This window comes from Macadamia integrifolia, chromosome 3, assembly GCF_013358625.1.
Source record: "Macadamia integrifolia cultivar HAES 741 chromosome 3, SCU_Mint_v3, whole genome shotgun sequence".
NCBI lineage: Eukaryota > Viridiplantae > Streptophyta > Magnoliopsida > Proteales > Proteaceae > Macadamia > Macadamia integrifolia.
Window position 1 is genome coordinate 22,244,212 of NC_056559.1, and position 67,744 is coordinate 22,311,955.

At 40.0% G+C, this 67,744-nt stretch overlaps 2 protein-coding genes across 2 annotated transcripts; both read left to right on the forward strand.

Moving 5' to 3' along the window:
• The first annotated feature begins 2,050 nt into the window (after positions 1 to 2,050).
• On the forward strand, positions 2,051 to 30,318 carry LOC122073896 (KH domain-containing protein At4g18375-like). Its single transcript, XM_042638587.1, has 7 exons — positions 2,051 to 2,763; positions 18,204 to 18,653; positions 18,807 to 19,052; positions 19,195 to 19,428; positions 29,478 to 29,533; positions 29,641 to 29,740; positions 30,007 to 30,318. Exons 1-7 carry the CDS (start codon positions 2,125 to 2,127, stop codon positions 30,175 to 30,177), a joined length of 1,896 nt encoding a protein of 631 aa, XP_042494521.1. The 5' UTR covers positions 2,051 to 2,124; the 3' UTR covers positions 30,178 to 30,318.
• Positions 30,319 to 60,369: 30,051 nt separating this feature from the next.
• On the forward strand, positions 60,370 to 62,123 carry LOC122073508 (zinc finger protein CONSTANS-LIKE 16-like). The gene is made up of 2 exons (XM_042638099.1): positions 60,370 to 61,570; positions 61,755 to 62,123. The coding sequence occupies exons 1-2, from the start codon at positions 60,461 to 60,463 to the stop codon at positions 61,962 to 61,964; spliced, it is 1,320 nt and encodes a 439-aa protein (XP_042494033.1). The 5' UTR covers positions 60,370 to 60,460; the 3' UTR covers positions 61,965 to 62,123.
• Positions 62,124 to 67,744: the final 5,621 nt, after the last annotated feature.

A 67,744-nucleotide genomic window follows, 5' to 3' on the forward strand; every position in this document is an offset into this window, starting at 1 on the left:
TTGAGAGTTGGGATCCTAGGGGAGAATACATTATAGATTCCTTGTTAATGCTGGTGAAGATTTCTATCTGAAGCATATTCCTTGCGTAAAGAGTCCTTCCCAGAGAAACTTCCTGGATTCAGGGGGGAATGCATTCTACTGAGTTGGCGAGATGCTTTCGCCTTTCACCGGCTATAGTCAAGTCTATGGAGCAAGGTCATACAAGGGTCAAGTGCGGGCTCAACCTGAATGACAACCGGGCTAGGTCTACGGCTAGACAGAGACCGAGCTGGAGGGACGGTGGGAGGAAGGCCGAGCCGTGAGCTCGTCCTAACCATGATCGAGCTGGAGGCTCAGTGGGACGAAGGCCGAGCTATAAGCTCGACCTAACCATGACCGAGCTGGAGGCTTTGTGGGACGAAGGCCGAGTTGTGAGCTTGTCCTAACCATGACCGAGGAGGCTCGGTGGGACGAAGGCCGAGCTGTGAGCTTGTCCTAACCATGACCGAGCTGGAAGCTCGGTGCCGGGCCTAGTACTTATTTGGGTTCATCAACTAGCAATAAGACATAAATACTTGATTAAAAAGGACTTTTTGTAGATTAAACTAACTTACTTGACAGTGCATTGGACCTACACTATCTTATCTATTTTTACTTAATCCCATATGCATAATTAAGACCCCAAATATGGGCTTATATAATAGGCCCATTACATTAATAAACCCAAAAAACGAAAGCCAGCTCAATGTCCATAGAATCCAACCATGGGCCAACATAAGTCTTTTGTGGCCCGTTTGTGCCAATTGGAAAATCTTAACTGCATCACCTGCCCTTCCAGATTCCCTGGTCTCAATGGATGTCAGATTTAAGGAACTAAGGACGACTTGCACTTGTCCCAGACAAGCTGGATTACTAAGTTAAGAACTCTATAAATGCTGATGAAACCCAATAGGACCCAAATATTTGTTAAGAATAGTGCCAAACATCATGAAGTGGACTACAATGCCTAAGTGGTCTACGTTGGTTTATAATTCTAAACATTATGAATTGGAGGAAAATGCTTATGTGGTCCACATTCTCTTCTTGCTGCTTGCATATACTGCATTTGTTAGGGTTCCTTCGATCTCTAGAGTTCTGCTCAACAATACTAAGGATTTTTTCCAACTACCACAGTGCATGGTTGCACCATGTTGTTTACATGCTCAAGAAGATTTGGTCCTCTCCTCTTTTGTTAAGGTGCATCTGTAAAATGTTTTACAGTGAATATCCGTTGGAATTTGCATTCCAGATTCTTGAGCCTTCAAGATGAAGGTGGATCCTTGAATTATAAAATATTCTCAATAGATATACATTACCTTGTTTACCAATCTTGTGGCTGTGGGTTTTTATTTTTTATTTTCATTAATAACATGTAGCTCCATATAATGGCTTTTCTCAGGTTGCAAAATTTTTCGAGCTCCATGCTAGTTATCCTCCCAAATCCTTAAAAACCATTTTCTGTACCCCAACCTAAAGCTACAAAACTGCTGTAAATCTCATGAATCTCACCGGTTTGAGTTGGGCATTCTATCTAAAAGGCATTAGCTTGGATCTGTGTAAGCACTTGGGCATTTGGGCTCTTGTTTCATTTAGTTGCTTGTGCTATCATTTTTTGGTCACATCCTCACTATGGATTTATGTGTGTACACTAACCAAGGCATCAAAATTCTGTGGATAAACTCACCGAGGCATCAAAATACTATACATTAAAGTTGATTAACAATGCTAGGTGGGTCTGTGGGCTGTGAGGATAATGTTTTTGCATAATTATGTCAATTAGTTACTACTTGCATGCTTGCTTCCTGTTTCCTGAATTGCCTAAACTTTCAACTATATGATATACGACAGAAGACTCTGTTGGCTCCTTTTTTTCTGGACAGAGAGCAGTTTACTGTTGGCAATTAATGTTTTCTACACTCCCCAAAAAATGAGGAAATATCATTTTGCATATACATGTTTTATACATCTATGCGATAGATACACTGAATATTGTTGAATTCTTTGTTTTTTTTTTGGTGGGGGGGGATACACTGATGACCATCTCTGCCAAAAAAATTCTCAGGCTTTGATCGTGCTCCAATATTGTAAGATCTCTATTTTATCATTATGGATAAGAACAAGCCAGGTTCTTTCAAGAAACGATTCCAATTTAAGAGAAAAAAGAGCAACAAAAAAAGCCAAAGGCCAAATTTTAGTTATGAACAGAGTGCCGGACCTCCTGGTGCTTCTGACACGGTCTATCGTATTCTCTGTCCAAGTAGCAAGATTGGTAGTGTTATTGGGAAAGGTGGTAGCATAATCAATGCCTTGAGAGATGAGACCCGTGCCAAGATCAGAGTCGCTGAATCTGTTCCTGGTTCAGATGAAAGAGTAATCATTATATTTAGCTCTGCGACAAGAAAGCCTAGAAGATACAATGCCAATGAAGATGATGAGGATGATGTTCTCTCTGAGAATGAACAGGAGCCCATGCAACCACATTGTCCTGCCCAGGATGCTCTGTTAAAAATTCATGAACGAATTGCTGAGGAAGATGATCTCTTTGGTGGCATAACATGTGAAGATAATAATGAAACCAATGTGGTCACTACACGCCTTCTTGTTCCAAACAATCAAGTGGGGTGTCTTCTAGGCAAAGGTGGAAACATCATACAGAAATTGCGTACTGAAACTAGTGCAAACATTCGTATCCTGCCTGCAGAGCACCTGCCTACTTGTGCAATGAACACTGATGAGTTAGTGCAGGTAATGTACTGTTGCACCTGTTCACTGGTTTTTTCAGTTATTCTTGTCTTTTGAAAGGAACAATCTGGTGTAGTAAATTTTATGTTTTGGTGTACTTTTTAATTATATATTTTTTTTTTCTGTTTCACATTGAAAGAATGCAGAAAGTTACAAATTGGCATATAATATCTATATTTTTTTCTGTCATCGCATGATCTCTCTTCTCTAGGTTAAGTGATAATTCTGCCACTTGAAACGTCTTCATGATGGTAGAGTTTATTCTCTGGTTAGAGTGCTTCATGTATTGAATGAGCTATTGACAGTTTTTAGTCAATCATAATTGACAAGGCTAGACTTGAATGCATGTTGTCTAATTTTCTGGTTTATATGTTCTGGAACATTTTTTTGTTTACTTTTGCTTTTGGAATTTCGCTTCATACCTTGAAAAGCTGGCATAATTGTTGTTGATTTTTTCAAAGAAAATTGGCATCTATATTTATTATCTGGTATTTCCAATCATAGCTATATCTTTCTTCCCCTCCATTCTCTTTACTAGTATATGGTTAAGTTTATACCACTTGCAAGGACCTATTTGTAGGTTGAGGACTATTTAAATACTTAGATACTGGTCTTTTAACTTAATACAATATAATTTATTATTGGTGCTATTATTGTTATTTATTTAATGGTTCTTCATGTGGCTGACTAGTGCAACAAACCTTAACTCAGGTTGCTGTGGGCCCACTAAAATAATGAAATGCTTAGCTACAATGAGCAGTGGCAATTTCATAAATTTTAGAACAGTTGACAGCCCTTTATAGTAAAGAAATAGGCACAGTGACCTATTGTTAAATAAATTTAGAAGAGGGGATTTTCTGGAAATTTCAGGAAAGGAATGGAATAGAAATAGAAATAGAAATAGGCACAGTGATCTATTGTTTAAATAAATTTAGAAGAGAGGGGATTTTCTGGAAGTTTTAAGTCAGGAAAGGAATGAAACAGAAATAACTTTAATAATGATGGGGCTTTGTTTAATTAGGGTAAAGTACAGTTCGGGTACCCAATGTTTGGAAAATTATGTTTTGGGATACCTGATGTTTCACCAATTACTTTTGAGGTACCTCACGTCTCACCAATGATTCATTCAAGTTTCATTAATTTTTTATAATTTCAATTTTACCCCTTCCCTCCCCACTCCCTCCCCACTCCCTCCCATGCAACCGCTCCACTCCCTTCCCTGCTGGTAACCTCCCCCTCCCGCCCCATCTTGCTTCATGCAGATCCACCCCCACCTTTCCCCATTCTCTTCCCTCTGCTCTGTCTCCCACCCCCATCTCCAAGACTTACATGTTCAAGTCATCTTTTTGAAACCAATCTCTCCAAGCTCCTTCAGACGTTTTTTTTTCTTTCATACTTAGTCTCTAGTTGATGGGTCCATATCCGTCACTGGATGAGGTTCAGAAGGGGGCCCTTTGGAGAGATCACTATTGGATATGACACTGAAGCAGGTACTCCTGGATTGAAAGGAAGAGGAACACCATTGCCGACAAGTAAGCTGTCTTTTACAGGGAACTCATGTTCTTGATCCTTGCTTGGGTGTTTGTCTAAGTGAAGCTTTGCTAATTGTCTCCATGTTAGAGTGGCCAGACTGTAGATGGCTACTATCTGCTGGCTCAACATTCACATCAATGATCTCACGTGCTTTTGCCCCTCCTTATTGAGGGGGAAAGTTCAATTTCAAGCCATGAGAACTATTAGCAATCGAGTCCTCTAGAGAAGCATCATCCTGCACCAGCATGAAGGAAGAAGCCATCCTCGAATCTGCAAAATTTACGAGCATTTATTAACAGATAATAACAAAGCCCTACACTTTGAAGTCGATCCACTAACTTCTTCTCCCAAGTTTCTCCTGAGAAATACAAACTTTGAAATACACCATCATGTCCATCGTCTTCATCTTCTTCTTCAACCTCAATCTGGATTTTGCTAGAATATGAATTGTTATCTATAAATGCCATTAAATCTGAATCAGAAACGTTGAGACAAAACCTTTCACGTTGAAATTTTAAAATGAAACCTCTTGTCATTGGTTGAAAATTGAGAGAGAGAAGAGAGCAGTATGAACTCTGAAATGACATCATTGGTTGAAAACAGATCCGGCTCACCTTCTGTTTCGAAGTCCTAACGACTTGAACTTGTTTACCGGAAACACCAACTACTACCTCTGCTACCATTGCCAGGTCCTTATCTTCTACCCAGATGTTGTGGCCCTTGCAGAAACTCATCTTCACATCTTAACAAGGGAAAACAGAACAGAAGAATCTAAAGTCCTGCAATTTCTTCTGCGGTAGTAGAGCTTATATCAAAGTACATGAAAAGGATTTGAAGGTGCAGCCAGATAGCAGAGGGGCCTTAGACTGAGGGAATAAGACAGATAACAGACTTCTTGCGGGGTCGCTACAGGGGGTTGGGTTTGGTGGTCGCGCAGGGAGGAGGAGAGGGTGGGGGAGTGGGGTTGCTGCAGGGGGTGGGCCGGGGGTTGACACGCGGGGAAGAACAGGGCATGGGATAGGATTTCTAGACAGCAGGGATGAGCTGGGCAGGGGCAGGGGAGCATGGTGGGGTGAGGAGGGAACTGGGTGGGGCTTGGATTAGAAGAAAAAGAAGGGAGAGGGAGGGGGTGGTGGTGGCTGTACCCTGGGTATAAATTATGGTTGGGGAATAGATGAAAATAAAAAAAAAGACATACATAATCCATAATAACACCAACACTCCCCCTCTAGCTGGAGCATATAGATCAAGTAAGCCCAGCGTGCCAACGATCAAGTGAAAGTGTGCAACACCAGTAGCTTTGGTGAAATTATCTGCAGGTTGATCATCAGACCAAACAAAAGGAGTAGAGATCTCCCACGAACTAATCTTCTCATGAATAAAATGGCAAAATCGACCTCTATGCGCTTCGTCTTCTCATGAAACACTGGATTTATGGTAGTCTTGATGGCACATCTTGATTGTCGTAATGGAGAGGTGTCAGAGAATGGATAGTGATGCTGAGATCAGATAATAGACATTGAAGCCACATTAAATCACGAGGGCCATGGACCATCAATCGATACTTAGCTTCAGTAGATGATCAAGAAACTACTAACTGTTTTTTACCCTCAACGAACAGACAATAGCTAGAGGTAGACCGGCGATCATCATGTGCATCAGACCGTACCCATGAACATCAAGGTGACTGTGATTAGCGATACTGAAGGGCCCGAAGCACTGGATTATAATAATGGACACAAGGAGTCTGCGTAGACTGACTAAGCATGCTGACAACATATGAGATGTCAGGCTGACTAATAGTGAGATACAAAAGCTTGCCAACCGGCCTTTGGTAAGTCTTTTTCTTTTGCAACAAAGGAGAGAGATAATGAATGATTCGCCTCAATAGGATTGGAAGCAGGCTTTGTGCCTAGAAGACTTGTCTCATCTGGAAGGTCAAGAACATACTTTCTTTGAGAGATAGCAATGCCCTTGGCAAACTGAGAAAACTTCAATGCCGAAAAAAATACTTCAGGGATCCCAATTCTTTAATAATGTCAAGCTTGCTGGCCAATGAGGATTTGTTCTTCAGGATGTGCTCCAGATCATCACCAGTTAAGATTACGTCATCATCATAAACCAGAAGCACTGTAGTACCGAGCGCTGTTCGAACAAAGGATATCGAATAATCAAAGGCACTAGATTGAAAACCGAACTGAAACAAAGCATCACTAAGCTTCTCAAACCATGCATGGGGAGATTGCTTGAGTCCATAAATTTCCTTAGTAAACGTCAAGCATACCCAACAGGAATGCACTGTAATACCCAGGGGAAGACCCATATAATCTCCTCATGTAAAAGATAGAATAAGATGGGAAATAGGTTAAACTACAGTTATGCTGTTTGTAGGAAAAGATCGAACATGAATAACAAATGGAAGAGAAAACGAAGAGGATAAATGATATGGGTGCCCTTCCGAGTAACTTGAGAAATGGACCCATCAACAAATTTAAGTCCCCAGAAACAGGAATTAATGAAGAAAATCCTTCACGTTTACCTGTCATATGATTGGTGGCTTCCAAGTCTATAATCCAGGAACTAGAAGGAACAAACTGGGAATGATTAGTTGATGCATGATGGGCTGTAATACCTGAGGTTGTGCTACTATCCAGTTTCTCCAGAGTGGCTTTCAAAGAGAACAACTGAGTAGACAACTCCTGGATAGCACGATCATGGGGGTCAATGGAAGTGCCACCATCACTAGAACACTCCCCCCCCCCCCTTTCTTCCCAGTAGAAACCAGATTTGCACTTCTTTCCTAAAATTTGGCTGTTTAAGGTGTGGATAAAGAGTCTGACAATGATCTTTGGTGTGCCTTGGTTTTCCACTGTGGCTGCACTTCAAGTGTTTCTTTTCTTCCTCAGTGAGGCACTGATGCTGAATTCTGTTTTGAGAAGTGCCTGATTTTATACCCTTCTAACCAGCAGCTAAGGTAGACCTGTTCTCTCCATCACTTTTGGACACAGAGGCCGGAGAAGCCTCCCTTCTAATATAATTATAGGCACTCTCAAGTGTTAGAAGATTGTCCTTAGCAAGAACTTGAACATGATGCAACATGCTGCCGCTCCTTTCTGCTTTTGAGTACCTCCAGATTCATGGAGAGAGGTTGATAGTGATCCACATCCTTCCACTTCTTTGTGAGACGGTTGAAATAGTCTTCATATACCTCTCCTTTGGATCCATCACCTATTCTCGTTGAAGGTGAAAATCCGAGCATTGTTATGCCTTATTCCCTTTGCTGTCCTCATTAGGAAGTAATTCTGGCTGATAGTGCTATCGATGGAATGAAGTAACCATCCCATCACTGTGAGATTAAGACTCCCACTCATCATGAGAAGAACCTCCTTGCTTTGATTCCTTCACTTTGCCATTGATATAGCCCATCAACCTTCTACTCCCAATAAACATCTTAGCGGACTGAGCCCACTTAAGATAATTCCTCCCATTAAGGGTCCGTTTGGTATCGTTTCTGTTCCAAAAACTCCATTTCGTGTAAGAAACGGAAATTTCAGTTTCTGTGTCAAAACGCCGTTTTTAAACGATTTAATGCTGTTTGGTGAATCTGTTTCTAGAACAGTTTCAGAACCAAAAAACGACAGTTCTGTCGTTTGGTAATCTTGTTTCAGAAACAGTTTTTTTTTTCTCTTTTCTTTTCTTTTAAGTCAATAATTATAGAAATAACATTAAAATACTATAAGCATATAAATCCTTTGGGACAATAAAATATTACATACCAAATAAAAAAAACATGGTTTCAAAAGGATGAATAAAACAGTATTAACAATGCCTTGTCCAAGTTAATTGTTACATAATTCCCCAACTTTTCACTTTTTGTACAAGTCTAAAGACTTGAATGCTTGGAGGATGTCTTTCATCTTATTTGTTTGGTCCTCTAATCCTTTAAGTGTTTCTTCCAGATATCCTTTCATGTATTCATTCGAAGTGGACGGTGGTGTGGATGCTGTTGATGCTGAGCTTGAGCTTTCTGAACATAATGTATGTTGTTTGGTAGAGATATGTGTTTCATCTTTCAACCATGCAAACATACCACATCCACGGTTATCAGCCTATATCACATAATAGATGTGATTAGGGTCGTTAAAATTTAACATAGAATTAAAAAAAAAATCTAAAATTATCTATAGGTATAAATCAATCGTAGAAATGAATTACCCCAGTTGAATTTGGGCAACATAGAAAATACTGTCCCTTGTTTGGACTTTTCGTCGCAGTTCTTACTTTGCATTGACCTTTACCACATCTAAATAGATGTAGTTGGTCCACCCACATGAAAAAATTACATGAATCTTGACATTTGAAAAATTCTCTTCCAATATTTTTACCCGACTTGGTTGTATATTTATCACAACTCTTCCTGCAAATTTCACAATTTGCTCTTATGAGTGGGGGCATAGAAGAAGTCATCTATAACAGTAATTTAAATATCAAAGAAGTTAATATAGCATCCAAATATATGGCATTCATAATAATATATCAACTTGTACCACATACATAAATGTAACATAAAACAAGTACTACATCACTTGAAACATCAATTTAGGTTTTTAGTTTTGTCAAAATAGTTATCGGTTTTAGTTTTCAACTAGTTTTGACATCCTTTGCTGTTTAGCCATTGCATTTGTAATTCTTAGCCTAGTGGCATTCATCTCTTTTACCCGATTTCGTTGATTTGATTGTGTTGTAGAATGATCAACGAAATCTTCATGTGGCGGATTCAAGTCATCTTCTGCAACTTTTAAATCATCACTTATCCCCACGAATTCAACATCAACAATATGCTCTTCTCGAATATAGTTGTGTAGCCCACAACATGCCATTACGATTGATGCCTGAGCTTTCATTGGGAACTGGTGCATTAGCCTTAAAATTTGAAATTTGTTCTTCAATACCCCAAATGTACGTTCAATGACATTCCGAAGTGATGAATGTCTATAATTGAACAACTCTTTTGCTGTTCTTGGGGATCTACGCCCTTTGTAGTCCGGTAGATGGTATCTTTCACCCCTAAATGGTGTCAAAAATCCAGATTGGCTAGCATACCCATAGTCGACAACATAATACTTTCCTACAGACAAAAAATAATATATGTTAGGACGTATACACTCAAATGAAAATCTAATATACTAGTAAAGTTAATACCTGGAGGTGGATGTGGAAAACTCAATTGAGGATCATTCCTTGCATGTTCAAGTACTCGACAATCATTTGCACTACCTTCCCATCCCGCATACACGTGAATCGCATGTCAAATGAACATGCACACATCACATTTTGAGTTGTGATCCCCTTCCGATTCTTATATTGAGTTTGATCCTCTCTTGGAACTACTGCATGGATGTGAGTACCATCTATGGCGCCAATACAGTGCTATGACATATAGTGACAATTAAATGATCACTACATATAAGAATATAAATATTCATATATTTAATTACAAACATGTATCATATTAACATATTTACCGTGAAAAAAGGGTAGTATTTCGGATTCTGTGCAATCTCTGTCGGTATCATATTGACATCTGACAGTCTGATTTTCTCCTTACCCAGGCGTTGCATTGCAATCAAGACAACATTGAATGTTCGACTAACTGTTTCTCCTGAGTGGTTGAAATGATTTTGGGTGTCTCTATTACTTGAGCCCTTCCTAACAATCCATAGGAACATTCCAAGCTATTCATCCACTCGGATGTTGGTCGTGTCTTTCAACCACCCCCTATGTCTAACATAATCACATAGGTTGAGGAAGACATGACGTTCCATCCTAAACTCTTCATAACATCTGTTGGCATGCCCATTCAATACCTCATGCATCATGACAACACCTGGAAATACACTATCCCTACATGGTTCTCGAATATATACAGGTTCACTTAGTAATTCCATTCCCATGTGAATGATCGCATCTTCTTCATCACTAGAAGTTTCACATAATGCATTTGACATAACTGCAACAAATTAACAAATACTTCTCAATTTGAAACAAATAACTGTAAAACATGACAATTTGACACTTCGTCTCAACCCAAAACACATGTTCAACATTACACTAGGGGTGTCAATCGGTCGGTCCGGCTCGGTTTCGGTCCGGGTTGAGTCGGTTTTGGTGTGGGAAAGCTGAAACCGAAACCAAACCAATAAGAAAATCCCGGTTTCAGTTTGGTTTCGGTTTCGGTGCGGTTTGATTTCGGTTTGTCTTCGGTTTCTTAAATCAATTTGTAACCGGGTTGGTTTTGGTTTTTGGTCTAGTTTGGATTCGACTTTCCATACAAATGTATACAAAACTATGCACATTTTGATTTTTTTAATGAATTTTGGAGCGTTTCAGTTTCTTACTGGTTTGGTTTCAGTTTCGGTCCGGGTTTTGAGCCGGTTTCGGTTTGGTTTCGGATTCATCTGGTTTCCGGTGCGGTTCGGTTTGGTTTTGGGGTTGCAATACTCCAAACCGAACCGAACCAATAAGGCTTCGGTTCGGTTCGGTCCGGTCTGTGTTGTTATCGGTTTGGTCCGGCCGGTTTTACCGGTTCGGTTTAGGAATTGACACCCCTACATTACACACATCGATAATAGAAAAAAAACAAAAGAACTAAAACACAAGAAGCCATCATCGAAAGTATTGTCCTGAATCCAAAATGATCAAAAGTAGCATTCAAACACAACCTCAACTACTCCAAGGCATCTAAAAGCCAAGTCCTCTTAACAGGCTCTGCACAGACAAACAACTCCCTTCAACTAGGATCAACACACATATGACTGGTGGCCTTCAAGTATGTCTCCTTTGATATATCCGGTATAGAGGATAATACCGCCTCACATCTCACACTGAAATCTCGAGGATGAGATGCACCTTCCCCACCACGAACAGGAGATGTAACGGAAGTATTGGATGCTTTCTCAATTTTAATGGATAAATACTTCCCATACAAGTCCTTGACGTGGCTATCTCCCTTATTGGCGCTCTTTTTTCTTCATCCCGTGGGTGTCCTATCAAGATTTCGCTTTGTGGTGGTCTGAGTTGGAGTAGGAGTATCCTCATGGAAGGAGTCAGTCATGCCTAAATGCACCGAGGTACTAGGGGATTCAAAGACTTGCTCAATATCAATAGTATTAACAGCTTTGATGTCATCCAAATCTTAAGCGCTGTCAACCCCTAAGTAACCTCTAACATTTGAATCCCCAAATACCATGCTCAAATCTGGCCAATTGCTTAGTCCATACTTCTTGTATTTCAACCAACCTGGATTTGCCTGCATAAGCAGTCATTGTATCACTCAGATGTACTACTTATTGCAATCTAATTTTGAAATAATTCAACTAACTAGTGAGATCTATTGTACCTGTATTGCCCTATCGGACTCATCATCAACTGTGACTGATTTTGTCATTGAGTTCCACCCAAATCCAGTTGTGTCAGTAGTCTCTTGAATTGTTGGTACTTGTGTTTCAACTTGTTCATCTTGTTGCGTAATTGTTCTCTTCCAACTGTACGATTTAAAGCTTTCTGAAATTGCTTTGTAATGTCCTCCCATCCAGTTTTGTTAAATGAATTACTGGATTTGTGATCATTTTTTACAGCTTCTTTCATTGCCTCAATAAAAATAGTAGTCTCAAGTTCTGACCACTTAATGGCAGGGATACTACTTCTAGACATAATAGCTAAACATTATAAGTTAGTGTAAAAAGTTAGCGTACTGGGTTAAAAAAGACTGAACACTAAAAAAAGAAATGACAAAGCTAATATTCTGAATATGATACAAACATTTGTAAAACATATTTACATGCATGAAGACTAACAATTTCTTGTACTAAAGAAACAAAAAGTAATATAAGCGACATAAGACCAAGCAAAGTAACAAAGAAACCCAAGTAACAATGTCTTATTACAATTATCAAATAAAAATTACCAAAGAAATCTGAAAATCAGATTTGGAATCATACCCAAGCAAAGTAACAAAGCTCCAATAAAATCAGATTTGGGGAGAGATAATGGAAAGACCAATAAAACCGAGCAAAGTAACAAAGAAATCAAGCATAATAGAAATGGGAAGATGAATTCTGTTCTGGCAGCAGCCCTGTTTTCGACTTAAGTTTGAAATGGACTGAATTACTATAGCTTTGTGAAATATATAAAGATAGAAGAATAAAATCAAAGCACATCCAACGCCCACATATGATATCTCCACCTAGGAAAAGTAGCACCACAACATAGATGAAACGGAACCAAAAACAGGGCCTAACCAACCTACTGATCACATGTTCTCTGTTATCAATTCCCTTAATATTTTTTTATACTTCTCCCACAAAATAACCACTGGAATCTGCATTAAACAACAAATGTTTGTTGGCTAAAGACACTCAATGCCACCTAACAGAGCAACGTTAGGAGACACTAAGAACACAAAGTATTGCATTAAACCTTGAGTGCTAATCATAAAATGCAAATCACTTTAGAATAGAATTGATGCACCAAATTGATACGGCAAGTCCCCTATATCAAAAACGATACCTGGGGTTTCCGCATGAAACACAAACAACAGCCCATCATTCGAGAAAAAGAGGTCAACATTCCCTCTTTCAACTTATAATGTTAAATATGAAGTCCCGAAGCAGCCCATGAAAGACACATAACACAAAGCATACCCTTTGGGTAACCCATCTATGAGCTCTGAAAATCCACAAGAAATTACAGAGTCCACGCCAAGATTCTCAAGTTTCAACTTACGTTCGTGTAAATGTGGCCATGGATCTCCACCATGGTCGTATATCCGAGATTCTATCACTTCCGTAGAGTGATTCGGAAGCGGATAATTGATGCGGAAATGCTCCTCGAAAGCATGAGTAGACAGGAGAACACAAACCGATCAGGCGCTTGGAATTAGGATTCCTAAGTGCAGCTGACGCCATTGAAGTGAGAGAAAGTGAACAGAGAGACAAAAACAGTAGGAAGCCCTAGAATCGGAAGTCTCAGAGGTTCATTCAGAGAGGCGGTGATGAAGAGGGGGTTTAAGCCTTGAGGTTTAAAGGGTTGGATTTTCCCATAGAAGGGTTATTATTGTTGATATCGACATTGGTAATTAAGGGAGATCTAAGCAGCAGATCATCCCCATCCTTTGAAATATTCGAGACCTCCCCAATAAAGGCCTTCAACCATGATTGTTGCAGATCAAGTCTGTCGCTCTGGAGATACAAGATTTCTCAAAAAATAACCCTAGAAAAACCCAAGTCCGATCGGTCAAATTGCAGAGGCTTTAGAGGTAAACAATACCGAACTCTCCATTCTTGATTTGGGTTGTAGATCAAGGTATTATAAGGTTTATTGAGGTCATGATCCATCATCAACATATCAGAGAAGATGCAAAGAGCTAGGGCATACCTGTTTGAGCGACAATGAGCAGAGATCAAAAGAGGAAACCAAGGTTGATCGTGCTGCTCTTCTTCGTCGATCGGTCTTCTTCTTCTTCAGTTCTGTGTGCGCAAAGATGAAAGGCAGAGGTGAAAAAAGAGGGCGAGTGTATTCCGTCGGTCGAACTTGAGAGTGAAGTCGAGGATTCAAGGTTGATTGTGCTTCTCTTCTCCAGCGAGCGGTCTTCTTCTTCTCCAGTTCTGAGTGCGCGAAGTTGAAAGGCAGAGGTGAAAAAAAGAGGCAAGTATTTTATCGTGAACTTGTCTCTGAAGTTGTGAAAAAAGGTTCATTTTTTAGATTGTTTGGAATGAAACAACATGGACAGAACACCCTCTTGTCGTTCCGTCTTCGGTCCTTCAAATCGTTTTTTTTTCCAACTTTTGTTTCAAAAAAACTGAGATACATCATATGGCTGCCAAACGGTTTTTTGCCTTTTTTTGTTCTATTGAAACGGAAAAATGATAGAAACGTTTCTTAAGAACAATACCAAATGGGTCCTAAGTTTCACCGTAGTGATCATCATCACAGGATTTTAACTTCTGGAAGAAACTGTTGTCGTCGAGGCATGTCTGATAATGCGTGGGGCGACATCAAGTACGTAAAGCCTTCCTTTTTAACTCTAATGGTGTTCCGTGCACCATCATAAAGAATACAACTTGTCGCTTCCAAGGTCAGTCTAGAAGAATAAAGAAGTTAGGACTTAGAATAGTCAAAATGTGTCAATAACAATAGATAATGGCAGTCCTGTAAATATATCAAGCTCTCATTGGGGAGTGACAAGACTATAATTAAATAGAATCTTTAAAGGGCACTTTGGAAGGCATAAAGTAGTTAGGACTTAGAAGGGATTCTTATTTAAAGAAGGGACAGATTTGGAAATAACATGAAATAAGGGTAAGTGCTGAATTAAAAACAAAGGGAGGGGTAATGGTGGGAAACAAAATAAATAAACCAACAACCATGCATGAGATAGTCTTCAGGCTCATAACACCAAAGGTCAGTGGGAAACTTGGCCTGATTCAAGGTGGGAATTCTCACTCAACAGGAACCAATCTTCCTGAAATTCAGGGGTTAAGATTCCTCACACTGGGTCCTCTTGAAAGCACATAATCACAGGCTTACACAGGGGGGATTATCGCGGCTGAGTTATCTTCTACCTTTGGCAGACTAGCAGCGGAAACCAGGGAAACAGAAGCAAATTGATAGCAGCAATCAGAGCAGAAAATTGATGCTGGAAGGTAGGCCAGCAGCAACCGAAACCATATCAAGTAGAAATTGATTGGAAGGAGAGGTAAATCCCAGCAACAACTATATTCAGCAGCATACCAGATGCAACGATACCGGTAGCAGATCAATTACAGTATCAGAAATTAGCAGAACCAGAAAAATCAGTTCATCAGCAACCAGAATGATAATCGATCAAACCCTATCGTTCAGCCGCAATCAATTCATCAGCTATTAGCAGAATTAGAAATAGAAGGATCTTCAGAAACAAATCCTCCATCACATTCATCCACATCAACAATTGATTCAGCAGCAAATCAATATAGTAGCAGATGGGAATACGAGAGCAGCACCGACAGTATACGAAATAGCAGGTATGATCTTCATAAAATAAAAAATAAAAGTCCTCTAATTAGGAAATAGAAATCTAGCCTATCTAGGAAATAAGAGAAACTAAGGAAGAAAATAAATAAACTATATCACGTTTGTACAAACCCCTAATCGTGACTCATATCTTAACAAAATCTATCCAAAAGGCGATGGGGCAGTGTGAAATTATTACTTTTGTCTAGCAGATGCCCCATCTATGGCGTAGAGAGTGACATGTCTTGAAGATTCAAAATCTGTAGCTGCTTTGAAAGCGTGGTAAGGTAGATGTACGTGACTCTGGTGCGAAGTGTCATTTTCTGTGTGCATGAAGTTCCATGCCCCGCATCACACCGAATCAACTCCAGGGGGTTAAGACCATGTGCATTTTAAAGTGTTTTAAGATTCCAAGTTAGATTATCTCGGCCGATCATCTTTATCCTTGATTGGGGGAACGAAAAATGTTTAGTACCTATGAGGCAATGAGGGCTTGAAACGTAAGGAGTTACTTGTTGACGTGACCTGCTGGGTGTCATGAATAATGCCTATCCAACGTCTGTAACCTCTTGTGTTTTCTGAGATTTAAGCCGATGCCTCCTACATTAATCCAATAGGCTAGATCTTTCCCTGTGATCTAGAAGTTCTAATCTAATTGCTGTAAGGCCTCCTGAGCTATGGTCCTTTGCAGGTACATTGTACAAGCTACAAAGATTCATAACTCCCTCATCCTAGCTCAGATTGGGGAGTTTCAAAGGCGAAAATTCTTTTTTTCTCTTGCATCACACACCCTGCAACAAGAGAGAAGAGAATGGGAATGAGAAAAAGGGAAAAATAGCAAGTGTGTGTGGGCTTGCATTGAAGACCTTCTACCTACCTAGGGTTTTGTTTTTGAGCTCCATTAAAGGCCCTTGGAGGTATTTTGTTGTGCATTCATGATGCTACGCTAACTGCCAATGTACACTTGAATAGTCAAGTTCTCCAGACAATGGAGGAGTTGAAGATTCCAGCGAGCAGTGGTGGCTCTTAGGAACATTTCAAGGTACCAAGGTTTGTTGCAAACAAGGGGCTGTAAGCTTTCCATCATTGTATCTATTTCAAGCATATTACTTGTATCCCTGTTTCATGCTAGACATAGGGTTATGTATGTTGAACCTATGCTAGATGTGTTTTATCCATAGGGCATTGTTATAAGCCCAGTGTTTATTTTCTGAAAGAGGTGCTCAGTGGGTGCTGGACACTGAGAGTGGGTGCTCCTTGGTAGTGGTAATTATCGTTTGTATTGGCATCGTAGTTCCTTCTCAATTCTATGTTGGAAAAATTTGGGTCTGGTACTTCTAGCTGTAGTTGTAGCTAAAAGTAGTGTATTGAGTAGATATGAAGCCTTTGGTGGCATTACTCTTGGGACGTAGTCATATTGCCAGACCTCGTAACGATCCCTGTGTTGTGGGTGTGGACATTATTTGTGCATGTGGTAACAGTTGTTTTTAAAAATTAATGCATCATAGTTTTCCTAATAAGAATTACAAGACTCCATATGGAAATTGAAACTGATATAAAGGACTCAGACAATTATTTGACATTTGACAAACCCATTAGCTGTTGGTTGGCCCTGCATTAATATTATTGTGTTGTGCTGACTCCTTTGAGATCCTTTCTTCATTGGTTTGGACTTTGTGAAGCCTATTTTAAAAATTGGTACTAATTCATAACTCTTATTCATTATTCTACCATGTCGGTGTGATGTAGCCATTGCTCTTGTTGTTTATTTGTATATTCTAGCATTTCTATACTAGTTCTATTGAATTTTATAGTTAAGTTATGGTTTTGATTCTTTAATTTCCTTCTCTTGCTTTTTCTCTCTTCAACTTGACCTGCGCTAACCAAATACTAACTCACAATTTGAGATGCCCTAAACCATAACTTTTGGCTATCTTGTCTTGACTAAAGGTTTCTTCAAAAGAAAATCACACCCTACTGAAACGTTGGCATAGATCTGTTTGCATTTTAATCCTGATTTAAATATTCCTCCTACTTTTCCTACATTGATATGCTGTAAATGTGAAGAATGATGAAAAAGGAAATCGAGAAATGTTGTATGACATTGGTACTTAATCCATTTTGAAGGGTCATGTGACAAGTTTGTTTTGAATGATTATTTACTCTTTTCTGATTCAAGATTTTACTCGAGCAAGAGGCTGCATGTGTTTGGGGATTTGTACAGGAGTCAGGGTTCCTGACACTCTCCCGATGTATGATTGAAATGTACATATGTGATATGTATCTAATAATTGGATATAGTATTCTGTTGCTTTGGCTGATTTTTAAGATAGTGATTCCGGTCAGATGCTTACAAGGTTCGTGACCTTGGATCCTACTCTCCTTGGATAAAGTGCTTTAAACCTAGATGGTTTAAAGGTTGCTGCACTACAGTTGCAACTTAGGTATTTGTTGGATCAGTGCGTGCTTGTTCTCATACTCTTGATATTGTGAAAAGTTTGATTTGTGTTTTTTTCTAGTGATCTATTTATGTTTTCGAGCTTTTTGACAGAGCATGCATTATGCCTATTCCTGGGACTTCTAATTTTTTTTTTTCTATGTTATGTGGTTGACATTATGTTGCGGCTTTTCAGATCTATCTATCGAGGGTTGTGTTTCTTCTATGTATCAGTACTTGCTTTGCTCGGGTTTTCATGTATTTGAGAAACCCCTCATATAGAATTTAGTTCTTTTTGTCATTGCTGATGTTTGATTCTGCAAACACACAACATGCACGGTCTACAGGAGATTGGTTCTGGAGAATCTTGCATGGTCTTTGTCATCCAAGATAAACTCTAATTTTGGAAGGCACTTTTCAGATATCTGGACCATCAACTGTGGCAAAGAGGGCTCTCTATGAAGTTTCTACTCTGTTGCACCAGAATCCACGTAGAGATAATCAACCACTGAATTATCCTATGCCTTCTGGGGGCCCTGGATTTTATCCTCCTGGACCTCCTGTTGGAAATATGTTGCCACAAAGAAATCCAATGTGGCCTCACCAGAACTCTGGTGCACATGGTACATCTCGGATGCCATGGATGGGGGGATATGGAAGTGGTTTCGATGGTGTTCCACCTGTAAATGCTGGGGAGGCATCGGATGAGTTCTCTATGAAAATTTTGTGTGCTGCTGGAAGAATTGGTGGGGTAATTGGAAAGGGAGGTTCTACAGTTAGACAGTTACAACAAGAAACGGGAGCTCGCATTCAAGTTGATGATACAATACCTGAGGCGGAGGAACGTTCAATTGTTGTCTCTTCTTTTGAAGTAAACATTTCTACCCTTTAAATGACATCTGGATGAAAATTTTCATTTCAGTTAATTAATAATCATTTTGTAATGATCTCTTTGGATTTAATTGTTATAACCCATGTGAAAAAATTCTGATATGAACATACTGTGCATTTTAACTGTTTTCAGGCTCTCTGGAACCCAAGATCACCAACTATTGATGCCATTCTTCAGCTTCAAAGCAAAACTAGTGAAATGTCTGAGAAAGGCGTCATCACAACAAGGCTTCTTGTTCCGTCAAATAAGGTCGGCTGCCTCCTAGGACAGGGAGGTCATGTAATTACTGAAATGAGAAGACGAACGCAAGCAGACATACGTGTTATCTCCAAGGATGGGAAGCCCAACTGTGCTTCTGCAGATGAAGAGCTTGTGCAGGTGATGTGGTTAGCATCATAACTTATATGACAAAATATTTCACACAAATTTTAATTTTTCTGTTAAATCAGTTATGCTTTCCATATATCAATTGTTTGTAGGTTTATGATTCTGTCAACTGATCTTACTTTTAATGATACAGATATCTGGAAATATTGCTGTTGCTAAAGAAGCCCTTTCAGAGATCGCATCAAGACTTAGAGTGAGAACTCTCCGAGGTTCAAATGCTGCACTCGAATCTCCTCCTGTGCCACCACCTTTTCAAGGATTTGGTCCTCCGGGTCCTCTTGGTCCTCCAGGAAACTTCCCTGGAAGAGCACTACCACCAGCTGGCATGACTGGAGTTGGTGGCTCTGGTGGATATGAACACGTACAGGTATCTTTCTTGTTCGGTTTCTGTTTATAAACCCAGTTTTTATGCGGATGGGATGCAGATGAGGTTGATAGTGTATTCACAGTTGATTTTGAATAATCTGATGCTAAAAAAAATTTCTGGCTATTTATGGGTGTTTATGTAACTTAGATTACTAGATTATGTGTTGGCCTTATTCAGTTTTAATTTCCCTTGGATTCACCAATTTTTAGATATATGGTAGTTTCTTGAGTTTGTCAGGTGACATATATATAGTGTTGTAAAGGAAATAAGAGAGTGAAGGAGGAAGGATGGAGGAGAGGGGCGTGGTAAGAGAGGTAGAAATAAGGTGAGGAAGGGAGGGAGGGAAAGATATATATATATATATATATATATGAGGGCCCATTTCTTCCATTTAGCTGGTGGATGATTGGAACTCTGTTAACTTCTTTTGTAGCATTGTCACACCCACCTCTCGTAGACTGAGCAATGTGGCACTTAACACCTTACCGTATCCAGTCAGCCTGACTCATTAGGATCTCAAAGCTGTGGGCTATCACACAATGCACCAAGATCACTACAAATCACATAAATAAAGTAGGATCATATACATACAACTGGTGTCAACTACATGATACTGATTCCATATCTACACAAAATGTGTAATTCACTTCATCTCCTTAGTTTATTACAAGTCTCCCATCAACATATATGCATACACAAAATATAAAGTAAGATCATTGAAGTCACTCAGTAACCCAAACCTCCAAAGGCACAGTCATCACACCCGCAGTCTGGTCCATGCTCCGTCTTGGTATCTAGAACAACCCACCAAGTATCTAGAGCAACCCCAGAAGTGCTGTGTTGGATCCTGACAGCTCACTAGAATCTCCATCTAAGAAAAACAACAATAATAATGGAGTTTCACCAAGCTCAGCGAGGAGTGGGGGCAGGTATGCATACGTAGTACAAATGATGCAATGCATGCTCCATACAATTATATGATGCATATGAATCCATTTGGCAACAATACTTCCTATTTCCATTGCTAGGTCCATCATTTTGGTATTAGTGCTACGCAATGTAGGTGGTATCCTCTCCCCCAGTACGTTGGGTTTGACAATACAAGCTAGTTGCAGGCAGGAGTCAGCTAACCCTCGAAAGAACCTCGGTCCCCTAGCCAACCTCTAGGTTAAAAACTTCAACAGTCATGCGTATAGTACGTTGTACTGTGTTGCACCTACCTCTGGGTATTATCCTTGTACCGCAGAAGTGTTTTGCTGATCAGGCAACCGCGAATTGGGATTAGTCAATGCGTAACCCCCTACTAACAAGGGGTTGTAGTACTCGGGTTGGTGATGATGCATTCTAAAAGATGTTGTACATCCACCATAGATCACTCAAAGTATCCACATGTTAGGCACATGGTGTTGGAATCCTCCTTCGGCCTCACTGTGTCCCGTCTCACAATATCCACCGCATACTAAGTCCACAGGTCCTCAATATATCCGCAATAATCAAATAACAGGTAAACAAGATATGTGTAAAAAGACCAAGCATATTACATGATCATACAAACTGAAAAATGTAATGCAAAAACACTCTGCAAACTAAGTCAACACCCACTCACCTCAGTACCCAAATCATAGTGTACGATGGATTCCCTTGAATGGTTTGGTATCCTTGTCCGACGACTTAAGTTCCTAATACAGTTGTATATTAATTAGTCAATGACAAACACATACTTGTATACCCCTAGGCATACCCTCTGTACAGCTCCTATGCTGAACTGTACATACCCGCAATAGTCCATGCAAAGACCCCATTTCCATAGCCTCAGTTATGCCCCACACTGACCCACCCTATAGGGCCAAATGGGGGTCACTGATGTGTAACATGACCTACTAGTGGGTGGATCTTCGGCTGCAAAGGCAGAGGCTGCAATGGTCTGTAGACACCCCACCGAAAGGTGAGCTGTAGAGCCACTGGCTGGCCACAAGCACCTGGCAGTGACTTGCTGTCTGCAGATTTTCTGCCCAGCCTGCACTTCCAACCTTGCTGCTGCCTTTCTCCCTTGACTGTGTACAACCCCTCATGCCTTTTGTCTCAGCAATAGTAAAGGGGGCCTAACCTACTCTATAGGATAAAGTCAAATTCCCTTCCCATTTTGGCATGCAAGCCACCCAAGTAACATCTATGATGAAATTTCCATAATTTGGATGCATGCATGTATTCAGCTCTTATCCTGGGCTTCCTGTCAAATGCAATGACTCATTTGGAGCTGGGAAGCCCTAGGAATCATGGCTGTACCATATTCCAGCTCCAATTGAGTCCACTTTGGAGGAATTGCATGGAGAAGAAAGAGAATTGAGGGATTTACTCAATTCTCATCTAAAAATTCAGCAACTTACCTATGCAGGGCTTCAGGCTTGGTTTTTCCTACTACAATACCCATTTATTTGGAGTTGGACAGCTCTAGGAAACATGGATTGACCATGGTCCAGCTCCAATTAAGCTCAATTGGGGAGAAATCACAGGGATCAGAGAAGATTTGAGAAATTTCGTACATTTCTACTTGAAAAATTCAGCAAGAAACCACTGCATGAGTAAAACCCCAAATTGGCTAGAATTTTACCATTCCCAACTCAAATTGCTACAATCCTAATATGCATGGTCAAATCCCCAAGTTTCAGGGCTTACAGAGATGGATCAGAGACTCTGAACTGCCAAAATTAAGTAATTTGGGTTGCAGTTCATCTCTGGGAACTCAAATCTGAGCCCAATTTCTTCATGCAGCTCAATCCTAACCCATTACCAACAATTTCAGCAAGAAATCATAAGGAACCTGAGGAGAATTCATTCACCTACTGCGTGGACTGGATTAGCAAGTGCCAGAGGGCATGTGCTTGCTCTCTTTCTCTAGATTTCTACTCATTCTTCTTCTCCTCCTCGTCCTCTCCTTGCTACAGCACCCAAGTTCAGCAGTAGAAAATGAGTGAACAGTAGCTGAATTCCAGCTTTTATAATTCAGCCCAAAAGGTCCTTAAGGCTTGTTCGGTTTGCCAAGCTTAAAACTGAAAGACAATTTAATATTTAATTCCCATTGGTGGACCTCACTGTAATCTGACCTTTTAGGTACAGCATGGTAAGTCTGGGGCTCTCTACTGTAGGTCAGTGGGCCCCACAGGTTTAATGCAATTTTTCTAGCTGAACTCCACTGGCCACCCTATGTTGACTTGCCGGTGGCCTGCTGAACTGTCCCAGCTGTCCGCCCTCTCTGTCAAAGCCCCATAGGCAGTATTCAATGACTTTTTACCTTTGATTGCACTGCTCATGGAAGGTTTTCCAGTAAATTTGGCAGGAGGTGCACTGGCAAGTGGGGTCATCCTTGGCTTCCAAGCACTCCACCACTGTTCAGAGGTGCTTCTCACTACTAGCTCCTTCTCTGAACAGTAGAAACCAGAACTGTGTTATACCTGGGTATCACAAGCGTGGGGTGGGGGAGGGAGATGTGAAGCCCATTCTTAAAATTTGAATGGAAGATATAGAAGCTGGAACTTCTGTTGTAAAGAGAAAAACGTGGCCCGTTGGGCAAGGAGTTAGGGAGGGAGAGAGACTGAATGACTGATGCTGAACTAGGGTGCTACAATGTGGTCCTCGAAGAGTAGATTCAAGTCCTAATTGATCCAAGGTTTTGTGAAGTAGGAGAGAGAAAGATTGCTGTTTGGTTATTGATAGTATAAATAGAAAAGGAAAATAAAGTGTTTAGGATGAAATCAGGGTAACGGTTTAGAAGGGAGGGTTGTGACCGAGTGGAATAGGCTAGGGTTTAAAGGAGTTCAGTTTTTATGAAGTTGGATTGATGGAATGGGTTCTGAGTGATTGGAAGAGGCTAGGGTTTAAAGGAGTTCGGTTTTTATGAAGTTGGATTGATGGAATGGGTTCTTATATGGTGGGATAAAATATAAAGTATGGGAAGAAGGTGTGAAGGTTAGGGTTGAAGGGGGAAGGCTGGGACAGTGTTTTCCTGGTGGTTTGACGGAGACTGATGATGGGAAAAAAAGCTGTTCATAGCTTGAAACTGCTTTAACATTAACAGAAAATAGAAAGTAGAAGAGAAAGGAGGAGAAGAAGAGAACTCACCTAGGGTTGGAAGAATCCACCTCTGAAGGGGACTCTTTTTTTTTTGGGTGAATAAGAAGGGGACTGTTAATCCATGCAGTAATAGCTCAAAGAGGAAACTTCTTCCATTGATTCAGTTTCGAGCAAGGGGGAGTACAAGCCAGCCTATATATGTAGTTGAATACTAAACTCCAAAATAGAAACTAGTAACTAAAAATAACCAGTGCACTACTCGACACTCTAGAAACTACAAAATGACTTTGTAACCCATGGAAAGCCATAACATAAAAGCATATAAAAAATAGAAAGTCATTATGCTGAAGGCCTGAAGATCTAATTACATCTAATTATGATATTTTTCTATTGCTATTCAAATTAATTAAACTGAACATAACTGCTAACATATTAAACAAAATCCTTTTAACCACTTATACTGCTAATTAAACTCTATTTATTGACATAAACATATACTCTAAAGAGGTACCCCAAGTGTACCCCACAAGTAGAAAAGCCCAAATCTGGATTGTAACAATGTTTTGCTCATACGTGCACACACGCACACACACACACACACACACACACACACACACACACACACGGGAGAGTTTTCTCAACTTTGTATTTCATTTCCGTCAAAGAAAACTTTCTTGTCAGTAATTGAAAGAGCAGTGCACAAAACTTTTGTTGTCTTGAAGTAAATGAAGAAATTAAAAAGAAATGAAGGCAGAAGAAACGGAACAAGAAGGCCTGAAAGAAGAGATATGTTTAGATTTGTTACCAACCCTTTGGCCAAAGAACTCTTTGGTACAATTTAGAAACAAAGCATTTATTTCTGAGAAATTTTGTGCTGTTTTGCTTTCCTACCTTTCTAGTTGCAAATATGGCCTCACATTTGAGTTCTCACTATAATTTGCAATTTTCACTCAGATATAAGTAAAGCAATTTTTTCTTGGGTAAATGGCCTTTAAGCTCAGTACGTTTGAGTCTGAGCTGGGAGATGTTAGATTGGTTCTATAATACGGGAATCAGGTAGAAGATTGAATAGTAACCATTGTATTTTCCATATGTTGTGTTATGGGAATGACTGAAGCTAGAGAAGGATATAGAAGCTTGAAACAATAAATTGAACCTTTGTCTTAGTGAGGCAACTGAAGAATAGAATTTCAAGGTTGAAAGGTGTAGGAATGCAACTCCTTGAGTGATGAGGGAAAAGTAAATTGGGACAAAAGTGATGGGCTAATGTTGAACCTGATATGTTTGCATATTTTCAGCGTGTTTGTATCATGATGATGCTATACGTACCTTTTCAGCGGATATAGAAAGTTCGTTTGAAAAAGTTAAATGAAACCCGAGCCCACAGTGCCAAGGCCTTCAGTGCATCAGAATTGGAGGGGGAGGCCAGGAAATGAAACCCAACGGGGATGGAAAAGAGATCAACTCTGTTCAGCAGTAGCCATCGATTCCACTGGCGAAGGAAGATAGCCTTTTTTCCCACCTTCCATGGGCTGCCTTCGAAAGTGTGCTGCTTGTCTTCATCATGAGACACTTTGAAGACAAAGAAACCATTATCCATGTGGTCCCTTTCTACCTCCATTGTTTGGTGAGGGAAAGCTTCACAATGGGGGATGCGTGAGAGCCGATGAAATGACCCACTAACTAGTTTTGCCACAGGTTGGCTTCCTCATCTATTAAACAAGCAGGGAAGCAAGCAACTTTGGAGCTTCCAGTGATGGACAGGGATATGAAATGGAGCAGAATACATGCTTGGGGAGAGTGGGTGGGGCTGCACTAACAAGAGAGCTCCAGGTTCGGCCAGGAGGAGGGTAAACTGAGGGTGGGGATGGAGGTTTAGGAGGTTGAGGTGGAAGGGCAGGGAGTGGTGGGACTGCGCTGCCCCGGAGAGTCCAGCCATGGTGGTTGGGACTCAGGGTGGGAGGAGGAAAGAGGCAACATGGGGTCCTCCAGAGATGAGAGCTCCTTCATCCCACTATTGCCCCAGAGGTTTAAAATGAGATTCACATGGCTCTTCTAATCCTTCTAAAGATTTAGTCTGGCTATACTGTGAAGTTAAAAATATTGTTTACTTGTCATAGTTGTCAAGTTGACCTAGGGTGATCCAAAGTGTTCGAGGGGGCCTAGATGCCTAGGGGACACCAAGAAGGCGGCTAGGAGTCGTCCAATAAGGGATGTGCCTGGATGCAACTCCTTGACAACTATGTTCTTCATGGAGTCCGAGTAGCATGGGTGAAGGGGCAAAATTCTTGTGGAATATTTCTTTGTGGGAGGGATCTACACGCTGTCCGCGTATGTTGGCATCTCCCACACCAAGCCAATGAGCTCTAAGGGTGTCAATTGTGTACCGATACCGTATATCTATACCAAAACCATATTGAAGGATAATTGGTACGGTTTTGGTATGACAAAATGGTGTCTTCCTTGGTTCGGTGTGATCTCGTTTTTTAAGACAAAACCGTTCAATATGTACCGAACTGTGCCAAATACCAAAACCTTACTGTAATATTGAATTACTGACTATAAAAATGTACCTTTGTACCAAATAAAAACCATACTGAGCCGGTATGGTATTGGTATTGGTATTGAAATGTAAGCATTTTTCTCTGTACTGTACGGTTTCTGTATTGACTCTTGGCCTGCTGTACCATACCGAAACTGTATTGTATACCGTACGGTTGACACCCTTACTGGGCACGCAGGAGGGAGTGCCTCACAATTCGTATATGGGGGGCCTCATGGTCAGGGAGGAGAGTGTGTAGTGTCAGGGAGAGTTTGAGAGGGCGAGTACTACTGGCAGTATGTACATTTTCCTCTCTTATTTTTTATAAATGTTAGTTCTTCTTCAGCTTGGTGTTTGGTTGTAAAGATCACAAAATGGGTGTGACTAAGATGGGGAAGTTGGCCAAACCAGGAAGAATATTACAGTTGCGAAATAACTCCAGGAAATCTGTGTATGAACATACGTAGTGTGATAAAGGAAATTTGAGATGGTTTGGCCATATGCGATGGAGATTAACAAATGCGTAAGTGAGAAAAATTATTGTGCATATTGGAGGCTTTAGAAGGGCAATGCAAAGGCTAGAAATTACCCATATTTAAGTGCTGAATAACGGAAATGTATTGGGGCTTCAACTGTAGTGGATGGATGACCATGACTCGTACAATTAACCCCATGAAGTTAGTATAAGGCTTGTAATGTAGTACTGTATTTGAAAGACTCAAAACAATAGCCAATAGATAGGATCTTTAGTTCTAAGGATTGTTCAGATCTCTCAACAATGGAGGATAGATGTGGACAGATGTGATAAAACAGTGACTAGATATGAACAGATGTATAAAAAAGTAGCTAAAAACAGCTTAAGAAACCGATTAGGGGTAACATGGTAATTTCCAGACCCAAATTAGGGTTCAGAAGTTCGGTCAATTATGCTCAATTAGTCTCTGAAAATATAACTGATATTCAACACAAAACAGGAAATAGAAACAGCGACTATTTAGGAACAAAGCAGTAACTTGATTCAGATTCTGAAGAGGAAAGTGCAGAATTGGAAATATGAGGATATCCTTAGATTTGACTGTCAGAATGATCTCAGATCTGAATTAGATCCTAGACCGTCAGAATGATCTCAGATTCGAATTAGATCCTACTTTAATGAAGTGGAAGGTCTGTTCAAAAGTTGAATGCGATCAGATGGCTGAATTGCTTAATCCAAAAAAATGCCTTGCATCCAACCTTTTAGAAGACTTGAACAAATTAAAGGAAAACTTGAAGAACAATACTTACTGTTGGATGAAGAAGATGATGGAATAATAAAAATAACAGAAAATGACATCCGAGCTTCGCACCGTAAGGTGGTTCGATTGGATCAAATACCAAACACAAGGGGTTCGATCAAGCACAAGAGATTTCTTCAATAGAAGAGAGCAGCAAAAGCTTTTCATTCATCAAAATTCGTGTACAATGTTCGCCCCCTTTACAACCTTATATAGAAAATTCAAAAATAGACTCAAAACACTGAAAATGAAAGGACTAACCCAATTCTTAACTAATTGGGAAACCTAAATTGGCTAGGAAACTAAAATAACAAAGAAAATAGGATTCAAAATAAGACTGGACTTATATATTCCTAATCCAGCCTAACTGAAATACTTAATAGCAAGTAAAATAAAGAATTATAGGCTTTTACTTGACTAATCCCGTATCCTAGCCTATACCCATATTATATGTTGGTGTACGATGTCTTGTATTCCGTCATAGTTTAACCCAGGGAGTGATGGTACAGCGCCTCGACAGGCAGGACGGTGGTCCCACTAGCCGATTAGTGGGCCGTGGGGGTTGCAAGGGGGCAGGGGGTGTAGGGGGCGCAGCCCCTAGCTCGAATTTTTTTATTTGAGGGCAATTGTGTAATTTTCGGATTAGGATTTTTCGTTATATATTTGTAGTGAGGGTTTCTTTCTCTGTAATGCAAGCAATACTGAGAGGTGTGAGGGACGAGCGCTGTAACCCTATTTTCCATTGATAGTGAAACAGGATCTCATCTCACCGGGGACGTAGGCTATCTTGCCGAACCTCATAAATATCTGTGCATTGCTTGTTCTTGTTTTTTTCCATTATCTTTTGCATCTTTTTAGGATTGCATTTCTACAATTATAGGCTCATAAAAATGGCTTATCACATTGGAAACCCATGAGATTAAATGCCTAACATGTATATAACCCAACCCTAAACTTATTCCTATTAAAACAAGCCTATTTTGATGATGAATCTGCATCAGCTTGTTGAACGAGTTGCAAGTACTTGTGGAAATGAAGTGTTTTTGAGCTTGAAAACCCTGATTTGGAGTTAGATGTAAGAAAATGCAAAGTTTTTTTAACCCATCTATAAGGTGAGACAAGTTTAATGAATGAAGGTCACAAACATCAATGTTATTGTACGGTTGTACTTGAGTGTACTTGTTTAACAGTCTTTGGATAAGAAGAGAGATATAACACTGTTGGAAGATGAAGCTGTTGCTACTAATGGAAGTGAAAACTGAAAATGGATTCTAGGATAAAACTCATATTCCTAGGTGGGAAACCATGCAAGGAGCTAGTAACCACTTCATAATCCTAATCCATGGGCTTCTATAATTGTAGGGGACAAGATTTGATTTACAGTTAAAATTGAAGGATCATTACATGTCTATTATGAAATCATAGTGAAAAATAATAAATTAATAAAAAAATCAGAGCATATTGTCTGCCTTATTCCATTTATAAGCAGCCTAATAATGAGAAGTAGTTTACCTAAAAGAAAAATTATTATAATGATAATCTTTGTCATCCTATAGTTTTAGATGCTCTGCTTTTGAAGTGGTAGGCTCCAAGTTTTAAAGTATTGGAAGGGTGATTAGTATAAAACACTATAAATAAGTACTATGTAAAATATATTAATGTATAAAAAATAGAACAAAGTGCGAGGAGACAAGTGCATTCAATTGATTATATATAAAGGGATGAGGTTTCTTACATATACTAATACCAAATTTTTTAGGTATCATGTTGGTACCATATCGTATTGAAACCTTATAGATACAATACTTATTGGCAGATATTGAAGGATACTTGAAACCTTGTTAGGCTCCAAATAATTTTGAAATTTTGGGTCTATGTATTTCTATTAGATACAGTGCCATCCTGTTTACTTGTCATGCACCTTACATTTTAGCTTTGGATCATTCTATGTTTTCTAGGCATTGTTAAAGCTTAGAAAATCTAATATTCACTGCCTTGATCAAGAAACTGTCTCTGGTTTTTTACATGTTATTGCTGAACTAGTTTTCATTTTGATGCATTCTTGTTATTCTGTTATGACTTCCTCTTAAAATATTGATTGAAATGGTCTTGGGAATCTATCCTCTCTGGTGACTAAAATATTGTTTTTGTGGTATTTCAAGGCTCTGGGACATGAATATGAAGGTCAGAGTTATCCTGTGCAGCAATCTGCCACTGGGTACGGTAACTACACTGCTTCTAATGCATTTGATTTATTTATTTATTATTATTTTTTATTCTTTTGAGATTAAGATTGAGATGCTCTCTATCTTCCTTGTTCTCCAGATACCCAAATGTTAGCAGTTCTATAGAGGTTAAGGTTCCGAACAGCGCAGTAGGTTCTTTTCTTGGAGCAGGTGGAAGCAATATCTCTAATATTCGTGAAGTAAGCCTTTAACCTTGTCCAAAAGTGTTAAAATAGGGGACAAAAAGCTACAACTGCTGTCAGATATCCGATGGGAGTTGAACCCTGCTAGGATCTGGTTCTGTACTTAAATATATTATGGGTTCATTTTATGAATAATTTTGATGAATGGAAATTTTGAGGACTATATTTGTGATTTTATTAATTAAAAGGAAAACCTGTTACTGGAGGAAAATGTTGCTTTCTAAATCTCTTGATGTTTCCATCCCCCTCCTTTGAAAATGCAGGTTTCTGGAGCAAGAGTGAAACTGCAAGATCCTCAGTCTGGGGCTTCAGAATGTGTTGTTGAGATCCATGGGTCTAATGAGCAGATGAATGCAGCTCAGAATCTTCTTCAGGCCTTCATAGGTTCGGCAGTACAGAACTTCAACTCACACCAGCAAGCTTCTTATCAATAGTAACTGTCCGTGTTTCATTTTTATAGTTTTCGGATATTTTTGTATCATAATTAACCTTTATTTCTGGATAAGGGTGATACTAGGCTATTTGTGAACAAATTAACATCATTTAAAATTTAATCTTTTCTTGGTTGGCGAACACAGGATGCTACAAAATCTCTCACCCGACTTGGCACTTACCTCCTGAATAGTGGCTGGGTTTTTTCCAGGATGGCATAATTTAATTTAATTTCTTTTTATATATTTTTTTTCTTCGGTTTGAGGATTAGAAGAAAGATGAAGGTGGGATTCTAGACCTGGCCAGAACAATCCAAGGTGCTCCAATCTCTCAGAAGTCAGTACTAAGTTATTTAAGAAGTCTGAAAGGTAAATTTTTATCAGAGTAAATTTGGGAGCAGCCATGGAACCGTCCTTGGTAAATATCCACCTTAGTTGGCTGCTGTCAAGAGGAAGAACTGATGAAGATTAGTGACTATTGAAAAGGATACAATTTGAGAATTGATCTTGAACTAGGGTACCACACGTTAGGATAAATAAAATGAAGTAGGAGAAGAAGATTAGTAGAAGAGAAGATGTGGCACATGGTTTGCAGAAGAACTTAGAAGTAGAAGAGAAGAAGAAAGCAATAGGTCAGAACTAGAAAACAAATCTGGGCCCTCAAAATAGATGTTGATATGCCTTCAAGTTACTATAAGATGAATAATTAATCATCTCATAATGGTTAGGTGAATAATAAGTCAGTTTTACTGTTTGTAGCATTTTTCTTCTTTTTTGCTGTCACTGTGGAATAATTTTATTTTCCCTACCCTATGGTTAACAGGGTTCTTCCATTTTGAGTAGTTTTCTGTATAGAGTAGCACCTATGGCTGTATGCTTAAAATTTGTATACATTAAAAAACTCTCAAAGTGTACGAACACTCTCTACAGAATTTTTTTTGTAGTATCCCTAAAAATATTCTTTGTTTCTTGTTACCCCATGATTTGTAAAAATATCAACTGCACTCTTAATGAGTAACAACTTAACTTAAAAAGTGAAAAGACTTTTTTGACTCTGCTACTAACTTCTAACTTTCGAAGCATTTGAAAGTAACCCTGGCAACAATGGTCCCCAGCAGCCCTACCCTTCCCCATGAGAGCTTGCCTACTGGTCACTAATCTGAATCTCTTCCTAAGCATCACTTCCCTTATCGGAAGAGACACTATGGCAGTGGTTAGTTTGAGTAAGAGGCAAATGACTGCATCTATGGAGGCAATGCCTCGCGTCTTGATTCGATTTTAAAACCACTACTAGCAACCGCTGCCGCTGGATTCAATTTCAGAAGCTTAGAACATGAATGCTATTTGATTTATGGGATTATTTCTTGCTATATTCAATAGGCCTTGGTGTTGCAATAGAGAAGCTAAAATTTCAGGTTAAATCGAGACATATCAAGCGAAATATCTATATCGAAGGTGTTCTGGTTCCACTGCCCTAGGGGTAAGGCCGAAAGTTATGACCGGGTGTTTTTTCCCCCTTAATTTTCCCCCTCCTTTCTTTCTTCTCTGTTAAAGATGAGTTAATTGGATTTTATTTTATTTTTTATTTTTTTTAAATATTCTTCTTCTTACTCTTGTTATTTCCTCTTTTATCCTCTAGATTTGTTGTTCTTCTTCATCTTTTTTTTTTCTTCTTTTTTTTACCCCTTTGTTACCTCCTGTGTATTCTTTATGCAGTTTTAACACCTAGTGTTGATGATCCATGCACTTGTGGTATATTTGGAGTTACGTATGACAAAATTGTGATTTTTACAATTTAAGTAGTAGCAGAAGATGAACAATCCCAAACGAAGCCATAGCTCCAACTTTCTCCCACCTTCTCTAGCCTCAAGACTCTATTGCCAACACCATAAAGTCCTTCTCGATGGGCGGTGCTGCATCTTCTTCTTCCATAGAAATCCTTGCATCGATCAGATCCACGAGAAAAGGGAGATCAGAACCTTTTTAGCAACTCTTTCATTTTGTTACCTTAATAAGTTCCAAGAGATGGAAAAACACAATCGAAAGATGGTGGAACATAAGAAAGGGAGAAGGGCCAATTCGAAACCAAATTTTGAAAGGTTTGGTATACCCTAAAATGCAGAAAGTTTAATTCAGATGAACAAAAATCAGTAACTACATCTATACATTTTACAATAACAGTAACTTCAAATGGTTTGTTAATTATTATTAAAAAAAAAAAAAATTCAATGAAATTCGAGAGGATCAAATAGAAGCAGAGTGGAGAGAATTTACAGCGCGATTAAAAAAAAAAAGAAAAAAAAGTGAAGGTTATAACAGTAATAATACCCATACCCAATGGTAGTTTGGCCATTTAGATTATAGTAAATTGTTGACATCACCACTTAACGATTTTCTTCTAACAGAATGGATTTATTAGAAATTTTCTTATGAAAGTGAGGGACGTACAAGATATTTTTTCAAATCGTGAGGGTTACAGGAAATAAATAATAAACTTAGAGGTGGTACAAAATTTTTTTTTCTAATAAATAAAATAAACAGAGGTTGTGATGTGTTAAGTCTACATTCACTAGAGGTCTCAAGTTCAAGTCTATTGGCTTTTATCTTCCCCCATCCCCCATCTATGGTGTATCCAACATCTAAATAAATAAATAAAATAAAATAAAAAATAAAGAATAAAAAATAAAAAATAAAATATTACTGAAGTCTCTACTCCGATCGGCCAAATTGCTAATGTCATTCTCTAATCGCATATATTCTTACCTCCCATTTTAGGCTTGCCAATAGCGTCCTAAGACTCTATCCATGTTTTAATTAATTCTACCTCATTCCCTATCTTCGGGAGATACACAAACGGAATATTTTGTCGCAATGGATAGGTCCAAGTATTGGATGGGTACAAAGTATATCAAATTAAGGAGGTAAGATCCTTAGAAATAAAATTCTGGCATCTCTTTCATAGAAAGCACATCAACAAGCAGGATCGAGATCCTCTGTGACCAATGAATGTGGCGGAGGTTGGCGGAGGTGGTTTTGGATTCTGACATGTGTCCTATGACGTGTGTGCGGTCAGATCTGGAGCCCCTCTTCTTCTTCTCCTTGTCTCCTCTCTCAACACTAAACAGTACCTCTCTCTATTACCGGCGCCAAGGCTCACCGCAATCAGTGTATCTGATACGAAGCAACCACACCGGATCCATCAACAACACCACACTCGTCTGATCTCGAATACAAACCGACACCCATGGCAACCTTGTTAGCAACTTGACATCAATCAATGCCTTCAACTCCTTATGGCATGACGTCCGGTGCAGCAGCGGCAGTTTCATCTCCTCTCCCTCCCTTCCTTGGACCTATAAGTCTCCATTGACTTTCTCTCTTCTCTATACCAGCTCTTCCTCCTCTGCTTCCATGGAAACCGCCTCAATGACTTTATCCTCCCCATCACCAACTCCTGCAAACTCAAGCTCCTCTACCTCTCCAAGAATGACTTTTCCGGCGAAATCTCTACCCACATTGGCTCCCTCAAGCGTCTCCTCAAAGTCTAAAGTACACAACAAACAAGATATTAGGAGCTGTGTGTTGGATTTATGGGCTAAATTAATTATTCGGGTTGATTAAATGGGTGAGAGTCAAATTGCATGAACCGGTTCGGTCCACCACAGGTAGAGTCAATTTGGCGACGACAACCTACCCTTCATCAGCTGTGATCTCTCCTCTAGGCAACCTCTTCACAAAGAGCTCAACACATCAAACCACCAGATTGTGACGTGCTTCAGATCTGATCGTCCACGTGTCTTATGACACGTGTCACCATCTAAGGCCACCTCTGCCAACCTCCGCCACATTCATTGGTCGCAGAGGATCTCGATCGTACTTTGCTTCAATCACTACAGAGGCAATGACTTGAGGATGGATTCCAAAGAGATTATGGAAGTACTGAGTAGAACAAGTTTAGGACAAGTTTATGGTGTTCTTCACAGAGGGCATTAGGGTCTGAGTAGAAGGAAACCCCTAAAGCCCCTAACATGGAGGAATTAACAGAGTATTTGGATTGGGAATAAGCCAAGACGGGGTGACCTTGAGAATTAGGGTTTTGGCTAAGATATGGACAAAATTGCCAAACCTAACAATGGCAATTTTGAGATTTACGCTCTTCTCAGAACGTTCAGATATTTAGTAAATGATCTATCGGAGATCGATTCAACTTTTGATCTTGCAGCGGTTAGTGGCAGAGAGAAAGGGAATAGATAGCAGTCTGGTTTGCACGACAAGCGAGTGTCATACCCCACCTTCATTAAGGTAATGGCATGTGACTTAGACATACCCTTCTCTAGTCAATATTCCAGGATCCTAGATGAAGTACTTTAATATCACAATCATTGTACCATAAAAAATATCACAATCATACAAGATTATCTAATAAAATCAATGAAAAAATTATAAGATTATATCCATAGATGTAGACTGGTGATTTTATACATGATATTACAAATTATACTAATGTTGTTATGAGTACATTACCACAACATCTATAAATACTATAGATGCAGCCCCCGCCCTAGAGTGGGTTACTACCCAGATCTCATTTTCAGGGTATTTTGGTCCTATTTGGGTGTCTATGATCTAGTGAAATTACCACTATGTACATGTGATCTAACCATCACCCAACTTGGTTTATTTTAGGCGAAATTCACGAATTTGAGTTTGGGATCCTTATGATCTGCAAGCATTCATACTAGAAAAGGTAATTTAGGAGCATGAATGCATATGATCTCCCACATGTATGATCAATACGGTGGATTTTAGTTCAAGGAAAACCCATTATTTAGGTTAGGTTCTTTAATAATGAAAATGGAAGGAAGGGAGAGAGAGAAATCACCTTCTTTGAGTGTGTGTAGATAGGTAGATTATAGAACTCCAAACCCTTAGCTCTCTACACTTTGTTCTCCTTCTTCTCTTCTTTCCTTCTTCTTCCTCTCCTTCTTTCTTCAATTGTGAAATTAGCAAATGAAAGGAGATTGCACATTATATACATTAGCTCATGTGAGTAAAGCATGTTTGATAAATTAATGTGTATTCCATTAAAGAGGCTAATTCACAATTTGACCTATATGAACCCACCTCCATAAGGTTTATATATGTTAATCCATCATTAGCTATGATTGTGATACCCCGTATCAAAAATTTAGTCACATGTCTCGGGTGCTTGGTCATAGCAGGCATTGAGGGTACCTGGACTGCCTACTTGGCCAGTGAAGTGTATACAGTGGGCATGTTTACCTCAACTGTTTGTGTACTTGAGTCAAATGATGAAGGAAATAGGCCTATGCAGTGGTCTGAGGGCCACACACATGACTGACTTTAGGGCCTATGGTTGGGGATTGACTGGTGGATAATTTTACTGTCATCGGCAGGTTACCTGCCTGACCATCGGCCAGTCAATGCCACCTACCAGTGGTGTTGTCCTATAGGAAAATTGTATTAAGTATCTGTGGGCCCTACTACCCTGTGGGCATGCCTCGACCCTTCTCATAGGTTGATAGGGTATTTGATACTGTTCATATAGCACCCAACATGCAAATGATCAAGTGGGAATGCAATTTCAAGTTTAGGGTCTAAAATCCAAATAATCCTTTGTGGGAATTCTTACCACTAGATAACCCATATTTTATACCAAGTACGTGTGTTGATCGATTACTGAGAGTAAAATATGTGTCAGGGCTGAGTCCTATTGAGAGTTCCAATGTTTCGGCTAAGTTTTGACCGACTGGTGGGTGGTCATAGATGGGTCAGACCCACCCGTGTGACTTACCACTCTGGTCACTAGATATTTTGACCCCACTATAAATAACATTTATTACCTTTCTTTCACCTCATTTATTGTTTTACACGGCGGGTGAGAAAAGTAAAGAAGAGAGAAAAAAAAGAAGAAAGAGGAGAGAGAAAGGAAAAAAATGGAGAGGAAGATGATCGTAGTGTGTCACCGTGGTTAGATCTCTTGAATTCGACACCAGATTAATGATCCTCATCTCAAGATCTACGATTTGAGGTGAGTAAAGTCCATATTCCTTAAACCCTTATGAAGCCCTAAGTAAAACCCTTCGATTTGGGTAGCAATCCTTTGGATCTTGTTATGATCTCTTGAGAATGTGAATCTAAGGTTTAATATAAGGTTCAATATGTTGTTTATGAAGGATTTAGAGGAAGACTTGGTAGATTTGTGAAGCATTTGTTGATCTCTTGAGCTAAAGAGAAGGATTTGAGGTTTTGAGGTGTTCTTGGGCAAAGAGGTAAGATCCATGCTTAAAACTTTGGATCGACCTTAGATCTAAGTTGTAATCATGATTTGGAGCTTTAGATTTATAGAAAATGTAGTCGAATCGACCCATGGTGGATTCCCCAAGGTGGGATGAAGAAATGAAATGAACAACAAAGTCCCAGTTCTGATTGGTGGGTGCCCTAGAAGTGGTTGGACCCACCAATCCGGAGCCCACCTGTCTTGGTTGGGCTTCTGGTCCAACTGATGGGTGAGGACTGCTGGGTACCTGGCCCATCGCTCCTGGCCTGCTGGTCCAGGCAGTGCCCCTGGATCGATAGGCAAGCGGGGACTGGTGGGTGCCTTGCCCACCGGTTGACCCACCAATCCAACTTGTCGGGTCCCGATTGGGCCTAAATTTGTTGGGTATCTTTCTTTAGTGATTCTAAACATATTAGGATCACCATACCTCATTGGTTATGAGCCTAAAATGAGGTTATACAAAACTTGACTTCATTTATGATAGGTTGTACTAGAAGCTTGAATCATCACATGTCGGATCTTCCTCGTACCGGAGGTGATCGTTGTACCTAATTAGGTAAGTGGGAAGAGGACATTGTAAAATGTCATTCTAGTTGTAAACTAGCCATGTCATCATATTATTATTGTGTAGATTAGTCATCCACGTGTGCCATTTGTATGCATTGATGTGTGCATTATGAAATTCACTTATGACTTGACATGTTGATATCTTTAATTGTTAAATGCCTATTCTTGCTTTGTGATATGAGATGGATGACTTTAAATTACTGAATATGATGCTTTTCTAAATTAGGTACCGTAGTCGGCTTGGACACGAATGCATTGGTGGCCCGTGGAATGGGACGTGGTGGTACTATGCAGTCGTACTATCTCACATAAGAACATACGATTAGGAATGACATATCCTTGTGCTACGACCCTTCTCAGCAGGGGATTTAGGTGTTGGGTATATCACTGGGGGGAAGTCCGAGATTGTGAACCAACAGTGGCTATTAAAAGTATGCCCGACTGATCATTAGGACTGTCAGAAACTTTGGTGATATAACAAAAGGGCCAATCGTACTACTTTTAATTTAATATCGCCGTGGGTTGAAAATTTACTTTAATATCATCGTGGGTCAGTAATTTACTTTAATGTCACTGTGGGTCAGCATTTTACTTTAATGTTGTCGTGGGTTAGTAATTTACTTTTCTGGTACCTATGGCTGGCCTTCTCCAGCAATCCTATTGGCGTATCACGGGATGGGGTTCGCTGCTCATACTTGGAGCATATGCGTAGTGTGGTTGCGAGTAGCACATGACTTATGAATTAGAATTGTTATCTAGGTGGACTAAGATAAGAAAATGAACTACACGCATATAAGATCATTTGTATTGTGCATACTTGTTTGGTCTTTCTTTTCACTTACTGGGTTAGTGAGCTCATCCCGTGTGTGCACCACTTTTTAGATGATTTTACAGGTTATCCAGTAGGAGAACTAGAGTTGAGACCCATCGTGGAATTTTCAATCAAGGACTGGTGGGTCTCTGAAGATCTCAGGTATGGAGCTGAGTGCCCATGCGATAGCTGTGTTGTGAGTCAGCAACATCAATACCATATTGAGATTCTTTTTTATTACTTTATATGTTATCCCTTTTGTACTCTAAATGTTTAAATTGTATTTCTTATGTATATAACATGCCTACGGGCCCAAATGTAAAGTTGTTATGTAATACAATTTCGGTATCAAGAGTATAGGGATATTTACAGGTATATATGTGTAAGACTTCCACTAAATTATAGAAATTGTTTGACTTAGTGTGTATGCTGTGCTATTGTTACTGTATCAGATGATCCTGACAGGTTTTGGGTTAACAGGAGTTAACTTGGTCACCGGTCTAATTCTCTAGGGAACAGGGTGTGACAATCAGTGGTATCAGAGTGTGATGCTCTACCCACACATAGCATACAAGTGAGATCCCATAGAGTCTTATAATAGGACCCCGGGATTGGGTAAATATAAAGCTTTAAAAGATTAAAAGCTGTAATAAAATAAAAAAGTCTAAATACTTGCATTCCATGGCATGCATGAGAGTAGGACTTAGACAGATTAACAAAAGACCTGTGGATCTATTCCAAAAACCATTAAGTTAAATTTTAATGAAAATTTTGGCAGCATAACGGCACTATATTAAAATTCCAAAAATTCTTACAAACCACCTAATAAACAACATACATGAAGATAATCACAAAAGGGGGGTCGCACACATTGTCATCGCCAAACGACAACAGAACAAATTAAGCAAGTAAAATAATCCAAAAGTCATAAACCACCACATAGATACTATCCAAGTTCCAAACCATAAAAGTGTATCAAAATATACAAGAACCAAGTATAAAAGACCAGCATAATCAAAAGTCTAATCGGTCTTTTATTAGGACCACCTCCCTTTGCATGTGGTGAAAATTAGCAGTGATGCCCTTGGAAACTTTATCCAAGTCCTCTGTGAGGGTATGGAACTCAGCCCCCATTCTCCTTAGTTTATGCTGTATCGCCAAATCCCAGGTGACACTCTCCTCTACCTACTCAGGAATATGATATTGCCCTTCCTTCAGGGCACCAATACTGTCCAACAACTTTTGAAAATCAAAAGCCCCACCTAAAGGTGGTGGAGCTGTAAAATGTGGATCAGCAACCCTAGTCTCTAAGGGCTCCTCCTCCAGGATCTTATCCTCATCTATCTCCTCCTCGATTGGATGAGGGAAATAATCCTCATCCTCTTCGCTCACATACTCAACCTCCATATCATCTGGCCCATACACATCAGCCTCCTATGGTGCCCCCATTGGCACTAGCAACTCCATCCTCTTCAATAAGGGAACCCGAAGTCATTAGGATGAGATGTATGGTATTCCATCATTTTCATCATAACATAAGGAAGGCAAAGATGGGGAACACCTTCTTCCAGGGCCATAGAGATGAAGTATGCAATGTAAGCTATCATAAAGCTTACCTGGTTCCTATGACCTACTCTGGGAAGCAAATTGAACTGGGCCAAGCATGCGAAAACTCAGACGGCTGCATTGTAAGCAGTCTCAAACAATGGACGCTCCTTATGTCCACATATGGTCTCAAAGATGTGCTTTTGCATCTTAATGCTCAAACCCAGACCCACAACCTTAATCTTTGGAGGATTATAAAAATGGGCATCTTCACTTGATATACTCAATATGGCTGCCAACAAATCCACCGTTAGAACAATGTCTACACCCTTCACCAGACCGGTGAGAGAGTACTGCCCATCCCTAAAGGAAGCCTCCAGGTTATAGTAGAAGTTCTGGATAAGGTCCTTGTGGCATGGGCTGTCGGGGTAGACATAGGTTCCCAACCCAAAATCATATCTCTCCAACATTTGATAATCTACAAAGTCCTCAGTCACTACCGTCTTTTTCATCATGATCGGTCACTCAAAAAATGTAAACCAGGCAACAGCCGCCTCAGTACTATGGAACAAGCTCTCGTCATAGTTCGTAGGCTCAAAAGAGGGGTTCCTTACGGGCTGGTCCAGTGATGAAGAGGAATCGGGGGTAGCATTCCTCCCCTGGGAGGTAGTAGTCTTCCTCCTTTTAGAGGAGGAGGTAGCCTCTTTGCTCTTCCTAGACAACATCCTGACAACAAAAAGGAAGTGGGTAAGTCCGAGTGAATAAAGATATGAAAAGAATGTGATAGCAATATTTTAAAAAGGGGGGGGGGTGAGATGAACCCTATGAGAAATGACATGGGTAATAAAACCCTGAAGTGTAGGGATAAATGCCAAAATGCAATGAAATTAACGGAGTGAACTTGGAAGGGAAGTGATAAGTACAATGATGGAAATGGTTACAATTGAATCAAAGAAAAAGGGAAGGAAATCCCTAAACATTTGATTGTAGAAAATGGAGATTGTGCATGAGTAAAAGTGAAGACAATCTTAAGGGAAAATTCATGTATCCCCATAATGAAATTATTCAAACTATTTCACAAGCCATTGATAGAGGATGGACATAGTGATACTTTCATTCATAAGAGAAAAGTAAAGAAATGAAGAAAAAACCCCCAAAAATTTCCAAGGATTTGATAAAAAATGGCGTTATGTATATCAAAAGAGAGAAAACCTATGCACATGCAAATGGAGATGATTACCCTACTAATGTGTGCATGCATTGAGAGAGAAGAATGGTGTTTGAACCATACATTTGCAAGAGAAGAAAAACCCGAAAATAGAGGAATTAGGGCAAGAAATTGAGATTTCCTCTCTATAGTTGATCAATCAAAACCAATAAACCATGAAAAGCATAAATGAGTCATCACATTGTCAAGAAAAAAAATATTCCATGGGAGAAATGAAGTATATGATGAGATTCCAAGTTTCTAAAGGGAGAGAACACCGAAAGACATGATTTTAAAGAGAAAATGGAGAGAAAGAACCTACTTGAATACTTGAGATGATGAAGAAGGGTTAGAATGCCGATCACTGATGAGAATCGTGAGTTGAAGCATCGAATGGGAGCCCCAAATCACCCTAGTTGAGTTTGGAAAGAAGTAGAAGAGAAAGTGGGAAATAAGGGTTTTAAAACCCCTTTTAAAATGGTCTTGGTCGAGACCGGTGGGCCACCGACCGATGGGCCCCTGCCTGACCTTGCTCGCCGGTCTTGCCCGCCAATTTCAATTTTAGGGCCCAAAGTGGCCTGAATCTGAGTCTTTCATGTCCCATGCATTGCAACTATCTTTTAGGAAGCACTTGCACCCACAAACCTTGGAATTGCATTCATGGGACCTCATTGACCGCCTCCTTTCGCAGAGGCCCACTTCGTTAACGATCTCCTCAGCTATAAGTCGAAGAGAAGCGTCCGATCATTGAAATAGTTATGAATATAGCAAGAAGTTTTCCAAGCTTAAGGTAATCACTAACCAATAACCATTAACCTGCGTTCTATCCCATGCCACACTCAACTTTTCTAGAATACAAGTTGTTCTTAGATTTTAGTCTTAAAGCTAGGGACTGGTCATTTTTTGTTGAGGGTTTGGGTCTGTTTATTTCTACTTTGTATGCTTTGGTTCTTCTAATCTATCTCTTGAAAAGAGAAAACATTAACCTTGATTCAGTTTATTGGCCTTTTGACAACCATGTGTTGGCAATGAAGCCAGCTCTAGGTATCCATTTGTAATTAAATTTTCAAGTCTGCGTAGTTCTTGCATGATCATTGGAAGCTGATATCAAATGCAAGGTGATCTGTATTCTGATTCTCTCTTACAACCCCTACCTTTCGGGTTCTCTTACTCTGTTTAGACTGACTTGATTGTATCCATTTGTTTATCGAATGAAGTCCTTTTCTTCATCTATGTGAGTTTAAACTTCCAACTTGATTGATGTTTTATTTTACATATGGTAAACATGTAGAAACTCAACCTTAAAACAATGCAGAAGATAATGGAAAAATAAGAACAAGCAATGCACACAGATTTTAGGAGGTTCGACAAGATTGCCTACGTCCCCGGTGAGATGAGATTCTGCTTCACTATCAATGGAGAATAGGGTTACAGTGCTCATCGATCAGACCTCTCAGTATTGCTTGCATTACAGAGAAAGAAACCCTCGCTACAAATATATAGCGAAAAACCCTAATCCGGAAAGTACACAATTGCCCTCAAATAAAAAATTCAAGCGGGGGCTATGCCCCCTACACCTCCTACTATGCAGGGGGGCCTCCTTCCCCCCTTGCAACTCCCATGACCCACTAACCGGCTAGTGGGACTGCCATCTTGCCTGTTGAGGCACTGCATCAATACCCCCTAAATTAAACTGTGACGGAATACAAGACATCATACACCATCATAAACTATGGTGAAAATTACAGTTTTTGGCTTCTGTAAACTTTGAATTCTTGATGTTCAAAGAGTTTTTCCCTTTTTCTAGAGAATCTGACCTAGCTATGTGGATTCTGTCTGCAGATCTTGCTATGAGGAATCAACAATTTCTACTATAGGTTTGTCTATTTACCTCCTCTGTTTAGCAGGTAGCCTCAATATACTACATCAATTTTCATTCCTTTGAAAAAATTTGGAATGCATGTTATCTTGGCATTTGCTTCTGAATGTTCTCAAATGTTGGTTTTATGTTATTAATGGTGTAATGAATGGGATTTCACTAAAGATCTTGGTGAGATATACCTTCTATGGCTAAATTGCAAAGCATGCTGGTTATCATTTATATGTAATGAGCTTTAATTTCTGACGAGTGTTTGTAATGTCTGAATTAGTACCAAAAACTGATGTAGAACAAATCAGAAATTCCAAATGTGACAAGAAAAAGGTTTTCTTATATTGGTGTATCATGTGCAACGACTGGAAGAAACTTTGAATTATCTCTTCATTTTGAGATGTTAGAGATGTTTAAATACATCCCTTTGATACATTTTTTGGGATTTCTTTTCTTCTTATGTGGCTTTTATATTTTGTCATTCATTTTAACTCTTTGTTCTCACGAATAAATTATTAAAATTAAGTTTTTTTTTTTTTTTTTCCAAGTAAGTTTCAATTTGCATATGATATGGGAAAAGTGAATTATAATTAGGCAATGAAATTATCGTTTATTTGTGCTTTGTGTTCATAATAGGTACTTCACAACCTATATCATATGGACACCTAATTTATCAAAAAAAAAAAAAAAATGTTGGAAACCCCATATCCATGCTAAACATTGACAATTACACTTTTGTTTTCTATATAAACCTTTCAACTAATTTATGGAGGACTTGATACTAGATAGTGGTGAAACTTCAAAGTATAAATTGGCCTAAAAGACCACCCATTAATAGTTGTAAGAGTGTTTCACAAAGTTTGAGATTCTTAACACCACCTTTTTCACCTTAAACTATATTACATATGGTCAGACCCAAATCAACATGAACCTATAAAGCCATTGAAGCCCCAAGAAATTCAATGAGGTACATCAAAAATACAATTTTAAGCGTTCTTGAAATGAATAATCTATTGGAAGCTTGTAATACTTTTCTTGATGTGGTGGAGAGAACTTTTACTTATAAGTTTTTAATAGAACATTTCCCCCACTCTTTTCTCCATGATCCTTTTGTTCCTCTCTCCATAATCTCCCTCACCCCATAATATAATAAATTTATTATTTAATTGTTATTTGAATTATAAATATATTACTTAATTTAACAAACCCTCCTTCTCATTTGGACATTTTCAGGAGACTATTTGCTAAACTCATTCTCTCTCGTACCCCCTTCAAACTCTTCCCCTCTATCCTCTCATCTCTCTTTCTAGCTCTTGCCCAAGTCCTGACTTCTCTCTCTCTCTCTCTCTCTCTCTCTCTCTCTCACACACACACACACACACACACACACACACACACACACGCACACATACACACAAAAATCCTATCAGCTCTCCCTTGCTCCACATTCCTTCTCTTTTAAACTCTCTCAATGATCTCCCCTCATATGTTTCTCTATTGCCCTAACATATTGGCACACGTGAATTTGCACGTGTATGTTTGCTACTGTACATATATATATATATAAATATTGTTATTGCCGCTGATCCTGCACAAACACAGAAGGCAGAGGCCTGGAAGTGGCTCCGGGATTAGTCCTCTGACGCCCAAATTAGACACCCCGTAGAATAGTGTTTTCACAGAAGTAATGGTGTGAGCGTATTGACTTACCCGCTCTATCTTTTAGGGTTTCCTCTTATAGGATTATCTCTTTTCTGAGTCCTATTAGGATACGTCCTCCTACCTTCGTGGGGAACATTCCCTATCCCGGTATCTCCCCCTCTTCCCGTAGTTAGAGTCCTCATAGGCTTTATCACTTGAGGAGGACTCCAGTCTCCCCCTCCTTCTGGTCTCAGGAGTTATGGTTATAGTGGATATCCCTCGGTTGGGTGCCACATGTCCTTCCCTTGGATGCCACATCTTCTGGCTTCACTGGGTGACTAATTTGAGCGTATCAATAGCCCCCTTACTCCCACTAGGAGGCCCTTCAGTGGGAGTAACCACGTCTTCCGTCATTTTCCTTCTCTTTCATATTCTCCTTTGGCCTTCTTCCTTCGGCTTTGGCCTTCGTTCTATTCAAGACAAAGACCTTCGGTCGGTTCTACTCGGCCTTGGCCTGAGCCCCAACCGAGGTGTTGACCTTCTGCCAGGTCTGCTTGGCATTGGCTTGAGCCCCTAATCGAGGTAGTGGACCTTCGATCAGGTTTGCTCAGCCTTGACCTGAGCCTCTAACCAAGGTTTGGACCTTCGGTTAGGTCTATTCAGCCTTGGCCTGAGATCCCAATAGAGGCGTGGACCTTCGATCAGGTCTACTCGGCCTTGGCATGAGTTCCCAACTGAGGTGTGGACCGTCAATTAGGTCTGCTTGGCCTTGGCCTAGGCCCCCAACTGAGGATTGGACCTTCGATTAGGTCTACTTGGCCTTGGTCTGACCTTCCCAACCTAGGTGTGGACCTTCGATCAGGTCTGCTCAGCCTTAGGCTGAGCCTCTAACCGATCAGGTCTGTTCAACCTTGGCCTAAGATCCCAATCAAGGTGTGGACCTTCAATTAGGTCTGCTTGGCCTTGGCCTGAGTTCTCTACCGAGGTGTGGACCTTCGGTCAGGTCTGTTCGGCCTTGGCCTAGGCTCCTAATCAAGGATTGGACCTTTAATTAGGTCTGCTTAGCCTTGGTCTGAGCCCCCAATCGAAGATTGCACCTTAGGTCAGGTCTGCTCGGCCTTGGTCTGAGATCCCAACTGAGGTGTGGACCTTCAATCAGATCTGCTCAACCTTAGCCTGAGCTTCCTAACCGGGGTGTAAACCTTTGGTCAAGTCTGCTTGGCCTTGGCCTAAGGCCCAACTAAGGTGTGGACCTTCGACCAGGTTTGCTCGGCCTTAGCCTGAGCCCCCAACGGAGGATTGGACCTTCAGTTAGGTTTGCTCGGCTTTGTCCTGGGCTCCCAACTGAGATGTGGACCTTCGGTTAAGTCTGCTCGGCCTTGGCCTGAGCTCGCAACCGAGGTTTGGACCTTCGGTCAGGTCTGTTCGGCCTTGGCCTAAGCTTCCTAACCGAATTGTGGGGTCTGAGATACGGTACTTTGCTAGTGCGCTTTACTAGAGTGTGCTTGGGGAATCTCGCACAGACGATGTGTGCTACAATTAATGAGGTTGGGCAGTCGTATCATCGCCCCTTTGCCTATAAATAGTGTCACTTTCTCTTATTTTGTCATCTTCTCCTCATTTCTCAGACCTTTCGTCTTTCATCCTTAACCGTCCTTCGATCGTTGGTTCTGCTAGAGTGATATCAAAAGTAAGTTAATGTCTAGCTATTTAGATAGTGGCCCCTCGTCTTCCAAGGGTGCCGTGTCTAGGTGTCGAAGCCCTGGGTGGATCGGAGGGATGTCTTCAGACTCGTCCTCCACACCTACATCTTCAGGTGCCTCCTCTTCTTCCACCGCCAGTGACATGAGTGGTGAAGGTATCAGGGAGCAGCTTCTTGAGTCCTGAGCCTAGGCAAACGAGTCCTTGGCAGTTGAGGCTAGGAATATTGTATCCCAGATGAGTTCGTCCTTCCAATACCGAGGCCCGATGATGGAGCTAGCTACCGAAATCCTAAGGAGCTTTGCTTCTATTGGGATGCGTTCAAGGCTGGGCTTCGGCTTCCTCTCCATCCCTTCTTCAGCCAAGTGTTTCGGCACTATGGCGTCTGTTCAGTCCAGCTGACCCCGAATGGTTGGCGACAGGTTCTCAACTTCATAATCTTCTTCTCTCAGATGGGGAGACCTCTCTCCCTTCCTCTCTTCCTTAATTGACTATCTCTAGGTTCTAGCAAGTGGGCTTCAGGCTGGTACTACTTCTGCCCTAGGAAAGATCTCTGGCTTTTGAACCGATACCTGACCTCAATACATGGTTGGAAGTTAAAGTATTTTTTTTGTGAGGGTGACTAAGGGGTTCCCCTTTGGTAATACTTGTGACATTCCTAATCTGAAGTACGTGAACTCTGCACCTACCCTCTTTCGGACAGATGTAGAGTCATTGTCGATGGCTAAGGACAAAACACTCCATTGGCCTGTCCAGTCCAGTAGCCTCCAATCGGATGCCTTTCTGTTCTGATTAAGGCTTAGCCCGGGTGAGTCCTAGGTTTTCCCTAGATTGTTTTTGCTTCAGATTGTCTTTTTCTCGTATTGATCTTGACCATCTTCATTGCAGTACAACTCTCTAGAGTAGAAGCCAGGGCAGCCGTGGCTGAGAGGCAGGCCCAATTAAGGAAGCCAGGGCCCAAGACGCCTAGCAAAGACAACAGAAAAAGGGGAAGAAAAGGGGGGCTTCTACTTCCTATGCCTTCTGGAAGAAGAAACCCCGAGCTGACGATCCCACTGCTGAGGCTGTCCAGGCTCTAGTGGCCCCCAATTGCGATATATCCCCTCCTTTGGTCGCTTCTCCCGATACCAAATTTCAAAGCTCGAGGCGAGTTAATCTCGGGCTGAAGTCGGATTCATCCCTCGTTGGTCCATCAAGGAGGACGAGACACTGTCCATCGGGCTAGTTGCCCAAGAGCTTGTGCAGAAGGGGAGCCTACCTGGAGATGCCACCAAGGCCAAAGCCAGGGGACCAATGCCATGGTCACCAGCACTTGCATGTTTGGTAGCAGTAATCTTTAGCTTTTGGCTACGATTTTTTTCCTTTTTCATTGAGATATTTTTCTAATTGTTGATCTCTTTCAAGCTCAGAACTAGGTGGGCCAGCTGACTACCTGAGCTAAGGCCCTTGGCCAGGGACCTTGAGGTGTCCGACTGTGAGAAGTCAGCCCTTGACAAGGAGAGTACCGTCCTCCTAGAGAAGGGAGAGCATCTGGAGGCCGATCTCCTCCGCACTCAGTAGGAGTGCGATCGAAAGCTCAAGGAGCTGGAGGTGCAGATGGCCGCAAGGCTAAAGGAAGCCAAAGCCCGAGCCATCGAGAGCTAAAGGTTTTTGAGGACTTTTGACAGGTGGTCAAGAACACCATTGCCTCTAGGTTTATCATAGGCTCTACCGACGTTCGAGACTGGGTCCTCGAACATCACCCCAAGATATCTTTCGAGGGGAGTGGCTTGATCTTCGAGGAAGAGGACGTCGGCATAGCTCTAACTACCACTGAGGTCACAGATGACGAAGAGAGTGGCAGCGAGGGAGAGGGAGTCCAGCTGTCTCACGAGGTCCCTCCGACTCCTAGGCATGGAGACTCAAACTGAGATGTCACTGACCCTGCCGAGGATGAGACTACCCTCCTAGTAGATGCTCCATGAAGCACTTCTTTTTTTCCTCTCCTTTTTTTTTTTTTTTTTTTAAACTTTGGCCTTTGGGCATTTTCGTATTTTCAGCCTTCGGGCCTATATGAATGAACTTATGGATCTTCTTGCTTTTCACATTATCTTCTTTTTCTTTCTCTTTTTTGCATTCCCAATGTTTTAGTCTCGAATCTATATGACCGTCAAGGGGCCTTTGGCCTGTAGGTAGGGATGAAGGTCGAAGCTTTTATACCAATTTTTCTCAAGTATAATTTGTGCTTCGGGCTATCCAAAGCATAGAGAATGCCCTGGTACGTTTCTTAGTCTAATGAAAGCCAAAGCTCCTTACAAGTAGTTCACCAAGTTTTGGGTTTCCACTCTGCTTCAGCCAAGAATATTTCCTTCACGTCCGAAGGTTAAAGGATCACCGAGATGTGGACCTTCGATCAGGTTATCTTGGCTTTGGCTTGAGCCCCCAATCCGTGGGAAAGACTATAAACTTCAGCTTGGACCTTCTGTTAGATGTGGGCCGAGCACCTAACAGAGCCTTGGACCTTCGGCCAGATGTGAGCCGAGCACTTGACTGAGGTACCCTTTTTTTTATCCACTACTATTACCCAGAATCGATTGTCGTAAACCATATTGTACATAAAAAATCCTCCGAAACGCTCAGGGATGGAGCACTACAGATTGAAAGTGTTTAAGAAGCAGCAAACATTTAAGTGTAAAAAAGAAAAGTGAATAAAAAAACGACTAAGAAAATGTGTAAATGTGCATGTCACTGCTACTGATAGAATTTTCTCAAGTTCTTCGAGTTCCATGATCAGGGTATACTTTCTCCCCCTGTAGTCTCCAAGTGATAGGATCCTAGTCGTATTACCCTAGTGATTCTGTAAGGCCCTTCCCAATTTGGGGCTAACTTTCCTTGATGCTTCGGGTCTGATATCTCCGCCCTTATTAAGACGAGGTCACACATTCTGAATTCGTTCCTTCAGACTTTAGAATTTTAATATTTCACAACCTTTCATTTGTAGGCGACGATTCTTTCTTGCGAGGCTTCTTGTTCTTCATTCAGGAGGTCTAGATTAGCTCGGAGTCCTTTATCGTTTTCTTCTTCATCGTAGTACTAAACTCGATGGGTCATGGCTCCTACCTCCACTGGGAGCACAGCTTTGGTGCCGTAAGTTAAATTGAAGGGTGTTTCTCTGGTGGCGAATCTTTTCGTTGTGCGGTAAGCTCAAAGGATGTTGTGTAGCTCTTTTACCTATAACCCCTTTGCATCATCCAGTATTTAATTTTTTCTTAGAGCAGGGTACGATTGGTTACCTCCTTCAACCAGTTGGTTGATGGGTAACCGATAGATGTTTTCCTGTGATCAGTGCCGTGGGCTTCACAAAACAAATCAAAAGTTGGGTTAGCGAACTGATTTTCATTGTCCATTACTACCACCCGGGGGATCCCGAATCGGTAGACCACCGCTCTCTCAAAGAAGTCCCTTATATTCTTTTTGGATATCATAGCCAGTGCTATGGCCTCCACCCATTTCGTGAAGTAGTCTACCATCACCACAATAAACTTTCTTTACCTTGTGGCTAGGGCGAACGGGCCCAGGATGTCCATTCTTCACATGGCAAATGATATCGGTTTGATAGGAAAGAAAGCTCGGTAGCATGTTGCCCAGCGACGGGGGTGAACATTTGACACTTGATGCACTTCTTGATGAACTCTTCTGCGTCTTTCCTCATGGTTGGCCAAAATCGGCCCTGCCTCAGTACTTTGTGGGCTAAGGCACAGACTCCCAGATGTTGGTCACATATCCCTTCCTGTACTTCTCGGAGTGTATATTCGGCATCGACAAGGTTTAGGCACTTGAGATATGGTGTGGTGAACCCTATCTTGTACAGTGTCTTACCTTTCAATAGGAACCATGCTGATCGGATTCGTACCTTCCTCGCCTCGTCCCTATCCTCAGGGAGCACTCATTCTTTCAAGCACTTGATTATGGTATCCACCAGCTAGGGTCATTCTCACCAATGGGTAACACCTCTTGGGCACTTTTAGTGCTTGGTTGAGGTAACACTTCAAAATACATTGATTGTTCGAGGTCTGTGAAGTCAGAGGTGGCCAACTGCGATAATGCATCTGTACTAGCATTCTCCACCCGCGGCACCTACCTTATCTCGAACTCCTTAAAGGTTGCCACTTTCTCTAGCATCATCTTTAAATATTTGGCCATCCTTTGTTTCTTAGCTTTATACTTGTCGCACCATGAGCTACGAGTCACTGTGCACTACCAACTCCTGTATCACCAAAGCTCGTGCCAGATTAATTTTGGCTATCAGTGCTTTGTACTTAGCTTCATTGTTGGAGGCACTGAAGTCGAACCGTAGGGTATACTTGATATTGAATCCTTCGAGGCTGACTAGTATGATCCTTGAGCCGCTTCTTACTCTGTTGGATACACCATCCACATACAATGTCCAAGTCTTTTCTGCCCGAGCCTCGATAACCCCCTGAGGTTCATCTGGGAGCGTTGTCTTGGCTATGAAGTCTGCTAGAGTCTATGCTTTTATCACGATTCTTGGTTTGTATTGGATGTCAAATTATCCTAACTCTATAGCCTAGTTTACCAGCGACTGGACATATCCGGCTTCTACAGTATCTTCTTTAGGAGTTGGTCTGTGAGCACGCATACCGTGTGTGATTAAAAATAGAGCTTTCTTAACGCTATCACCAGGGCGTATGTCACCTTCTACAGATCATCATCCGAGAAGGAGATAACCATCCCCGTTTTTGCCTTCTTGTTTGACCATTCAGCCACATGCACGCTTCTCGCATAGGCCTTTGCTTTTCTGGTCGAGATAGAACTTTCTCTAGTGGCCAAGCCTCCACTGATAGTTGCTATAACCCTAGTTGGGCTTTTATGATCATCCTAGGGGCGATGGTCAGCTTCCTCGGGTGTCATGTCCCGTTGTTGTGCCTGATTGCCTCTACGGGCTGGCGCCCTTCTTTCACGGTGGCCTCTGTCGTCTCTTTGGTGGTTATCCCTTTGATTATTGCTATCTTGGGCATCCTCATTTTAGCAGTCTACGAATATGCCCAGATATCCTCTTCGGATCATTCCTTTTATTTCTCCCTGTGGAAGTGGCAATATTTGTCCACGTTACGGCTCTTATGATGTCGTCCCACCTTCCCTGGCCACTTCATGGCTCTGGCATCTGGGGAGTCTTTTATCTGTATTAGCACGTCCATCCGTCTCCTATTTAGGGGCACATATCTCTCAAACTTCTTCAGGGACTGGGTGCCAGATCACGTTCGAACTTTCGTCTCTTACCCTCAGAAGGCTTGTCATCACCTCTTGAGGTCCTTTTCCTCCCCGCCTTCCCTTCAGCTTCTTTGTCAGCTTGTAGGGTTTCTTCCATCTAAATGTAGTTATTGCATAGAGCCCTCAACTAAGCTAGGTTCCTCGGTGTATGCTTCGCCAAAGACCTTTTTAGCTCTTTGTCTTTGACACCTCCCAATAAGGCCGTGAACTCTTCCTTTAGGTCCAAACCTCTAATCGTGATCTTCTCCTGCTAGAAGCGCTTCATGTAATTTCGCAGTGACTCTCCTTTATGCTGTTTGACGTTGGTCAGGTTCAATGTGGTCTTTTGTAGGGGTTAGCTGCTGGAGAATCCCTTCATGTAGAAGTAATTCAAATCACTGAAGCTGTGAATTGATTTCGTTGGCAGGCGATTATACCATAGCCTTGCTGCTCCTCTAAATGTCAGAGGTGAGGCATGACACATGATGTTTTCTGAGACTCTGTGAAATTGCATCGTGACCTTGAAGCCTTCCAAATGATCGATGGGGTCCCCAGCCCGTCGTATGTGTCGTATTTGGGTAGACGACATCCGACCGAGAGCGGATCCCTCATGACCTCATCAGCTAGAGCCATGTCATTAGTAAGGTCTGGCTCGCGAGTTCCTGTTTAGTTTTCTACTACCTTTCGGATTTCGTCCTTCAGGTCTAGGATCATCTGCTTCAACCCTGGGTCTTCATGTCTCTAACCGTCTCCTTGGCATGGTTCTTCATGCCTAGCCCCTGTGGCACGCCTTGTCCTTTCTCTGGGTGCGGGGCTTTCCCTTGTTGCTCAGTTTGAGGATTTTGGCCGGATCTTATCGACCCTGAGCTACTTGGGTCCTCATCTTGAACTCGCTCTGGCTAGATATGGGAGCCTCGTGCTGCTCCATTGGTCTTTTGAGCGACGGCCTTAGAGACCTCCTTCATTGTCTCAACCATTCGATCATACTTCTCCTGAAGGGCATTGAACTGCTCCTTAGTTACATATTCCTATGCCCTAGGAGGGGTGGAGGATTATTGTCTTTATGCACCGAATGTCCAACAGAGCATTGGTCCCTCGTCGAACCCTCCCAATCATTGTTTTCTTGTTTTTCATCGATGTCCACCAAGGGGGGAGAGATTTTGAAGGTTCCCCTTCATTTATATTTATACTCGGCGTTGCTCTTGTTTTTTTACGATTGTAGGTTTTCCCCACTCTTACTCTGTTGTTCCCACAGACGATGCCAATTTGTTACTACCGAGAATCTATATGAGGCTGAGCGTTGATCCTACACAAGCACAGAAGGTAAGAGGCCCGGAAGTGGCTTCGGGATTAGTCTTTCGACGCCCAAGTTAGAGACCCCGCAGAACAGTGTTTTCACAGGAGTAATGGTGTGAGCATATTGACTTCCCTGTTCTATCTTTTTGGGTTTCCTCTTATAGGATTACCTCTTTTCCGAGTCCTATTAGGATAGGTCCTCCTACCTTCGTGCGGAATATTCCCTATCCTGGTATCTCCCCCTCCTCTGGTAGTTAGAGTCCTCGCAGGCTCTATCAGTTGAGGGGGACTCCAGTCTCCCCCTCCTTCTGGTCTCAGGAGTTATGGTTATAGTGGATATTCCTCGGTTGGGTGCCACGTGTCCTTCCCTTGGATGCCACGTGTTCTGGCTTCATTGGGTGACTAATTTGAGCGTATCATATATATATATATATATATATATAAGACTAGGGAGACTAGTGAGATAGAGTTATAAATTCTATGTAATCATAAAATAATATGTTTATGATTTGTATATAGACTTAGATCACTAAAGTGAAGTGATATCATCTAAGGAATGAGTCTTAAAGGTATATGTCATAGGTTATGGACACCTAACCTATGTAAAGAGGTAAATTCCTAAATTGGGTTCAAAGGGTACAAACAAAGTCACTGAATGACCTGTCTAGTATTGCTAAAATAGTTGTTCATTTTGGTTAGATGGGAAAGTAGTACCAGTACAATGAAAGGAGGATGAGTCATTATAGACTTTTAATCAAGCCAAATCTTATGAAATGTGGGGGTGTTACTGTGGTGCACACTATGGACTGACCTAAGTGGATGTAAGAGGTAATGCGACCTACCAATAAGAATTTTAAAGGTGAATTTTTAAACATTCATGAGACCAAAATAGCGGACAAGGCTAGTTAAAAATGTCCAATTTTGTCATGAAATGGATGTCACGAACGCCGATTGGTAGGATATGGATGACGAGCTAGTCAACTACACATATGAGAAAAGTTTCAAGAAGTCTGGACTTCAACCGTACTCTGTAGCGTAGTTCATCAGACCTAATGTAGGTTCAAGTCCTAAGACACTTGCAACGATGTGTCCTACTATGTTTAATATATGACCTATCTCTGTTCTGTTTATTCAATATGAATCTTGTGGGGGATTGTGGGATTTTATGTCTATCCAAAGTTTCAAAATATTTCACTTACTAAAATAGTGCGGGTGTGAATGTGGGTCTATACTTATATATAGGTGCACAGACACATTTCTATGTGTACAGGGACACTTGTACACATACATGCATGTATACAAGGACGCTTATATATATATATATATATACAGATATATCTATATATGAGCAGATACACCCATACAAATAAAGTTATGTTGTCTATATATTTTATAGATAGTCTAAAAATTTGACAATGGATCTTAAAACAAGTGGTTTATTTTTCCCACTCTGTGTTCTGTTCTTCCAAATCTCTTTGTGTCTGATAATGAGTATAGGCTTCAGACTTCCCTGTGTAATCACATATTAGAGTGCAACTTATGTGATTGGGAGTTGTTATATCTTGAAGGTATAAACACAAATGGTTAACCTGATTGCACAATTACGGGCTTCTAAGAACCTTAAGGATACTATCATTCTGATATGACTTAACTCAAATTATGTTTGTTCTTGTTTCAAGAAGAAGGATTACTATGATGCTGTGAATTTATACATCATCCGGTGCAAATACAACATATCCAGATAAGTCTTATACTCAACCCGTTTTATTTTCTAACAGCTTGAAACCATTTAATCCTAGATCTTTGTACATATTATTATTGCTCTTCTTGGGAGAAAAAGCTCCTCCAATCGATATCAACAACGAGATTTTGAGACATGGCCATCAATATAGAAAGATGATATATTGGATTTCTTCCAACTCAACAATCACCTTGGCAATCTCAATACTAGACTTCTAAAAAGTAGATATACTCCATTTAACAAGTTGAAAACTATATTTAAAAATTTTCTGAGATATACTAAAAGAAGTGACAAGGATTAAATTCCAGGCTTTGGAAATGATCTTGAGAAGTTCCATATGGGACTCCTATTTAGCTAAAATTAGAACATCTTCCTAGTCTTGAATAGATCTTATGCTCAATCAACCCATAATTATTGATAGCCTCTTGAAACACACAAATTTGACTAAGGCTCTATACTGTAATGTTCTAAAAAATAGATTCTGATGTTTCTCCATTTTTTTGGAAAAAAAATGGGGTAAAAATTATATGGCAAACCCGGTTCAATTTCTTGTTTTTGGTTTTTTGTTTTTAAATGAGCCAGGCACTTATAACGTTTTGAAGTCCCTGTTTTTGGAGCATGAAAAGCTTGTTTTTCATTCTCAGCATAGATTCTGAGCAAAAGGTGCAAAATCATATAAGTGACATGAGTGGAGAGGGGTGAATCAGGAGTTACACTTAAAACATAATAATAGAGTATTTGACATCTTGTAAACCTATTACCCTTCTACCATCGGTGAGAGGTTGGCAGCTCTCTCTCTCTCTCTCTCTCTCTCTCTCTGAGAGGATGACGAAGCCTCGCAGTGGGGATTCGAGAAAGGACGATCAACTTTTGTTGAAATCGGATTCCAATTTGAGCTCTTCTCCTCTTTCTACTGAGAATCTACATGAACTCCATAAGAAATACGCCGCTTTCGTGAGAAGAGATGTTTACAGGATGATGGGAGAGGGGAACTGTCGTTGTTGGAAAAACTTCTGCTCGGATTCGCTCGTCACGCTCGTTCCGATCTGTGTGGTTGTGGCAATGACTATACTAGTACTCTACAACTTGATTTGCCAATTTTGTACGCTTTTCACTGTTCCAAATCGAGATGAATGATAGGAAAATCATGCTCACCTGAGTTGGAGGAGAAGAGTTGTCATTGTTCATGTTGGGAAGTTCTTCTCTTGGGAATTTTTCTTCACGTATGATTTTTATTGGATTAGTGAGACTGGTCACATTCTGATGTGGTGGAGAATTAACCGACGAGGAAAATATTTGGAAAATTCTGAAGTTCAATTAAATGTTTCCAGGGGTTACAATTTCAGAGTTCGTAGTACTGTGAATCTTGTATTGATTAACTAGGAAGGCTACACCAATCGATTAAGTGGAACAATAATGATTTTAGAATGCTATAATTGCTTTACATTGGGCTTTTAAGAAATCACTAGAGATTTCCATTTTTTGAGAATTGATTTGCTTAACCTGTTCATCTCAAGATCTCGATCTTTCCTGCAATGAAATGTTCAATCGAGGAGTTAGAAAGTTGAAAGTGATACATCCAAATGAAATAAAATAATGTGCATTGCCCTTCCCTAATAGCTTGGAAAGTTAAAACTCTCTTAAATAGCTTGAAAGGTTAAAACTCTCCATATAGGTTTCTGTTTATTCCAAGCTACAAAAACAATTTTTTTTAGTCTTACCATACAGCATTTAAGACGTAGAGTCACCCTAAAAAAATAGAAATGTAAAAAAGTATGTCAGACCCATAATCAAGTTTAAATAACAGAATCGTTACAGTACAAGCCTAAGATTCTTAATTCTGTCTATCACCATAATTTTTGTCCACAAAAAGCACCTCATTAAAATCACTTGAACACATCCAAGGTCATGCCATGGTACGCCCCTATTGACTAACATTCAGCTGGAGGTTCTCCATAAATGAATGTTAAGTGACATTGTCAAGGGAAGAAATCAGCTTGCATACATATATCCACAATCCTAGGGGAGGAAGAAATAGAGTTGGATGGAAAGTGTTGCTACAATTCCCGCTCAGTGAATAACTGCAATCAACTGATAAAAAACTATCCCATAGGGTTGCTCTAGGAAAGAGCCTCCGATGCCTAAGTGAATAATGTAGTGGAGAAAGGAAGAAGTAGAGTTCAGAGTATTCTTAATGTCTTACTCCTAATTTCACTAACTCTTATTTATATAGTGATTAATGTTCCTATTTATTAGGTAGTTGGTCGCTTTCTTTGCTGATGTAGATCCTATAAAACATACATGAGAAGAGAAATAAGTAGAAAAAGACATGAAAGAAAAATTCTCTTAAGAATGATAGTAGAGAATGGACAAGATAATCCTCCCTTCTCTATTCTATTCTTACACTTAAGCTGAAGTTACAATAGCTAATTTGGGAACTTAACCTCCTCGACTTTTTCTTTGATTTATCTTTAAAAGAAAACGTGACATGTGGAGATATATCCTTAATACTATCGTTGTTTGGGAAGGTCTGCCCGTTGTACACATGTATCAAAATTCAGGTTTCATTTCCTTAATGGCTTTGCCATGTTATTTGCATGAAAATTGTTTGCAGTCGCTGCACGGGTGTAGTGAGCATCAAGTGATTGGACGCCGTTTGAGACTCATGTTTAGATGTTTTCAGCAATCGGATGCTCATTGCACTTCACCGCTCACTGCAGAGGATGTAGACTCATATTATCCGTGTATTTTTGACGGATGAAAAAAAAAAAAAAAGCTCATGCCAAAATGTCAACTGATTTTCGTACGTACATACGCTCATATTTATCGTCCATACCCTGTTGTTCAAAACATATATAGGATGTACATTTTTACATTTCAGGACTATAGTATTTTCAATGGTTAATTTTTACGACGAAGCAGAAATGTCAACCGAATTTCATACCTTAATATTTTGAGGTGAGTAAGTGGGTTGAGCATTTAAACCCCCTCACCACCCCCACCCCAAAAAAATAATAATAATAAAATAAATTGGATTGGGTTGAAACACTTCCTTATACAGTCAAATGCTTTTCAGACACCGAAAAAATTTCCTGCTGTCCATAATCACATGAGCTTAAATAGAATAATTTCTCTTATGGATTCATAAATATCCCCTTAAATTTGAGTATTTTACAAGATACCCCTTTTAATCAGAGTGGGATTTTATTTCGATGTGTGATTACGAACAACAAGAAATGGATGTAGGAAAATTAGGAAGCTCTACCCCTTCAACCACAATATTTATGTTTTTGTTTTTTTTTGGTAAATGGACTACCATGTGTCAAAGCTCGACTTTATTTTATTTTATTTTATTTATTTATTTATTTTTAAGAAATGAAAGGTTGGCTTCCATCTCCTTGTTTAAATGAATGACTATGGTATGTGTTTCCACCTAGAAAAAAGAAGATTATTGTATGAGTTTTATCATTTTATATCGACAATATGTCCATGAAAAATTGAAAATCTTAATTCACAGCTACCAACAACTCAATATTATCTCAACTAAATGGGGTTCTCTACATGGATCCGATTAATAATAGCCAAAAACAAATAGATGTAAGAAAAAAATTAAAAAACACCTAAATGGGATCCATTATATACATTCTAGCCATCCAATTAGATCTATTTGAGGTTACGCTTAGAACAAACCCTAGCTAAACTATGCATGTCTTTCCTTCTACATCCCCTATGGTCATTTTAGGCCTTTCTCAAGCTTTTTTAGCTCCTTCAATTTGTCATAAAACTCCTCTTTATTGACGTATCCCAATGACCTTGTTGAACATGATCATACCATCTCAAATAGTTTTCTCAAAACTTGTCATGAATCACGGAAAATCCTAAATCAACCCTAATATGATAATTCTGTACTTTCTCTTATCTAATTCAGAATTGCCACATGGCAGATAATTAGCTTGTCCCTCTCTCAACGGAGCTGAGAGAACAAGCTTTTCTTATATTTTCTCAACCATAAAGTACGGGGTGTGCTTGATTAATGGACAAGACTAGGGTGATTCTACCCATGCATTCAACAGATAGATACTACCTGTCTCCTAGGATCCAAAACATCACTAGTTAGGATAGCAGATTACACCTAGAAATTTCCACAAGTCTCGCAACTAGACTCTAACTAACTGAAATAGAAAGGGAAACTGTCATAGTCTTATCAATGGATAGCTCGTACAAAGATTCCATAATTTCTTAAACATATCTAGATCTATATAGAGAAAGAGATAAGATAAAATCTCAATCCTTATCCCCTTAGAATATTCCATTTGATGGCGTGTCCATTTTAATCCACTACACTTGTTTTGTTTTGATTTGATTCGATTTCGATTTCATCATTAAAACAAATGAATCAAATTGAATTACATATTTTTGAACCAAATAAGAAACAGAATAAAATTATATTCTTTGTTATTATTTCTTCAATGTGGATGATAGATTCTATATATATTTTTTTCTATATTTAAAAAAATTTAGTAAATTATGACCCTTCTAATTGTATTTTTCGTTGGTGAATATGTAAAAAAAGTTTGTCCAATAAGATAGGGGTGAAACAGGGTTAGGTTGGGCCGGGTTTCTTAAAACCTCAGCCCAACCTTGTCGGGCTCATGCCTAGGCTCAATCCTACCGGGCTCATGCCAACCCAACCCAGCCCTAATTGACCTTGCTTTTTATCAAAGTAGGAATAACTCTGTTTTTACCATTTATGCCCTACACATAAAAAAACTATGAAGTGAAAAAAATTAATAAATGTTCGAGATACCTAATCATTGGAATCAATGACCCAAATTTCATTGTTAAACAAAAGGATAAGATGTTAGCCCTAAATTATATTATATAAATCACGTTTAAAAATCAGGGACGAGTTGGACCTAGCCCTCAACCCAGGCCTAGCCCAACCTTGACCTAAGGTTAGTGTTTTTCAACCTAGACCTAGGGTTTGTGTTTTTCAACCCTAATATGTCCTCCGGGTCAAAATTCTTAGTCTACGTCGTATTTGGGCTCAAGGTGATTCGGGTCATCAGGCCAAACTTACACCCCTACAATAAAAGCTCTAAACTGAATTAAAAATGAAAAAAAAAAAATCCAATAAAAATGAAAACCGAACCAAACTGAGTTGGTTCGATTTTGATCTCAGAAATGTGTTCCTAATCTCAGTTCGATTCGGTTTTGATTTCTGCATTATGTATCTTGGTCCAAAGCAGATGATCTAATCGATCCGATTGACACGTTTGAGGTAAAACATCTACAGAAAAAGAAGTAAACTAACAAGACAGAGAACTAGAAAGCCTCAGAAAGGGAGAGAAAGACAGAGGGAGAGGGGAACGCAAGGGGGGACCGCAGCACAAACGAAGGTTTAAACAGGAATAATTGAATTGTAGAGACAAAATCAATCAATTTAGGGGTGTGAGAGACAAACCGAGAGAGAGAGAAAGAGAGGGGTATGTCATGGATCCATTTTACTTTAGTGTGGACCCCAGAAGAAATCCCTTTACTAGACACCTAACCAATGATAAGAGAAGAATAGGATGGACTTTAGAAGCCCATCCAATGAACGACGAGATAAGGCCTGACATTGGGCCCCAAAAGCGCATCTTACCTGTTGAAATCAGAAAAGTCCCAAAAAGCGCATGGAAGAGAGAGAGAGAGAGAATGTGAGAGTTAGGTGGGCCCTCTCTAGTTTCAGTGCAAAAAGCGCCTGTTGTGGGTAAGGGTGTCAACGGGTCGGTTCGGGCTAGGCCAGGTTGAATCGGTTTTGATGTGAAAATGTTAAAATCAAAATCGAATTAATAAGAAAATTTCAATTTTGGTTTGATTTCGGTTTCTTATTAGTACGTAATTGGATTGGTTTCAGTTTTTTTGAACTTGACTTTCCATACATATATAAAACTATGCAAAATTTGGATTTTTAAATGAATTTTGGACTATTTTTGGTTTTTTATCAGTTTGGTTTTGATTTCAGTCCGAGTTTTGAGCCAATATTGATTTGGTTTCAGGTCATTTGGTTTCAATGCCGTTCGATTTAGTTTTGGGGTTGCGATTCTCTAAATTAAAACGACCCAATAAGGCTTCAATTTGGTTTGATCCAGACTAGTACCGATTCAGTCCGACCAGTTTTACCGATTTGGTTTAGGGTTTGACACCCCTACTTGTGGGTCACTATCCACTCTCTCCTCTCATCCCAAATAATTGCAGCATCTGCACCCTCTAAATAAGAGCTGGCCTAATACTCTCTCAAGGTTTGGTTTGGTCTTCACCAAAGCTTTGTTCTCTCTTCTTCAAAGCCTTCAATAATCCTCCAACCTGATATCATGAGCTCCGACTGTAAAATAGCCAGTGCCGTCGGCGGCAAGACAGCTAGAGCCTGTGACAGTTGCCTATGCAATCGCGCCCGTTGGTACTGTGCCGCCGACGACGCTTTCCTCTGTCAAGGTTGCGACAGTTCAGTCCACTCTGCAAATCCATTAGCTCGTCGCCATGAAAGGGTTCGACTCAAGACTGCATCACTTAAGCCCACCATTGAAGATAGCATTGAGAATTCTCTCCCATCATGGCACCAGGGCTTCACCCGAAAAGCTCGAACCACTCGATATGCCAAGTCAACCATGAAGCCACCAAAGGCTAAAGAATCCATGATGCCTTTAAACCTCCTCCCTCTGGTCCCCGAGATGGGTAGCGATGAAGCCTCACCGAACGAGAATGAAGAGCAGCTTCTTTATCGTGTCCCAATCTTCGAACCTTTGGTTGCAGAACTTTGCACTTGTACAACATCCAATGAAGCAACAGAGACTACTACTACTACTACTAATGTGGCTACTGCAGTTCTTGCCGTTGAAAGCGAATCTAAGAATTTGTTGCCAATAGATGTGGAAAACTTACCAGGGTTTCTACCGTCCAATATGGATCTTGAGGAGTTCGCAGCTGATGTGGAGAGTTTACTTGGTCGAGGTCTCGATGAGGACACGTTTGGCATGGAAGGGTTGGGACTATTGAGTGCTAAAGAGGAAGAGACAACTATGGAAACTATGGAGAGCGGATTTGGAAATGGTAGGGTGAAGGTCGAGGAGGAGGAAGACGGAGATGATGTTGTTGGATGCCACGTGGATCTAGAGGTTGAGATGGGAAGAGAAACACTGGACTTGAACTTTGATTGTGAATCGCCGACTATCGCTGAGGAGGAAGAGGAGGAGAAAGTTGGTGGTGTAGCAGAGCATGGTGGAGGGTCAACCATGATGGTGAAGATCAACGGTGGATATAACTTGAAGCTGGATTACGAGGCGGTCATTGCCGCTTGGGCCTGCCAGGGTTCGCCGTGGACCACCGGCGACAGGCTCCAACTCAACCCGGACGACTGCTGGCCCGACTGCCCAGTAAGCTTCCATTATACATCTCTGATTTATCATAATGATTTTCAATCCACAGTTGGAATCCACTTAATCTCTCAACTTGTTGTAAAACAAGAGATATTAAATGGATTTTAAGTGTGGATCGGGCACCGTACAAGAATGGTTATCGAGAATTTGATCTCAACTCTACATCTCCGTAGACCACGTGTTTATAAATGATTGATGTTCTTATAAAATTTTTCGTTTTTTCATTTTTCAGGCTATGGGAGGAGGAGGAGGAGGACAGGGGGCGATAGGAGATGGAGGGAGAGAGGCAAGAGTGACGAGATACAGAGAGAAGAGAAGGACGAGGTTGTTCTCTAAGAAGATTAGGTACGAGGTGAGGAAACTCAACGCAGAGAAGAGACCAAGAATGAAAGGTCGATTCGTTAAGAGGGCTTCATTTGGTGAATCTGGTTTTCCCTTCTGAGCCAGTGTAGTCACGTACTGATTTCACTTTCCAACTCACCGTGTTTTCTCTTTTCCAGGGAATGTAAATAATAATCAATATCCACGGTTAGTGAGTTAGGGCAATTGAAATTGTTGCCTCAACTTCCACAATTGTGGAGCTAAATAATGTTTCAGCTTATACACAAACTCTCTCTCTCTCTCTCTCTCTCTCTCTCTCTCTCTCTTAGAGGGTTTACACCGACTTTCTAGAGTACTAACTAATACAAGACTGCATGACTAAGGTGTGAGTCAGATTTTGTATTCCTCTAAGGATTTCCCGATCCAAAAAGACAGTCTTGTCTTGTCAATTCAATTGATAGTACAGATAGTTTCACGTGCCATATATGCCAATTTTTTTTTTTTTTTGAAAATTAATTTATTATTATATGAATAATAATTATTAGGTTATGTGATTTTCACACATAGCCTTCTTAACGAGAGAGTTAATTAATATGTTAATATCTCTAAGAATATCTTAAAGCTTACAATCAAGTAAGTAGGAGGATAAATGGATTTTGTCTTCTATCACAGGTTGGGAAGCAAGATGAGCTTTAGTGATCGTTTTGTGTTAAAAGAGAATTGTGCAGCCCTCATGGGCAGAGATAGTAAGATCTAAGAATTTATCTCACAAAAGAATATGGAAGCAACATCATATAATATAGGCAACATCATTACGGAGTGAACTTTCAATTAAACATTCAAGGTCTCACAAAATATACATGGTTTTTTCATCCCTCATGGTTTTCCAGTATTTACAATTTTTATAAACATACTCCTTTGTTACCTTTTATTTTTTAATTTTTTTGGTAAAGATCAGCAAAAGAATATATTAAGAAAAAAATGAATTACAAAGCAATGGATGAGAAACCTCCATTGAGGTCTATCCTCATTTTTGGTATTGCCAACAGCAGAGAAGAACCCCAATCAAAGAAACAAACAAAAATTATGAAAATCTAAACTTGGGTCTCAATTGAGCATCTCAGCCAACTATCACTCAAAACAAAAGAAGTAAGGGAATTCCAAGTCAAAGAGGAGTTTGTAACGGTAGCTTCTTTTGCCAACTTGTAGCAACCATATTCACTTTGTGGTAACAATGCGAGATGTACCATGAGATACACTCCAAGTATGGAGTATAAAATGTCCATTTTAGCTGATATTTCCATGGAATCCGGTTATTTCTTACATAGCTGACCATTGACTGTGAGTCACATTCTATCCATAATTTAGTTATACACCCAATTCGTATGCATGGTGAAGACCTTCAAAGAACACTTCATATTCTGTCTTAAAATTTGTTCCCAGGTCTTCAAACTTAGCAAAATATCTATATATAAGAAGCACCACGACTGTCCCTGAATATTACTCCAGCCCCATAAAGGTTTGGGTTACCTAGAGAGCATTCATCAATATTTAATTTGACATAATCTATCGGAGGGAAGCACTAATATACCTCATCAATCTTTTTTGCTGGGGAGATTGAAATCGCAACCTGAAGCTTCCTTGATACATCAGCTTAACCACTGAAGATACGCTAACTAAAGATATAGATGAAAACTCCTACAACTCAAAGATTACGCCTTAACCACCTGGGAAGGACATCGATATTGATTCTCATAACATCATCTATTGCTTTCTACCTAGATATGATATGGAACTAAGATGCACAGAGGTACCATAGTTTCCTCATAGAGAACATCGTTGCCTTTCTTCTCCACCAAGAGAACAACTCTTCAATTGAAGGAAATCCCTCCCACCTTAGATGATGATGATGATTAAATCTTTATGGAAAAGTTGCATGCCAAGGAATTATGATTAAGAGTTTCATAGTTTATGTAACAAAGGCTACACTGTGACACCATTGGAATCATTCGCCTAGCCACTTTATCATCCGTAGGGAACCTCTCATGAGCCATCCTCCATCCGAATACCGATGATCTAAGGTGTAAGCCCTTCAACCACACTATACACTTACAAAGCTGAACACTCCCTCTAACACATGCCTTTCCATGCAGATGCCACCGTGAGATCTCCTGACTCTAAGAGGGACCACACCCTTCGTTAATCATTGTGGTAGGGAGATGGATCCCTCTAATATGGTCACATAACTTTGGTAACTCTGGAGAGTTTACCCTTGGAAAGCACCATTGACCACCTTCAATAAAATCAGCCACTCTTGCCTTCAAACTTCTAGCATCACAGGATCCACATAAATCATCATGGACTTTCGAGTCTACAAGATAGTATTCATTCCAGAAGCTGATCGATTGACCATCACCAAGGACCCATCTTTCAAAGAAATAGACAAAGTCCCACACCCGACAGATCCCTTAAAGAATGGAAGAAGATACATTTGACGACCTTAATGTTCCATCCTTGGCAAAAATCTGCCCCTAAGAAAAGAGGCAAAAGCTTATGAGTCTTCTTTAATAAACCAACATATCTTTGCACTTAAAGCTAGATGAACATACTTTATTTGGGAGTAATCGCCTTAGATGAGTTTGCATCCTCATTCCAAATAAAGTTGTGAATCCACTTTTCGATTAACGAAATAGATGATGAAAAATTATGGATTGGAATATTAAATATGACAGATTTCATCGATTCAACTCTCCCAACATTCAAAAGGATCTTACCCTTCCAGCCTGTAAGTCTATCCTTGAACTTGTCTATATGCGAAAGAAAAGCATTCCTTTTCACCCTTCCTTTAAAATTTTCAACACTCAAGTATCAAGAAGGGAAGGAACACTTAGGAATACCCAGCACATCCTTTATCCACCTTTTCCTAAAAGAAGATATTTTCCCAAAAAAATCTTGCTTTTATCAAGATTTATTTGTTGACCTGAATAGCTCTGATATGAGTCGATAAAATTTTCAGGTTCTTTGCTCCACTCAAATCTGCATTAATAGAAATAAGGTCATCTAGATAAAAAATTTCAGGTTCTTTACTCCCCTCAAATCTGCATTAATAGAAATAAGAAGGTCATCTGGATAAAGTAAATCTGGATAAAGTAGGTAGGATGGGGTTTTCACATTTCAAGGGCCTGGAATACCTTCTAGTAATCCTTTAGCCCTTGACTCATGTAGGCCACGACGAAGAACTTCCTCGATCAAAATAAAAAGGATAGGGGAAAGGTGATCCCTTGTCTGAGACCTCTTTCAACGCTAAAGAATCCAATTGCCCACCATTGATTATGACCGATAAGAAAACCCAAAACTACAAAAAACATCAAATTGAAATTCCCATTCCAAGGTATTGTATGGTTTTTAAACATTGAGTTTCAAACACATACACCCACCATGAAATTTCAAAACATCATATTAATAAGCTCAGAGGCTGCCCCAATGTTTGAAAAAATTACCTTCCTTTTTTTGGAAAGCTTCCTGCTCTTTAGAGGTAAACCTAGGAAGCATAGGCAATAGAAGGGAAGCCAATATCTTTAGAATTAATTTGAAAAGAAAATTTTCAAGACATAAGAGCCTAAATTGACCCACTCTCCTTGCATTGTCCACTTTAGGAATTAAACATCAGGAAATTGCAATTAATTCCTTTAGTGATAGCACATTTTCAGAGAAGAAATTCTGAATCGCTCACAAATATCAAACCCAAAAATATCCCAACAAACCTGATAGAAAGGACTTCGAAAGCCATCAGGTCCAGGGGTGCTTGTGGGATCAAGATCAAAGAGTGCTTTACGAATCTCCTCTACAGATGGAATAGCCTTCAGCTTGTTATTATCATCTTGACCAACCAAGTTTGGAATAACTGACAACAAATCCTCCATTTGATGGACAACCCCCACTTGTGAAACTCCTCAAATTGTCCAACTATGGTCTGACCAATCTGAGTAGGGTCTGTAAGAAACACCCCATACGTTGTCTGGAGCTCCTTAATAGCATTACGCCCCCTTTTAAAATGTGAAAAAAATTTTAGCACCACTTACTCTCCTTCAACCACCTAATTCTTGATTTCTCTGTCTAAAATTTCTCTTGTAAAGTAAGAGCTTTATCAAGGCACGCTTTCATGTTACACCTGTGCCCATACGTAATGACTTTCAATGGTGACAGATGATGAACCAGAGTTTTGTAGTACAAATGATCTCTAGATAGTAGGGTGGTTTTTTTATTTAAATCCACATGTTCTATTCTGATTAGTGCCTACAACTATATGGCTGTGGTTTAATTAAACCACTGCAATATGTTCATATTCGGCAACAGTTTAAACTAACCGCGGCTATTAACACATTTAAACAACATACATACATACATACATATATATATATAGTAAGAAAGTCCAATATTATTTTTTAAAAAACTTAAAATTAGATATTTTGTAGCTCAATTATGACACAAAATATATTACTTTTATGTTTTAAATTTATGAAATATATAAAAGGAAGAAAGAACGCTACCCTCTCGCACCCCCTCTCATTGACTGCACCTCCAGTCAATAACACTGATATCAGGTAAATTGAAGTTCCAGGTGAAAAGATTCTGTTTCGAGGGCTATCATTGGTTGATCAAAAAATTGTTAAGGGAACCTTTCAAAATCCAATAATAAATAATAATAACCGCGGTAATTGATAGGGGGTATATATTTTAGCAGCGAATGTTGGATATGTGGTCACGGTTTCTGAAAACGGCGGCTATAGACCTCTGCCGATGTGGAAATTTTTTTTTTCCGGTTGAAACCCATGGGCGATATTTGAGCACGTTTTTTTTGTAGTTGAGGATAACTCAAATATGACTCATTAGGCAACATGAGGTAATTAAAAGTCGAATTCCAAGTATACAAGTGGTCTCGGATTTAGGGATCCAAAGTTTCATAACTGCGTCATGTTAACAAGGTAGCTTGGAGATTATTTCATGAAATTGATTCAACTTGGGCTAGGTTTATGAAATCAGTATATTCCTACAGTGGAATTTCTATTGGCAAAGGCATGATGTAGTATTATGGAAGGGAGGAAGGTTCTCAAAGAAAATTTGACATGGAAAATCGAATTGAAAAGGTAGATAGGATTCACATTTGGGAGGATAGTTGGGTTCCTTGTCTTCCTAATTTCAAAACTAAGATTTGTAGTAGGCTGATAATTCAGAGATATGGGATTCAGAGTTGATAGACCATCATGGACTGCCAAGATGATATCAACCCACATCAAATATTCTTTTAAATCAATTTTGAGTTAGTCCCCATATGACTGATATGGATCATAACATACAACCATGTTTTCCAAGTCAACATCTATGGTGGCTCACTTTAGATCAGTTAGCCTTCTCTAAGCGGTCCTACTTTGACCCAAGATCTCTCGCTGGAGGTAGACAGTTCTTTCCTAGCAGCTTGACTCTAGCATCAAGTCGGCCCTTCTAGACAGGGTTTGGGATTGATGATCCACTACTATAATACCATTGATATAAACCTCAGAAGAACTCGATCCTCATAAGTCGACTTATAAGGTTTTTTTTTTGCTAACGACGGGTATCTAGACCTTCAGCTTGACTAGTCCTGCAGGTTTATACTAACCCCACAATTGCATGAATCGAGTTATACAACGGTTGAATGAGAACCATTTAATTTTCACTGAAAGCAATGAAGAGCACAATCGATTAACAAGGTGAGAAGACCTAAGAACATATTAACCCATAACAAATCCGTTTCAAAATACATGTGGGATCAAACCCATATGAATGATATGGTATCATAATAGTGTATGCTTCTGTTTCCACTTGACAGTCCCTATACTAATTTTCTAGCGACTATCTGAA

Bases quoted from the DNA above. Each gene is read 5' to 3' on its own strand.
- LOC122073896 (XM_042638587.1), top strand. From the start codon at position 2,125: ATGGATAAGAACAAGCCAGGTTCTTTCAAGAAACGATTCCAATTTAAG. The intron at 19,053-19,194 runs GTGATGTGGTTA...TTAATGATACAG, and splicing joins CAGATGAAGAGCTTGTGCAG to ATATCTGGAAATATTGCTGT. The intron at 19,429-29,477 runs GTATCTTTCTTG...TGGTATTTCAAG, and splicing joins GTGGATATGAACACGTACAG to GCTCTGGGACATGAATATGA.
- LOC122073508 (XM_042638099.1), top strand. From the start codon at position 60,461: ATGAGCTCCGACTGTAAAATAGCCAGTGCCGTCGGCGGCAAGACAGCT. The intron at 61,571-61,754 runs GTTGGAATCCAC...TTCATTTTTCAG, and splicing joins ATAATGATTTTCAATCCACA to GCTATGGGAGGAGGAGGAGG.